The sequence below is a fragment of the Columba livia genome, chromosome 3, assembly GCF_036013475.1.
Source record: "Columba livia isolate bColLiv1 breed racing homer chromosome 3, bColLiv1.pat.W.v2, whole genome shotgun sequence".
In the NCBI taxonomy this organism is placed as follows: Eukaryota; Metazoa; Chordata; class Aves; order Columbiformes; family Columbidae; genus Columba; species Columba livia.
Window position 1 is genome coordinate 54,081,106 of NC_088604.1, and position 72,089 is coordinate 54,153,194.

The 72,089-nt window shown below is 39.6% G+C and overlaps 2 protein-coding genes across 3 annotated transcripts; one reads left to right on the forward strand and one right to left on the reverse strand.

The window, feature by feature from the left end:
* The first annotated feature begins 22,690 nt into the window (after positions 1-22,690).
* On the forward strand, positions 22,691-38,750 carry HSF2 (heat shock transcription factor 2). 2 transcript variants are annotated; one of them, XM_065056768.1, is made up of 13 exons: positions 22,691-22,938; positions 26,603-26,711; positions 26,934-27,061; positions 27,874-27,998; positions 30,376-30,451; positions 31,797-31,858; positions 31,972-32,056; positions 32,931-33,100; positions 34,339-34,608; positions 35,021-35,126; positions 36,713-36,766; positions 37,379-37,460; positions 37,812-38,750. In XM_065056768.1, exons 1-13 carry the CDS (start codon positions 22,804-22,806, stop codon positions 38,099-38,101), a joined length of 1,692 nt encoding a protein of 563 aa, XP_064912840.1. In that variant the 5' UTR covers positions 22,691-22,803; the 3' UTR covers positions 38,102-38,750. The 2 variants fall into 2 exon arrangements, with proteins under 2 accessions (XP_064912840.1, XP_064912841.1); XM_065056769.1 differs by lacking the exon at positions 36,713-36,766.
* A 677-nt stretch (positions 38,751-39,427) lies between these two features.
* SERINC1 (serine incorporator 1) lies at positions 39,428-56,965 on the reverse strand. Its single transcript, XM_065056770.1, has 10 exons — positions 56,660-56,965; positions 50,628-50,789; positions 49,108-49,301; positions 45,874-45,953; positions 45,540-45,677; positions 44,410-44,579; positions 44,199-44,289; positions 42,924-43,065; positions 42,583-42,813; positions 39,428-41,060 (listed from the first exon to the last, which is right to left on the reverse strand). Exons 1-10 carry the CDS (start codon positions 56,696-56,698, stop codon positions 40,922-40,924), a joined length of 1,386 nt encoding a protein of 461 aa, XP_064912842.1. The 5' UTR covers positions 56,699-56,965; the 3' UTR covers positions 39,428-40,921.
* Between the last annotated feature and the right edge of the window lie 15,124 nt (positions 56,966-72,089).

Below are 72,089 nucleotides of genomic sequence, written 5' to 3' on the forward strand. Positions count from 1 at the left end.
TTCATAGGAAAGGGATGCCTGTAATATCTAGGTAACTGTAATCCCAGGGATAGGAATGAAAAATTGCATGCAATTGCATGGAAAGACTATTGGATTGAATGGTGATTGATGGGATGTTTTTCAAGAAACTCAAATGTACAAGCCTAAATCTGTTCTCATGACTCAAAAGACTGAAAATAGAGTATGTTTATTAGAAGAGTTCTCAAATAAGGGCACAAGTTGTTGGGTTAGCGCTGTGCCATTCTGGGTGTTTGTAGTGCTAACTCAGCAATTCCACTGGCAGGAAGAGCAACATGTTCTTTGGAAAGCTGTGCTAAGCTTTATGACAAGTGCAGAGCAAGAATGAAACTGCATAATTATCTCATTTTTTTAATTGCTTAGTATTATTTAAAATTTTATATTACTTTGGAATTTGGCATTGAGGAGGTACTAAAAATCTCAACTCTCTACCCTGTCTTCCATATATATTACCCTTCACCTAGCTAGAGTACTTCCTCTGCTTCTCTCTGTTTCTCTGAGTTGTTTTGTTGGGGGTTTTCTTTATTGGGTTTTGAGTGGTTTTTTTTGTTTGGTGTTTTGGGTTTTTTTCTGTTGGTGGGGTTTTTGTTTGGTTTGGTTTTTCCTCCTGTGTAAAGATTAAGCTCATGCACACTGAAATCTAGTATTTTGGAATTTGTGAAAGTCTGTCCCTGTAGCCCTAAAAATATATTGGGTCATCTTAGTTGCATTTCTGTCAGACTTGCAGTAGTTGTATTGTATCTCCTTGATTGTCTTGTGCAATGTTGTATCTCAGAGCACAGCCACAGGGGATGATTAAAACCAAAGACAAGATTATCTTTTTAGCTTCAAACCCCAGTTCTTTAAGCGTGCATACCCCTGGTTTGAAAAGTACTTGCTTTGGTCTTAATGCTTGAGTTGTGAACCTGTCAATCAGATGAATGTGTTTGTGTTATTTTTCTGCATCAAAATGTATCATTTCCTAACTTACGGTACACTGTGGCTACTGTCTAATTTATTAAAGCATTATAGTTTGCTTTGCATCTGATAAGATCTGTCTTACCAATTCTCTGAATTTATTTTTGTCTTGCTTTTTATGTTGGTGTTCCACTTCGAAAAGCTTTTATCTTCATCATTTTATGATTGTGCATCCGTTTCCTTCCACTATAGTTTTCCTAGTTTGTTTCTCTGTGTTGGTTAGAGTGAAAGTTAGGAGCGTCTCATAAATTACATGTAAGCTGTAAGTCAACCCAGCAAAACTGTTTTACTAACTTTATTATAGAATGATAGCAGGTTCTTGGAATGTATCTTTCTGTTTTCTTTTTGCACAGATTGAGTAATCAGTCTATCACATCCTAGAGGGGGAAAAAAAAATATTCCAAATACTGTGACAAATTTCATAAATATTTCTAGTTATTCTGAGACAGCAACAAAGTTTCAGTCTTTGGCTGTGTGTGTTTTGCATTTGGCTGCTTCTGTCCTTAATTCTTACATTCATCTTGGCTTAATAGGAAAAAATATTTTAACTGTTATACTTTGTAATTCAGTGGAAGCCATTAGAAATAGCTATAGCAAGTTTAAGATAAAGTAAAAAAAAAATTTGTACTTACTGAAAAATAAGGTTTAGGGGAGGAAAAAGAATGTGTTTACAATACCTAATATAAGCTCTTCTAATTTTGGCAGAGTACAATTGTCATATATTCCTCTTTCCGTTCCATTCTTAACTTTTTCTCCTAAAGAATATTACTTGTGGCAGGAAACTTAAGTTTTCTTTGCTGTGAAGTGCTGTCCTTTTTCATTCCTCTGTAAGTTTGGTTTTTTGGCTGGGGGAAGGGTATATAGGGGAATTGTTTTTTTTCTAAGAATTGAGTTTAGATCTATGCTGAAGAACTTCTATGTTTTAAAGACTTGATGTTTATAGTAGTTTCTCAGTGGGTATCAAGATGCATAGTGCAGTTTACTTGAACTGAGCATCTGGACATATCTCCTTACAGCCCAAAGGTTTTATGGAGGGGTGGGGGTGGGGGTGGGAGGTCTTTGTGTTTTTTCACTCCGGGGCTTTGTCCAAACTTGGGAACCTCAATTATCATTTAAACTTTAAAGTATTTGTAAAGGGCTTTCACATTCTAAAGGGGGAAGATTTTTTTTTCCTTCCCTTTCCTTCCCCCTCTCTTCCCCACCTCCCAGTTGCATTTTGGAGAAAACCTTCAGTCTGTTTTTTCATAGAAGGTCATAAGAACTGTGGCCACATCCATGTCCAGTTTTGGCAGCTGAACACACTGTTGTCCTTGCTAATGCAAGTCTTAACTGTTTTATTTTGCCTTTTTATTTGGACACAAAGAGATACTACTGAACTCCAGCTTTGTGTTTGTTTTTCATTATGACTTTCATAAAGTTATGCAATATGAGTTGGGATTCAGTAAGCAAGAACAATAAGGTTCTGTCTGGCAAGTACCAACATCCCTTTTTCAAAAAAGGATAGGAAATGTTGCTGTCCAAGATAAAAAGCAAAATAACTTCAGTTTATGTTTCTAGGTAATAATATCCTGAGTTTGTTCATCAGTTTTTAATAGTCTACTTAGTCTTAGGATATCTCACAGATACAGATGCATTCTAGTCTTGGACTCTTGGTTAGTCATATTCACCTTGTAAGGTATGGGAGGCATTTATCAGATGTTGCTGGGGGGTATCAGTATTGCTGGTATTCATTCTGATTGCAGACAGTGTGACTGCAGCTTTTGTAGTCATCAGTATTTGGAGTGCACTACAAGAAAACTTTTCATGGTGAGCAACCTTATACATTATCTTCAGTGAAAAATGTCAAATGACTCAAATGCACAAACTGTACTGTCTCAGAAAGCACAATTGTGTATGATCGGTAATGCTGGCACTTCTTGTAAATCTAATGTGTGTGTCTAAAGACCTGTAAAAAGAGCATTCTCATTTTTGAATTTAAATATCTTAGTTAATGTCAATGTCAGAAGTGCACGAGCTTGCTTGTTCGGGTCCTTCAAGCTAATTTTCCCTCTCCTATTCTGTCACCTAACACTAAGGGGACAGAGTTTTTTTGGGATCCTGGACAGAATGATGATGGCGCTAAGCTGTAGTTACAATTAAAGCTTAATTTTCTTAACGGGATATTATGACTAGTATAGCACAGAATTTATTATTAGAATCACACAGAGTTTCTACGAGAAGAATCAATGTAGTACAATTTATAAGTAGCATAATACAGCATTTATAATACAGCTTAAATTAAGGTTTATAATCAACTGGACCATTTGCAGGTCAGGTCAAGTCTTAATATGTGCTTTGCTGTATCAGTAGAACAATCATAATTCAGACTCAAAAATCATTTAAAAGAATGACCCGTGATGGGGTCACCAACAGCACCTGCCTGGCCATGTGCCTGGGACCTTCAAGGCTGCAAGGAAGGGAGTAATTGGCCTGGCGCCTGGGAACCTTGAGGCTGGTAGGGAGGGGAAGAAGAAATCTGTTTGGTTTGTCTACTTGGTTCACAGGACCTTCAGAGCCTGATAATGAGGGAAAGGGAATGAAAATGTGATCTGCTCAGTCACAGAGAATGACTGTTTGCCTTATGAAATGGTGTTAGTTTAGCTGATCACATTGTCAGGGGTCAGGAGCAGGGAACACTGGTCACATATATATGCTTCTTTCCTTTTCATGAACCTTTGAGAATGTGAGGGAGATGCTAAATAAAAGAACTTCTTAAGCAGTCTTTTGTCTCTTTCTCACTGGTTTTATTCAGTGTTCTATTTTGGTAGTCTTTAGGGACCTTTATCTTGTATAGAAATTGGTAAGCATGATCCAGAGGAGATCGACAAGATGTTAGCAGTTGTTTATCAGGCTCAAGGAAAACAGGATGTAATGGATTCACACTTTAGAGATATTTGACATACGGTTTTAACAGTTAAAGCTGGTATTTGTCAAGACTCTGAGCATGTGGGGTTTTTTTGTTGTTGTTGTTTATGGGTGGGAGGTTTTTTGTTTTTCTTTTCTGTACCACCGGCATAAACAGTCAAAATCCTTCTTTGTTTGGGTGCTGTTGGGAAACAGTCATTCCAGTTTTTTTCTTGAGCATGGAAAACTATTCTATTATGAAATTGTACATCTGTCGGTTGCTACAGGGGCCTGCTTAATGGGATTGGGCTGATCTGATAATGAAACATGGTAGCAAACATCCTGTTTACTGCATTTCATAGGCTGGGCCACTGCATCTGTGTTACATAAAGCATTATCATTTCTAGATGGAACCATGTTCCCAAATATGCTTTTATGATCCCAGTACTCACCAAATTAATAGTTTTCTTTATGTTCATGTTCCTAGTGGGGTAGACAATTGAAGAAATAAACTGTCTGCTAAAATGAGGAACTCTAGTTTGAAAATTAGATCTCTTAATTCACCTTCTTTTAGTATAGGATAATTTACTTTTTGGATGTGTGTGGCTTCCTGAATCTGGCACTTAGACGTGATCTTTTTAGATGCCTTAAGGTGGCTGAAATGTGGTATGGCTGGAGTGGCTTATGCTTGTTGAGCAGTTACTCAGTTACATCTGATGTGCAATTGTATTATGAGAACGCATTTCTTAAGCAGAGGTTTAAATCTTGTATTGTAAAAGAAGGTTGGGAAACTTAAATTGCCTAACATGTTCTTGTGCAACTTGAGGCTTTTCTGAGAGAACTCCTGGTGGTGAAAGCCAAGTAGCGAGGTACCTCACTGAGACCTTTTCAGGGGTTTTGGGTACTTCCTTGAAGAGTTGACTTAAGTAATGCAGGAGGCTGTCAATGTGAGTAGCATGGATGTACATAATCTCTGCGTTTCCAAGTGAAGTACTGTCTCTTTTCATCTGTTCAGGATGGATTGTTGGCTAACTTTCTTTTCCATGTTGTTTCCTTTTTCTAAAAGAGACAGCTCATGTAATAGAGGAACTCCTTTTAGTAAATACCACTGTATAATTAAGTTCTTCCCTGTTCCCAGGGATTGAATTTCCTCCTGCTGCATTTTTCCATAGTGTTGCATTACAGATTTAAAATAAGCAAGTAGGGTGTTGCTCTCTCAATCTAGGGAGTTTCCTATATGTACTGTCTTCCTGTATATGAGAGCTTTTTGCTTGTTTGGCTTAGGTTTTTCTGCTGCTCATGACATTTTGGTGAAGTGCTGTAACAGTCTTGAGAGCCAATGTATTATGATGAGAGAGCCAATGTATTATGATGATACATGACTCTTGCTAAACCAGTATCCTGATTTTTTTTTTTTTTTTTTTTTTCCACTATCATCTCTTTGCAGAGACTGCATGTCATATACCAAATGAGGCTTGCGGAGGGAGGTAATTATCTTTATTAGACTGGCTTATAATGGGACAGGGCGCCACACAAGCTTTTAGTCACACAGTGACCTCAAAGGCCTTATGTACCCAGATGCACATCAGGTCTTTTTACCAGCTATATTAGTTAGCCTAATAAAAGGTATTACCTCTCCATAGAAACATTGCCTGACTTTGCAGCCTTCATGATCTAAGGATGCAACAACATGGCAACCACTACCCAGGCTGACTGACATGGTCTTCTGTGTACTATTTCCAGTTCCCCCCCTCTCTTGTTTGCCACATGCACCTTTCAGGTCTAGGGTTTTTATATTCAAGATATGATGAAGTCCTCTTTGATCATTGTGGTCTTTTCTTTAAGTATATTTTGAAACAAAATTTAATTTGTCTAAACTGAAATGGAAATTTTCACTTTGCAGTGCCTCTGGCATCTTTCAACATTGCTTTAGTGCATGGTTTTTAATAAATGAGACCCAGGTTTGTAACTCTGGAAAGCTAAAGGTCATCCATTGTTCATGTATGAGCATGTGTAATTTATCACTGTCATGTTTATTTGCTTTAAAACTTGTCTTCATGAGCAACACAATGCTTCATGGGATGACATTTACTGTTGCCTTTCAGTTACTAAGTGAAGGATACTAGAAGCTTGTTTCTGATGCCTGTTTTACACAGGATGTATTTCCTGCTTGAGACAATAACTAAACTCAAAAGCAGTTTAACTAATAAGGTGTTAGGATGTGTCACTAATGATGTCTTCACTTGCCCTGTTTTATCTCTGTGGATATTCTCAGTTTTCTTGTAAAAAGATTTTAAACTAGGTTATTATTGTAATAATTAGAAGACTTGGGAAGTGTTTTTTGCTAATAAATGCACACAGTTTATGAAAATGTATACATGATGGGGCACTATGGCTATGTTTTCTGTTCTGAAAAAAAAAGGCAGTTTTCCCAATAACTAATTAGATTGAAGTAAAAAAAAAAAAAAAAAATCAGATTACATACTGGAAAGCCATTAGCCATTACATTGCCACCACAAAACTTTTTATTGCTAATGGAACAGATGTACTACAGGGATTGTTACCAATACATAAAGTATTACGGCAAATACCCATGGCAAAGGGGCTTTCCTGGCTCCATCCTCTTGATCACTGTAGTTGCGTAGACAGGTATGTTATAAAGGAGTGTGCGTATAGAAATAGTACCAATATGAGAAAAGGAAAGACATTAAATATTCCACTGAAGTACCTCAGACTAACCAGGTATAAGTAAGGAATTCTGAAGAGCAGTAATATAAACCACCACTAGATATTCTTATTTATTTAAAACAAAATGTCTTAGAAGTCTGTACTGATGGTGATTACAGGTAGACACTAGTATACTTCTCAGTGTCAGAGGTACATAAGAAAGCTTAACAACAACAAAAAAATCACACCATTTCAAACTATCTACAGTTATGTTTTAGCATCACTCAGTAGCTATGGTTACTCACTGCCTCAGAGCTGTTGATGTCTCGTTTGCTTCTGTTTAAGATAAATAACTTCCTTCCAAAGGAAGAGGTGTTTTTTCCCCTCTGAAAATTCAAGGGAAACATTTCAGTAGATCTTGAGAAGTTCAACATTGATAGAAAAAAGCAAGTGGAAACTGGGATTTTGAGAGTAACCCTAAACTCCTCAAAACAATCATTGCATTCTTCCTTCCTCATGAAGTATTCTAAATGTGAGATGTGCTTTTGTCCCGTTCTGCATAGTACCAGTGCAGTTTTGGGGTAGTCTTAATGTTTTGGGACAGGTTAAATTTAAAACAAACAAACAAAAAGCTTAACTGGATCTGTTCTGATGTGTATTTTTCAGGATCAAATATCTGATTGAAAAAAGCATATTCTTCAAGTCATTCTAAAATTATGCTTTATATGCAAGTAATTCTTACTATCTACATATGGTCATTCTAAATTGCTGTTCTTGAAAGTTTTTATTCTTAAGCGTGCAAGTTGATATCATGCAGTGTTGAAGTGGCATTTGTTCAGTCTTTAGACAAAGAACCTCAAAGTGTTAGAAAAATATCTTAGTAGCCACACTATAATGTTAGCACAGTAATCTCAATATGTGGAAATTGAGGAGTTAGCTTTTTTATTAGACTCATTTGGAAAATATTCACTTCCTGAAATATATACTACATTAAGTATTGCTGTGCTGCTTAATGTTTTATCTGAAATATTGAGAAAGAATGTTGTGTAATTTGAGTTTAATCTTTTATTTACTAGTTGTATGGGATTGTAATTTAGCAAGCAAGGATAGAATGTGCTTAAAACAGCTTTTTTATATATTCTTGGGATTGTTATCTGGGATCAACCAGTTCCCTACTGAATTTTGAAGTGCCAGATCTGTGTTCCAAATCAGTTTGAACAGCTTTATTTTTTGAAAACTCATGGTACAATTAAAGTATTGATTGAAATGGAGTTTGGAGCTTTCAGAGATTGGAGGGTTTTGTGGGACTGTATAAAAAGACAGGGTGTTTCAAAAAGATGGACCCAATGTGTTACAATTACACAAAACTTTACAAATGGTTTAATGTTATCAAGTTTTAGTAACCTTTTTGTAAAATGCCCTGTGTTCCTTCCACCTGCTGTGTGGACAACATCAAGATGATCATTGATAGTTCATGGTTTCAGAGAAACAGTGATTTCAAATTGGGTCCATCTTTTTGAAACACCCCACAGTGTGCCTTGCTGAAAGAAAAATAACCTGGTGGTCTCGCTGCTCTAAAGGACCATGTTCCTTTTCATGACAGACACTAAGCCATTGCTGCTTAAGCTGTTTGGGTAAAAAGGTTGATAGTTTGCCTACAAAGATTACCATACAAACACTAAACATCTAAGAGGACAAAAATTATTGAGTTAAATGTAGTAATTGTGATCATAATGTTGTGGAAAGTTTACGTTTCTCTTGAAAAGGAACTTTGATAAATTCAGTGTATCGAGTTTCTGAATTTGAAAATAGTGTTAGGAAGACTATTCTTCATCCTTGTTGATCAACAGATCTGCATTACCAATGACTGAAGTTCAAAGCCCTCATAAGCTGTGTAATACCTACACTTAGAGTGAGCAGACTGCTGGGGAACCAGCTGCTTGTCCCTTTGGCAGTGCTGCAGCAAGGGCATCTTAGAGGTTAATCAGTATTGTCATTAGGTATCCTCATTTCCCTGTTAGTGCCTGTAGCAGTCTTCTTACATTCTTTGAGTAACCTAAACTTAACTCGGATAATTCCTTGTGTAATAAATTCAATAGGACCATATGGTTTTGAATGTTATTTTTATTTTACACTGAATAAAGATTTATTTATTTCAAGAAAATAGCAGCTTGGTATAGGGCAAAGGTGTGGGGGGTTTTACCTGCAAGCAGTCACTGAGTTGCCTTTTTTTTTTTGCTTTCAGAGTTTGACAGGAAGCAGAAACAAAGTTGAAGCTGGAGTTTGGCTTTTATCAATGAAGGGTTGGAGCAGACACAACTTGGACATCAAAAAGGAGCAGTGCATATAATTTTAAGGGGAAAACAGTATCAGAATTCTTAAATCTGTCTAAGAAAGGAAAAAGACTGATCTTGGGATTGAGCAATGTTGGTCTTTCTGTAACAATAAGGGGACAGCTTTGGTGTAAGCAAGTCAAACTAATATCCGTCCTCCTTGTTTCCTGTTCACCTTCAGCTGTGCCTGAAGTTCTAATTCATGGCAGTTGGTTCAGCATATTCTAGCTTGTCATAGCTGGTTTGTGTTAGCTGGTTTTGAAATAAAAATGGGTAATATAGTAGGAGAAAGAAAGAGTATGTGGGGCAGGAGTTCATGTTGGGAAGGGTTAGTAGACATTCCATGTGTTTGAATGTAGGAAAAGAGGGATGAGGTTGCTTGAAAAAGTGTCCTACCCCCTTTCCCTGTCTGGCCTCTTCTACTCATGAGGTAAGGAAAAGGAATGGAGCTTCTAAAAGTTCCACTCAGATACAAGGTGGGGTGGGAGCAGTCCCTTATGTTGATGGGATCAAGGGTGAGAAAAGGGAACATTTTTCTGTCTCTGTGGGGACTTCATCCTTCCAGACCTCTGATTCTCAGGGTATTATTCCTTTTCACTTGGCAGGTTATGAGTTGAAAAGTGAACCTTGGGGTTTTGTTTGGGTTTTCTGTTTGTGTTGGAAGTGGACTTAAAGCAGAAGAAAGTGGTCAGGGGAAAGTGTTCAGTGAATGTAAGCTATTGTGGTTCAACACTTGCTCTGAATGAATCATGAGACACACATGTATTTTAATTCTTGGTGTTGAATATGAATGGAGTTCTGCCATGTACAAAAGCAAAGGTTTCAGAATAGCAGCTTGGGTTCAGTGTTTGTCTGAGGTGGGAACCCTGTTTTTGTTTCAGCTCCCTTTCTGATGAGAGTACAAATGGCAATTCTTAGTGCAACTCCTCTGCATTGAAAACAAATATTCTAGTTGTGTCTTCAAAAGGGAGTTTAAGCAGTATTCGGCATACGGGTATACTAGAATGAACACACCTTGTGTACTCTGAAACTTAGATCTAAGATGCTAAGGAAATATATCTTCTGCAATAAAACAAAGACATGAAGTCATTGGTTGCTGCTTTGAGTCAACTGCAGATCTTTCAGACAGTTCAGTAATACCTGAGACTTGTCAGGTAAAATCTAACAAACTTGAACCATGTGTCTTTTGGTTTAAATGTGCCTTTCTAGAATATGCTTAATATGCTTAATGTTATAGAATATGCTGGTTTATTCCTTGATATGTTTTTGCTGATGTCAGGTTACTGCACAGGCTCAAGTGCAGAGTGATAAATTACTTAAGCTTTTTAATATGAATTAAGTCTATTGTATTTCCTTCCATGTTTTCTGACAGGTTGGAGTTAAAGAGCTGTTAAGCAGAGGTGTCCCGTTTGGATTCCATGCTTTAACTACTTTGCTACAAAGTCAATAGGAATACCTCTGTGTTGTGACACCAAGAAAACAGAATAAAAATTTAAGCAAATGTAGTGATTGCCATCTGTATACTCCTGTAATTGGAGCTGGTTACCCTAACAGTATGAGTGAGCACTTCAGCAAGGCTGAGATTTGAGAAGCTTGCCGCCACTCCTGAAGAATTTGGAGCATAACTAACTGATTCCATATCTCTGCTGCAGGGTATGTGAGACTACCACCATTTTATAAAATGAAAATTACATTAAGATTTGCACAAGGCTGTGGTGTCATTTACATTATGAGCTTTTTGCCCTGTTCCATGCTACCGTCAGTAGACCTCGTCTATTGTGCAGCATTTAAAAGTGTTTCTATTGCTTAAAAGATTTACCGCTCCCAAGTCTCCTCAGGCTTTTCCCCGGTTGCATTAAATGATGTGTTCTAAGAAATAATCCAGTCCTGGTTGCTGTCTTCAGTTTAAAGTTATGGAGTAAATTGCTTGTTTGAACATGCACTATGCATGCACACACAGGCACCTGTATTGCCTGTGGCTTAAACATGCTGAAAATTAACATTGAGTTGAAATTACATGTTTTTGTTATAACAAAGGATTTTACTTACAGAAAATACTTAGCTTTACTGAAGACCTTCTCCCTTTTTCACTGCTTTGCTCATACAGCTTGAGAATGTGCATCTGCACAGCAGTACTAATAAAGAGATTAAAACAATTAAAACAGAACTTACTCCACAGAAGGATACTACAACTGAGGTGCAAGACAAGTTGGTCATTTAAGAAAAAATAGTCATGGTCTGTGTCCAAACCAAAATTTGCTTCACCACTTTGCATTTCAGTTCCTGTCTGGCATGATTAGTAACTTTGTTAACAAGAAAAACTATTTAACTGAGTATATGTTATCCTAAGGCTTGTGTAAAATGAAAAAAACTAAACTGTTAGATAGAACTTGTGATTATTTTATGCAGTAAAGCATGTGGCTGATTTAAGTCACCTTCATTTTTTTTAGTGGGTCTGAACTTTTGCTATCCTTAGCTTTTATTGGAACACTTCTAAATAATGCTATTTGCTGTTGTACAGCATATGGTGTGTTAATGCTTTCTTTTTATTTTTAGTATGCCAGAACTATGTGTTCCTCCCTACAGCATGAGCTGGCTTTCCTTCTTCACATTCCTTGCGGTCCATGTGCCTATAAATGTTTTTAGAGTACATCAAATGATGATGCTAAGGTGCTGATGTGTTAAGTCATTAACAATAAAAATCACACATAAAATTTTGTGGCTTATTTGGCCTGAGCATGTTCCATTAGCACCCCAAAAATCATGCAGCTTCTGTTTTTTAACTAAGATCTTATGTGGAAGCTTTTAATCTAAAATCAGCACTTTTCACATTTCTTGAGAGCATCTTTGGGGGTAAATCTGAAATTTTCTCCTGTAGAATGCACGGTGTGTTGTGAAGGGCAGGCAGTATAAAATAAGTTCTTTCTGATTTGGGGATAATCTGAGTGCTTTTTCCAAGTCACTGTGAAATAAAGGAGGAGCCCAAAAGATAGGTGAATGCATCCTTGTTAGGCACAATTCAGCTAGTAAGTGATATTTTCTGGGAGGTGGGTGATTTTTTTTTTAATTGGATAATTCTCATCCAAAATTATTATTTTGTGGCATAAAACCCTGTATATTTGCAAAGTGGCAGAGGTTGCCACCTGTTCTTGCTTTACGTAAGTTATTATTGATGTAAAAATATTAACAAACTTACAGTTGTCTGTAGTTCACAAGTTGCATTTTTCACAGTGGGTTCCTCAGGGTTATTGAACATACTTTAGGAATAATGGTTGCTCTGGCAGAGCCTTAAACGTAAACTGTTGTTAATCAAGAGTCCTGGATCTTGTGATCTGACAGTGAAAAAAGGGAAAACAGGTGGTAGAGCTAGATATAATGGTTCTTTCCTTTTTTACCAGTGTGCTGACAGCTTTCCCTAGGAAGCTTTCTCTTTAGAAAAGAGATAAAACAGTATATGGGACGGGCTAGGCATACACAGTGCCTGTTAGCCTCTGACTCCTGCCATCTGCTATATAAATTCTTGTGTTTAAGCCTTGATCCTGTACTCGTTTATGAAGCAACAAACAATTTTATTCTTTGTTTTAAAATAAATCTTTTGGTGTCAGTGTATGACATGCTTCATTCAGTAACACTGTAGTTAAATTAGTGTTGTCTGTCAACGCCTATGTATAACTTGGAAAAAATCTTGAGTAAACAGGTAATTCATAGCCATATCTCTGTATTTTTAACCAGTTCCAGATCAGTATCTAAATAGTAGAGTAGCATACACCCATAGTCTTGTATGTAGTAATACTTTTTTAATTTAATATCAGCATTTTCTAACACAGCTCATTTTTTCCCCAGGGTAGAAAAGGTTTTGAGGTAAGAATTCTGTGCTGTGTTTGAATTGTTACAGACAGTTTTGTATTAGTAAATGGGCATATTGTTCTCATCAACAGCTGCTCAGGGATGAGCAGAAACTATCATATGACTGGTGCAAATGTGTCTTCCATCAAGAAAGAAGAAATAAGCAGAACTGATGCTGCTTCATCTGGATCAGCAAGGCAGATGTTAACTTGGAACCTTTCGAGCATTGTATCCAGGTTTGCATCTTCTTTGGGAGAATGCTTGGACAGTAAGTTGTATATATCTGTGCCTAACATGCCACTTCTGGCATGTCTATATCCAAAATACGGTGGATTAACCAATTTTTATTTTTTGTTGTAAAAGCATGTCTATCTAGCCCCTTTGTATTAATTTCATCAATGATGCAGCCTTATCTTCAAACCCTTGTGCCAGGGAATATGTATAGCAGTGTCTATCTTGTGTGTTATCTCAAATGGGTATTTAAATGGTTTGGCTCTGATTAAAATCCCACTGATTCTGTATTTTAGGCAGCAGTGTGACTCAAAATGCCTTTGTCGGATGTTTTTAACTTCTCCAGCTGTCTTGCCAGTGAGGATGAGTCAGAAGCTGGAGTCCTACAACCAACACTCACTAAATCTGGAAGGCTGAGCTGTTAGGGTAGCTGATTTGGCAGCATGGTACAGGATGTGGACTGGTGCATTGCTGAGGTGACAAGCAGCCTTTCTGGAGTGCTGCCACATCTCAAAGAGAGGAAAGTCTCCTGGTCCCTTATTTTACTCTACACTGACAGTGGAAACAGTATTTTCCAGGAGAACTGAGCTGACTGTGGGCTGACAGGAGAAGCAGTGTTTGTGGGAACTTCTCGGGTTGGTGGTATGGTGAACGCTTTGTTCACTTCTTCTGGAGAAACAGAAGGTTTGGTGTTTGGTGGAAGGCGCTGAACTTGCAGCACGTGCATGATACAGCAGATGACTGGTCTGCAGCCTCCTAAGCCTGAGAGAAAGTAGGTGGCTGGGCCAGTCAGAAAGGACTCCAGTAAGACTGGGGCATCCCTGCTGTTTAGTAGAGATACATATGGAGCGCATGCAAACTGAGTTCACATGTTCAATCCTGATGTATCCACACCTGTGTCACCCAACACTAAGGGGACAGAGAGGTTCTTTTGAGGATCCTGGGCAGAATGATGATGGCACTAAGCTGTAGTAACAAGTTTTTTTTTTTTTAGTTAATGGGATATTATGACTAGTATAGCACAGAATTTACTATTAGAATCACAACAGCTTTCTACAAGAATCAATGTAGTACAATTTATGAGTAACACAATTTAACTTATGGTTTATAATCACCTGGACCCTCTGCAGGTCAGGTCAAGTCCTAGTATATGGTTTGTTGTATCAACAGATCATAAGCTAGACTCAAATCATATAAAAGAATATGAGTCACTCCCTCAGTCATCAGAAGAAGCAGATGACAGTGGATATCTCTGATCACCAGGGCATCATGGGTCTCAATGTCCAGCAGCAGTTTGGGCCCAAGTTTCCTACTTAGGACTTGTCGTAATAGCTGCTTGATTTTACAGCCGGTGAGTGCCCTGTGCGCTGTTATGCTTCCGTTCTGTGATGGGGGAGTTGCCTGGCCGGGTGCCTGGGACCTTTAAGGCCATAAGGAAGGGAGTAATCAGCCTGGCGCCTGGCAACCTTGAGGCTGGTAGGGAGGGGAAGAAGAAATCTGTTTGGTTTGTCTACTTGATTCACAGGACCTTCAGGGCTTGATAATGAGGGAAAGGGAACAAATATGTGACCTGCTCAGTCACAGAGGATGGCTGTTTGCCTTATGAAATGGTGTTAATTATGCTGACCACATTGCCGGGGCACTGGTCACACAGCTGATGCAGGTTTTGGTAGTGCTCTCCTATGGATGTTAGGCAGAGACTTCACAGAAAGTCATCCTGTGCAAACCATGGTTAGAGCCTGTATAGATTTGTTTCCTTCCCTGCCTTTGAATGTTGGAAAGAAGAGCTGTGTGCTTCATGGTCACCTGGCAACTGCATACACAATACAAGAGTGTTTTTTCAAGTTACATCATCTTGATTTAGCCATAGTTACAAACTGCTATTGTCAGGTCATAGATGTTGTTTTTTGCAGTGTTGTTTTTTGGTTGTTTTGTTGGTTTTTTTTCTTTTTCCCAGTGAAATTCCACAGGCCTAACAGCAAGTTATTGTAAATTTTAAATATGGATAGACTTGTAATTTTGGGTCTACAGACAAAGAAAAACATTGTTTCTCTGTATTTTGTTGATGGTTACCGTGGTTGCATGTTTGAGTACCTTCGTGTTTTGGTTTTGCTTTTTAGTATAGTGTTAAAACTATTACATCAGTAATGTCTTCATTTTACTTCCACAATATCTCCTACAGGCTTCAACAGAAACGCATACAGCTAACAAGAATTAGTCCTAGGTTTCTAATGCCGTTTTAATTGTCCTCTTAAAAATATAGCTTTTTACAGTGATAATTATAAATCTTTCAGCTGTTATTGAAGCTTATTATTTTTTAAGCCAGCTGGATTTGGAGTTCTCTGCTGAATATTTGTGAAAAGAAACTAGTCTATATAAAAAAGTTCCTAAGCCTGAGATTTGCTTAATCACGGTCAGAATAAAGCAAACTACAATAAAAATGATCAAGTACACTAACTACAAAGGACTATCTTGGCAAACCAAGGTTTTGGAAAGTTAGGGAAATTGACAAGCTAAAAGGGCAGAAAAAGCTTTAAAGTGCAAAGGTTTGCTGAGGATGCAGTTTATGGAATTGGATGAATCTCTTAAAAATTAATATTTCTTCTGGTCTCAGAACAGGTGCAACTTCCCTGGAAATTGTAGGGGAGGTACGTAAGAAAGCGAGAGTAAGTAAACTACCAGTGGTGTATTAAGACTGGGCAAGGGTATGCTATAGAAAGCATCCCTGATATTTCCTGTATCTTTAGGTGTTTTCTAAAACTAGTGCAAGAGTTCCTGTGTGTTTGGATTTAATTCCTACATTTGTTTTCACTGTTGGAAAAACTTGAAAACTTACCTAAAAGTACATTTTTTTCCATGGCTGGAATTATGCATTGTGTTATCACACACGGTTTACACTCAAGCTTACGTTCTTTTTCCAGAATATATGCATCCAATACAGATTGGGTACTCAAACATTGGAATAGAAGCTGTGAAAATCAAGAATATCTAGTAAGAAAAAATACTGTATTCTTCTGCCTGCTGTTTATTTACATACAGAGATTTCTTATAACCCAAGGCTTTACTATTTCTAGTACTTTCTTTTTCTTGTTGATACAAACTTTGTTTTGGCACTTGTCTGTCTTGATCAGGAAAATACCAGGCACTTGGAATATGGTTTAGCTTGTGCTTCATCCTGTGATTTATATTTGAAAACAGGATTGTCTTGCTTTTATCGTACTTCACCACTCTTTATAAATCCTTCACTGGGAGGAGAGAATCTCAAGGTATAATGTGCTTAAGCTTCCTAGCTCTTCCCTTCCACTCCTAGGCCATGCTTTCCGTTGGGGTGATGAATCTTCTTTTGCATCTGCATTACCTGTACTGGATTATAGAACTGATACAGATTAAAAACTCTCCCCTAGGTGTTTAAGGAATTGGTTTTGGTGATTTTTTTTTTATTTTTTTTTTAATTTTAAATCCAGTTTGCCTTGATCTAATATTTATTTCAGCATAGTACAGGAAGTAGCACAGCAGGGAGGGAACAGAAGGGATTGAGTAACATGGCATTGTAACAAGATCGGGAGGGGAAAATTTTAATCAAACTACAGCCTTTTATGTTCTGAGGTTGCTTGCAGTGTTCTTTCTGTTTTTGAAGAGGCAGCACCTAGCTGAAGAGAACTAGACAACAATTACATCTATGGAGCTTCTTTAGTAATATAGCTGGTAAATGTGTAAGTGGAATGTCTTAGTAGTCCTCTGTGTGTGTCACTGGCTTGGTAAAAGAATTTAGTACAGATTCTGGTTCATAGTACTTGTCACTAACACAGAGCACCATAGCCTGAGAGTTGTTCCTCAGCACTCAGGGACAGACCTTAATGACGAGTGGGGCAATGAAATAAATATTAATTTGTTATTTGTAATGTCACTAAAGGAGATAACTGCAGGATAAGATTGTAGCTTGTATCTAGAGGAGGACGTGATACATATCTGAGACTACATTAAAGTTTCAAGATAAGGCACCAAACATGTGCAGTCCACAGACAGAATCTGCCAGAACTGTGAAGTCCAGATGCTCTGTCTGAGTTTAGTTCTTACATCTGCAAAATACAGAAGATTACCAGTTGCAGCTTTGTCTTTTTTTTTAACATAAGCATTCAACATAATGGCAAATTTGTGTGGGGAAGAATATGCAGCCTAGGAAAAAACATTGATGCAAATTCAAAAATAGTTTGATCACATTTTACTAACTAAACAAAGGCGATGACAGCTGCAACTGCAGTTGCAGCAGAGATAGCATTTCGGTCACCAGCTGTCCACTGAACTGTGCTGTGTGGCTGTTATGGCTGTAGTTGTAACCAAACTGGGAAGGAAATAGCAGAATCCTGCAGCAAGTCATTACTTTCTCTAGTATCTCTCACAGTACAAGAAAACTAGTAATTTGGGTCATTTTTTTGTACATTAAGTCTTTTTTTGTTTTTTTCCTTTATAAACACTTAGAGGAATCTGAACAAGCAATAAACAGTGGATTAGACACAGAAGATTGCAGTTCCACCTGTTCAGATCCAGGTAAATTAGACTGAGATTAACCACTTTGGTTTGTTCTGTTTTCAGTGTGAGGGTTTTCCAGTTTAAACAGGCTGAAGAGAGTTGCTAAATGGCTATTAGCACATGGGGAGACATGACAGACTCCACTACCACAGAGCACGTGGCTTTTGTCCATTCAAATAATATCTCTGAATGGCTTTAAGAAGCAGACTAAGCTTATTTATTCGTGAAAATAAACTTAATTTTAAAACTTCGTAAGAGCACTGCTAATTTTACATGTCAAATACATGGTTAAAAGTTGTTCACTGGTACTTTGTGAAGAACTACTGTGGCTTGTGCTTTTGTTAAGAGTAAGCCAATGTAGTGGATGTTCCTTGAAGAAAGTTTTCCCATGCTCTGGAATTGGGCTGACAGAACAGTTATTTTATGGAGGTTTTAACATTTGGAAAGTGAAATAGTGTGACATGGAGGCCTTTGAATAACTAAATCATTGATGCAATGTATGCTTCCTAAATTAGCTTCAGGCTAGATTAATCTTACTTGTAGAAACAAAATCTTGAGAAAATTGTGCTAAGCGTGTTGTATCTACTTTTCATTTTGGAATAAAACAGTGGTAAGTTTCTACTGAGCACATATGCTCAGTTTTTGGTTTTTTTTACCATAGAAACTGTTTTTCCACAATTACCAACACATGGCCACAGCAAACTGCTCTAGAACTTCAGTAGTTTCTGCAAGGCATACTGCCCATGAAAGCTGTCCTTTTTTTCCCAAACCTACCATACTTCCAGAAGTTTCAATAAAAATATTAACTTTGCAGAAAGTCCTGAAGATAATCTGGCCTGATGTTGGAACTTAGCATTTTAAGAAGTGTTTATACTCAGGGTTTCTTTCTCTCCTTTTCAAAGGTGGGGTTTTTTTTTAATGTCTTCAAGCATCTTAACAGTTGATTTTTTTATTTTTTTTTTAAAAAGAAACTGACTGCATTTAATTGAGTGCTATCTTAGCTTGTTTAAGCTAAGCTTGTTTAAGACTTGCTTAGCTTTTTCAAATTTGTTACTTTTCCTCACAGTGTAAGAAAGTAGTTTAAGATACATTAAGGATTTTCATGTAGTATAGAAGATCTTGTCTAACTGGGGAAGTATTCCTTGTAAAGAAGCAAATACAAAATGGATACCACTGCTGTGCCATTTCCATAGCAAGCTATCTTGAAGGGTTAGTAGTAAATATGAATGTAGGTCTGAATTTTCCTTTCAAGTAAAAAAAAAAAAAAAAAAAAAGGCAGCCATTGATCATGAATGGAAATGCATTTCAGTTATCATAGCTTAATTTGAAATATGCTGTAGGGAACAGCTATCATAACCTAATTTTAAAAGTTACTGACAGTCTTCAATGTATCATTGTCTATTAGATATCCGGTGTGCTGACTGTGCCATCTGCTTTTCCTGAAGGGCATGTGGAAAAGGAAAATGAATCATTTTTAGCCATCTGAAAAACTAAACTGTACTTGAATCAGATACACAAGCATAGCATAAAACTAGCTGGAAGGATGTTGGCTTTGAAAGAACAATCTCTTCAGAACCTCTCTGAAATTTCGTTTACCTCACCTACTCTAGCCAATTTCATTACGAAGGAATCTCAAAGACTATCCCAGGATCAAGGAGGTTTAACTTAAAGCTAGGCCGCTTAGGACCACTTTTAATTCAAGGAGATCCTACTATGTGCAGAGTTGGGACTCTTAGGAACACTCTCGGGTATTTAAATGGTGCAATATCTTTTTCAGAGGTGGGAGGCTTGCATCAAATTTGGCTGATAAGTGCTGTGCACACTGTTTGATACTACGGACATTCCAGGGTGGTTTACTTGTGGACTTCTGTGCTTGTTCCAAGGGCAACATATCTGCAAGCTCAGTGACTGATTCATCTTTTGCTTTCACATGGATCAATATAAACAAATCAATACAGATAACTGGATCTTTAACACAAATTATAGCCTGCGTAAGAGTTACAGGATGCCTGTGTCATTCTTTACTACCTTATCATTGCCAGAACCTTGAAATGTCATGCATTTCAACCTGGACAAATAGTTCTTACAAAAAGAGGAGACTACTGCCTTGAAGTCTGTCACCCTACCTTTGGCTCACTTGGCATTTTGAGTTCCTTGTGTTGCATCATGCTGTTTGTCTAAAGGAAAATCTATAGACTGGTATCCCTTGGGGAGTTGGCTCAGGCTTTACTCAGGGTCTGATGTAACAAGAATTCACACAGATTGCACTTCAGACTTACAAAAGCCACAGCAACAGCCTGTAAGGAAATGTTGACCCTTGCTGTATATTCCACTATAGTGGAAGAAAATAGGAAGTGAGAGAAGATAGGTGAAGTTCATGTCAGAGAAGTATTGTCACAGGACGGCTGTTTTGTGACCTCTGTGTAAGTATGCTGTAGAACAAAGAATCCTCATCCCAAATTATTTTTTCAGAAGCCCCATTCAAACTGGGCAATCGGTTGCCAAAGCTCATGAGAGTACAGGACTGCTGTGGGGCTTGCCTGCTGCAGGGGGAGGAACAGCATGAGCTGGGGCTCAAGGGGTTAGTTAAGGGATATGAGAAGAAATCTGTTCTTTCTGAATTTCCCCACATTTCACTATACCCTGAGAGTTTTCAAGTGTTATGTTTTTCTGGTGACAAGAGGGTAAGAACTGTATTGTGAAAAATTTAAATCACTTGATCTGTCTCAGAACTGATAATTACCAGATTTCTGCAAGCTGAGTGGAAGAAAATTTTACCGTAGAGTGGAAAAAGATGATTGATAGCACCGTTCATGAAGATACTACGAAGTAAAATAGCCCTGGGTTAAAGACTGGCAAGTTCTGTAAAATAATGTAACAGGAAGCTTAATGAACATAGGCAAGCTATTACCTTCTGTTCAGACCTCGTAAGATAGTAAAAAAACTAATTTAAGGGTTGTGTTGTATATTGCTAAAACTTTATGCTAAGTATTAAATTAATAACTTCCAGTTCTTAAACCTTAAGAAGAAAATTTTTTTCCTAAAGTGAGGTTTAGCAAGAAAGGTTGAAAGAATTCCCTTGACTGCAAGACATTGGAAATAAAGCTATACAATGGCCTTTCTCACCAAGATTAAATATAATCTACTAGCAAAATGAAAAAAATTGTGTGGTTCTACTTCTGTCTGAGCAAAAGATATCAATGTAGCATTTTATCTTTAGAAGTAATTCAGCATTTACAAGCACACTTTGAAATATTGTCCAACAATTTTGCAGATTAACTCCTTTTTTCAAATGTATGTTGTAAACAACAAGTATAAGGTGAAGAGAAACATTGTGTCCAGATTAAATCAGAACGATATTATTTTTGCTTTTCTAGCGTTTGTAGCTAGATAAATGGAACCTGGTAGGAGCTTGCTGCATTGCATGTCAGGATGCAGAATTACTTGGACAATTACTGTAAACTTGTGCTTAAATTTAAAAGGTGTTCTCCTAAGTTTTACCATACCAAATACTGACCCTGGGACTCTGAGCCATAAACATTATTAGTAACTGTGACTCCTCTCAGGAATGATCTAGTCAGTGTCAGTCCTCAAGTTTGTTACAGGCTGCTGTAGTCTGCTAATGCTATAAGAGAAGCTGTGTGATACCTTGAAAATGAAATATTTAAATTCGTTTTCCTGCATGCTATCAGGCTAAAGGTTCTCAGTTTTTTTCCTGTGCCATTGTGCTTTAGTCTCACTGTGAACTGAAGCAGATCAAGCTGACCTTGATTCCTTGAGACTGTTTTGTGAACTCTCAAAAAAATAAAACATCAGTAACGCTGTCAATTCCCGAGGATTTGTTGTGAAAATACTAGTTTTAGTTCCACATAATAATTTATTGAAAATTATTTACTATTAAGTTTGTAATTAAGTTTAGCAAAACACTTGGTAGTGTATGGAAAGAAATGTTACTGCACTTTACCATTTGTTAGGCTATTTTCCTACAGATGTCTTTTTTTTATTTCAATGGATTTTTCTTTTTCCAGAGTCTCTGTAGCCAATAGGTCTGAAGTTTAAAAACAACTTGCCTTCGAAAGAGGTTTCCTTAGAGACTGCCTAACTTTTTTCCTGCTGAATTAGCTTGGAAGTTGCTGTTGTGCACATGTGTATGTTCATTTTCTTAGGTCGTGTATATATATGTATATAATGATTTACCATGGTATGAGTGCTCGTATTTTCTAGCTGACAAGCTGTTTCTTAACCTTTCTACTGGATCTTTCTGAAAACATAGGCTTGGGTAGCCTTCCAAAAGGCATGTTCTCTGCACCTGTAAGTTGCTTTCCAGACCTTGCCAACCTGTTCTGCAGCCTCCCCTGGATCCCAGTCGTGGGTGAGAGCAGACTGCTGAGAGCGAACTGGCAGCAGAAGCGACTGTTTCAACTAGCTTTGGGAAACCTGAACAATTGTGTATTTATTTTCATTGAAAATGTCATCAAACTGAGGAGTTTTAAAACACTGAAGTCAGTTTTTTTTTTGTTTTTTTTTTTTTAATTACAACCAAGCAAAACTTAAGGATGGTAGATGAGGTGTCTCTAGCTCTGACTACACTGGCAAGTAACCTGACAAAACAGAAGTCAAGCAGCAGGCTGAAGGGGAGGGGGTTGAGGTGTTGTTTTTGATGGTGCTGCAGTCCTAGGTAAGGCCTCCTGAGAGGCTTGCATGATCTTTCCACTAAACCCGAACCCAATACTGTCCTTAACATTTTTATACAGCTGATTAGCACATCGTGTATAGTCGGTACTTATCCTTTCTTGTGCAGTGTTGGGCCACAGTGGGGGCAGGCAGGAGCCTGATGGACAGTCAGAGCCTCTGCATGCCCCAAGCACTGGGCTTGATACCTGCAATTAGAGGTGCCTGCTGTGACCTGGGTGAAGACAAAAGACGGCGGCTCCCGGAGACCGCGGCGCCCCCTCAGCCCCTCCGCCTCTACTCACGCTCACCCCCATGCCCCGCTGGGAACCGGCGCCCAGCCTACCGCGTGGCCACACCCCCAGGGGAGAGACGCGCCCCCATTGGTCCAGGCCAAGCCACATCTGTGTGGGTGGGACCACGCGCCGGCCGGCCGGCCTGGCCCGCGCTGTTGTGACACGTGACAGGGGGGTGCACGTGGGGCCGTTATGTAAAGCGCGGGGGAAGGGGCGGGCAGGCGGCCGCCCGGAACGCACGCGCACGTGCGGCGGGCCGCCGCGCATGCGGGGGGCGCCCGGTGCGCAGGCGCGGGGCGGGAGATAGTCGAGCTGGTTCTCCTCCCCCTGCGCCCCTCCCCCGGCCAGACGGCAGAGGATCTCGAGCGACAATGAAGCAGGAGCAGCCGCAGACCCCCCAGCCGCAGCCGCCGCCCTCCGCCAGCGCGGGGGTCCCGGCCTTCCTCAGCAAGCTGTGGGCGCTGGTGGGCGAGGCTCCCAGCAACCAGCTCATCACCTGGAGCCAGGTGCGGCGCGCGCTAGCAGCGGCGGTTGGCCGGCTCGCCCCCGCCCGCGTGCGCGGGGCGGTGGGATGTGCCCCCCCCCCCCCCCCCCTCCGCTTTCCCGCGCCAATTCCACCGGCGGCGTCGGGCAGAGCCTCCCGCGCCCGACGGGAACCCGTGGCCTGCTGGGGGAGGGTCGGCCGGCTGGTGGGCCTTCCACGGGGCCCGCGGCGGTGAGGCGGGCGGGGAGCCGCCGGCCTCCCGCCGGCCTCGGCGCGTGTGGAGAGGAGGGCAGAAAATCTGCGCACGGCCGCATGGCTTGGCCGGGCTTCCCCCGCGCCGACCCGGGGGAGCGCCGCCTGCCCGCTCCCCGCCCGACCCGCCGTGCGGCTGCTCTGGGCCGTCGCAGCTCTCCCAGCCCGGGCAGGGCTGCCGGGGAGATGCCGGTTCCCCTCGCCTCCGGCGGCGGGTACCTGGGGAGTACGAGCGCTGGGGCCGCGCCCCGGGCTGCCGATGGGGGTTTGTGTGCCGGCCCCGGCTGAGGAGGCTGGGGGTTTTCCCTGTGGGGGCGATGGGCGGGCGCCCCTGGGCTTAGGGGTCAGGGATCGGAGAGGGGTTGGTTTTTTGCGGTGCGCCGGCAGGCAGCTCTTATTAAGCCGTAGTGCGGGAAAGGCAGAGATGCGGTGGGGTTTTCCACCGCGGGTAAATAACCGGGCTCGCTTATGGTGAGCCGCGGACTGCGTGACAGCGCGCGGTTCCCGGGTAAAAAAAAAAAAATGGCGGGGGGTGGGGGGGGAGGAATCGGGGAGTTGTCTCCTGTACGTGAAGCAGGTGGGAGAGCTGATCCCCCATGTGACACCCATCCAGATCGAGAGGCCTTTCCCGCGGGGTGGCCGCGCCGAGCTTGCTGCCCGCAGGGGCCATGGGCCGGCGGGAGCGGCCCGCGCTCATTGGCGGGCGGGCGGGCGGCCACGTGGGGCGACAACTGTTGCGCTCGGGTGGTGTCTGCCCGGGTTTGCGTCCACCTGCTGGAGCGGGCAGCACCGCCATCCACACATCAGCATCCACCCCCGGCCTTGTGCGGCCTGGAGAGGATGGGTCACGGGCATGTCTGCGGAAAGTCAAGCCGGGTACCCATCGGTAGTGATGGAGCCGATACATGTGTCGGTCTGTTGCTGTTTGTTTTGGTAACCGGAGTCCCTGTCCTGGGAACTGCAGATTAACCGGGTACAGCGGCCATGTTGATATACATCTACTTTGATTGGTTTTAAGAAAAATGGTAAACCTGCATTGGATGCCCTTTCATCTTGAATCCTTTATATTCAAATGTGGGCAGTTGTAGTAAGTAAGAAAGAAGTGTTATCAGGGCACAAAGTTTATAAGTATCTTAAAATATTGGAAAGCAGGAAGTAACCACCTTCTTACAATGTAATAAAGTGCTGGCAAGTTTGCTGCAGTAATCATTACTAACTCTTGTGATAAATGATAAGTAGTTGTGTTTGGTTTTTTTTTTTTTCACAATAACTTCCATTTTTCTATAGATCTTAGATGTTTTTGAAATATTTTTTATTTTTAAAATGCTTCATCACAAACTGCATTAACATCTTCAACTGGTGTTGTGATGCCAGCTCTCACTTAAGGTTATTTTAAATGCTGAAGCATTGTTAAAATGTTAACTTAAACATTTTACTGATAATGTTACCAGTAACCAGCCAAAACTTCTGAAGAAGGAAGCAGGTAGTTTTTGTAGATTACAGCAGCTTTTCCTCCCAATTTTTTTTTTTTTTTCTTTTCCTGGAAGAGTGATGCAAAGAGATATATGAAGATTCAGATCTTGTCTAAATTAAGAAGTGCCATTTTTGCACTTCATTTTTACACTTTCAATAGAGACTTTCCAAATAAATTGCTTATGCTTATCTCAAGTAAGCACACTAAGGCTAGTATTAGGTATCCTTATATTATTTTATTGATTAAAAATAAAACCTAATTTTAAATTCTGCAAGGCTGTTTGTGGAAGGAAGATCTGCTAATCACAGTTGATGTTACCAGTGTGCAGTAGTTATTGTGTGGGGGAATGTTTTGGCATCACTTGGTACACCTTATAAAATATAGTATGTCAATATTGTGGGGTACAGAAAGCGTACCAAGTGTAACAGGGAAGGAAGAGTACAGTTACTCTAATACTTGCTTCCCTCCTATACAAACCTATATCCTTACACTGTAAGGATAAACACCTTCTGAAACCAAACAGCCAGACTTTGTCTCCATGCGTACTTATGTCAGTGAAGCTGTGGGTACGTGTTGTCCGTGGCACTGTGTACAAGGAGTACCAAATGAGGTACTCGGAAGATTGCTGTGTGCTGCAGTCAGTAACACTAGAACTTGGAAACTGTTTTTAGCTGTGTAGTAGTGCTTTAGTGAGTTCAAGTCAGGTCTTAATGTCTGTACAGCTTTGCTGTAAATGACTATCAGGGTGACAACAACTAATGGAAGTATTGCCCAGATTTTCTGCCCTCTGCCTGAACGATGTCAAAATGGCAATGAAGTAAGGTGCAGAGTGAAAGCCATTGGCATCGCTGGTCACTGTAGTGCCATATGACTACCTTTGGCTGGTGAGTTTCTTTAATGCATTGGCTAAAATGATCTGTCCCTTTGCTTAGTTTGCTTCCTCGTTTCCTTCCACTGACTGATTCTCAGTAGGGGGTAGGTCGGCACATAACTGGGAGGTTTTCATCTTCCCACCCTCCTCTCACTCTTAAGTTCTTAACTCATCCAGTGGTGAGCCATTTATAAATCCTGCTTCTGACCAGCCTTGCTGATTTCTCTGAAACAAGCTCTTGGGTAAGGATCTTCACATGGTCTCATGGTTGGTTCTTTGCGTTTCTTGAGATCATAAAACTGCTGGCATTTGGAGTAAGAAACAAATGTGACTTGTTGAAATAAAGTGTTTCGAAGAAGGTGCAGTGTCAGTGCTGACATTTGTCAAAGATAATGTGCTGCTGCTTATTAAATACAGGGTGAGAGTACTGTGAGTGTACAGATAAAACCTAAACCATTTTGAAGTAGCTAGTTTGGATTCTGCCAGTTCCTCATCCTTTAGTTAATGGAGCACAGTTACTAAAGAACAAAGACCTGACCTTTCTATTTTAGTTACAGCTTGTAGATGAAATAAGATCAGTCCTCCCTTACAGCTGGTATCGCAGGAGGATGGGGATGTTGCCTTGGGTGGCTACTTTTTGGTAACTCCAAAAGCCAGTGGACACCCTACAAGTCCTATCAAACTAATCATGCCTTTATACTGGAAAGCAGAAGGGACTCTCAGCTGTTTGTTTGTTTGTTTGCTTTCCCTTGCGCAGTCTGTTTGTTAGATTCCTTCCCAATACTTTGAAGCTACATACAAAATTGATAGGATTATCCTGTAGCAAAACTGTGATAATTGGTAAACAAATAATTAATTTCTCAAGGAAGCAATGAGTAACAATAAAGCTGTTCCCTTTCAGATATGGATAGCTATGTAAATTGATAATACGGTGTTGCTTTGCAACTTTTGTTGTGGAAAATTTTAAGCAAGCAGATCAGTTACTTACTGCATGCACAAAGGAAACATTCCTATCTGGTGATGAATTCTAAAAGCCCAGCATGTTTTCTGTGATGGTCTTTAAGTAGCTTAATGTGTCTTTCATTTTAGAATGGCCAGAGTTTCTTGGTGTTGGATGAACAGAGATTTGCAAAAGAGATTCTTCCCAAGTACTTCAAGCACAACAACATGGCAAGCTTTGTCAGACAGTTAAACATGTGTAAGTTCTTGGGTTTTTGCTTTCTAGCATCGTTCTAGATCCTGTACATGTTTATTTGTAGACAATTTCCTTTGAGCAGTGACCTTGCCTTCTTTGCAAGTAGGATACTGTCTTATCCTCAAAACTGATAAAGGGGTAGTTGGGACAGCATAGTTTCAGTTTCTTAATGTGGGTTTTGAGAGGTGTTTATTTTTTTTTCCTTTTCTGTTTCTTTTTTTAAAGATGGCTTCCGTAAAGTTGTCCATCTTGATTCTGGGATCGTCAAACTGGAGAGAGATGGTCCAGTAGAGTTTCAGCACCCATATTTTAAGCAAGGCCGGGAGGACTTGTTGGAACACATTAAAAGGAAGGTTAGTGAAAACTCAGTATGTGGAAAATCTGTCCTAGTAGGTGTGAATGAATAGCAAAGTTCATGTCAAGCTTAATTGCAGGATTGTGGGTGCAAATAAGTTTGGGTTTTAGGGAAGCAAATTGCTCATATCTGTATCTTGGCTTGCTTGAAGATATGTTGGGTGATTTGACTGGGCTTCTTTATCTAACTTGCTTTGCCATCATTATAGTAAGTTTTCACAGGTGGCAAAAATGAATGAGTTATGCAAATATGACATCTTGCAAATGGGTATTAAAAGGAGTGCAGAGCATGCTTTGACTTAAGCATCAGTAATATAACAATTTGCTTGTTTATATAGCTCATTTCAGAACAAAGCTACTGTAAGCATTAAACTTTCCACCAAAGAGAACAGGGGGAAAACCTATAAACATGTTTGATGTGCTTCTAAATGTAATTTTGAAATGTGCTCTGCTGTTGCTGTGAATCAGGTGAATACAGATTTCAAATAGAAATATGTCAAGTTAAACTGTGGTGAGAGGGATGTACTTATTAACACTGGGTTATTGTGAAGTGGTTGTGATGAAGTAGAGCACTTACGAGAATACCTGAAGAATGTGAATGTACACAAATATTTGTAACAACTAAAGCTGATGTGACAGCTGTAACAGGAAATCTGTGTGTTTCTGTATTTTTTTACTTGATACTTGGTTTATTATTAACTTAAATGCATGATTTATCAACACTGGAAGAAAATATACTTGATTACCAAAAGAAGATAGTCATCAACATGAGTAAAGGAAAGTGTTTTTTCTGGATTCTAATCTTTTAAAGGTTTCTTCTTCAAGACCTGAAGAAAACAAGATACGTCAGGAAGATCTCTCCAAAATAATAAGTAGCGCTCAAAAGGTGCAAATTAAACAAGAGACTATTGAATCTCGATTGTCTGCTTTGAAGAGGTAAGCTGCTCCATCAGCAACTGACCACTAAAATTGAGTAATTCTGGTAATAGATACTAGACAAAGACCTAATTTTAGGTGTTTCCTGATCATGTTGCCTAACTTCAAATATTGCTTTAGGAAAGTAAATTTAAATAAGATAATTGCATTAAAAATAGAATATTTTGATATGGCTAAAAGTAATAGGCAATGTTGGTATTTGAAGAGCTGTCTAGTAGTGGACAGTTAAATAACACCTTGAATAGTAGTTCCAGATTGCTGGTGAGATTGAATATTCGACTCAGCTCTTAGCATAAAGTATGCTGGCTTATGTCTTCAAGTTTGAAGTAGTTACTGTGTTTAGTTAGAGGCAGAGTTTGGTTTGTGCAAATTGCTTCTGATACTTTTTCATGACAAATAATGTCTTCGCTCATTGCTTTTTATTTTCCTCTTGTCTTTGTTCCCCCACTGCTAAAAATTGTGGTAGAGTTAATGTCTATGAAAATCTGTTTAGAAATCTAATTTGGAAATTCTTTAGTTGCCTCAGTGGCAGAGTTACAGAATCTAAAATCCAAATATAAACAGGGTATTTTTAGAATTGCATTATTACCTATTTAGTAATTCGGATTTATTGTCAACAGTGAGAGATGTGTGTCACAAATTATTTAATCCTTTAGAGCAGGGGCGTCAGGTTCATTTTCACCGGGGGCCACATCAGCCTCACGTTTGTCTTCCAAGGGCCAAATGTAATTTTAGGACTAATTACATTCGGCCTTTGAAGGCAACTGTGAGGCTGATGTGTTCCCTGGTGAAAATGAGGTTGACGCCCCTGCTTTAGGGTATATAGATACAGGCAGGGTATGTGAGCATAAGCTCATGCACTATAAGTCACAATACCTCAGCAGTAACTATCTCAGGAGTCTTATGTTGAGAACATAAATGATTGTGTACTTCTGTGGCAGAGGTCACTGATTAGTTTAACTTTTTTTAAGAATTAAATTCTGTCATTTCTAGTCTTCAGTTCTAATTACCTTAATGGTAGTATATCCAAAGGTAAACTTATTTTGTCTATTAGAATCTGGCCAATCTAGAGTAAAAATGTTCATATTCACCCTTTCCAAATTGTAGACTAATTTGGGTTGGAAGAAACCTCAGAAGGCTCTCAGGTCCAAACCCCTGCCCAGAGCAGAACTGACTTTGGCTGAAATGACATCTAGTTGCTAATGACCTGACAATTTGTAGAGATGAGAAGATAAAATGGTTTGTCTTTGACATCCATATTGTTGTCCCGTGAGTTTAAGATTATTTAAGTGGAAACTGGAGCTAAATCAGAAGACTTAGTCCTACAAAACATGTTAACAAAACAGATGAGAAATTGAGAAAGTTCAGAATCCCTGACCTAAGTTGTTAAATTTGTGATGGAATTGTACTCTTGAAGTGTATGTTTGACATAGGAGCAGTTTGAGGGTTGAGTAATAAGCTTCATCACACTGCATATAAACAACTGTTTCCAAAAACTTAGCTTAAGGTTTCCTAAAAACCCAGACACCACTGGAGAGATTTTCCTTTTGTTGTTGTTGTTGTTGTTGGCATACATATCTGTTAAAAACTAAACTGCAAAAGAGGGGAAGGTGGTATGTTGTCTTTCCTTATTCAATGAAGCTTTTGGTGTCAGTTATCTTCCCCTTAATGTACTTTATGCCCTTGGAAAAAATGAGATTTATGGATGTGATAGTGAGGACCACTTTACAGCAGTTTTATAATATCTCAGCAACTGGACTCCTGTGAGTACTGGAAAAACCCAGGTTTGTAAAACAGCAGCATTTCATGAGAACCACATGTGTGACTTGAGAGCTTGTTCTGTAAAGATGCTTAGAGTATGGATGTACAGTTGCAAGTCGAAGTGTGTGAGGGAGGAAAAATAGGCTTGATGTAGATGAAGAGCTCTGGTTTTTGGTGGTGAAAGGAAACTGCATTCTTCTACTGTTTGATCCTTTACTGCTGCCAGAAACCAATTCCTTAGGATTTAATTACTAGAAGGAAGAGGAGAAGGTAACTTTGTTAATGGGACAGGAAACAATAGGTTTTTTTTTTTCAAATGCTGAATGTGTGTATAATAAGTCTTGCCAAATTGGCTTTTTTTTTTTTTTTTTTTTTTTTTCTTCCCAAGGGGGCTGGAAATTCCCTGCAGGCTATTTGTGGTGTTTCAGTCTCCATTTTGTAATTATCTGCCAAGGCTGGTGACTATGACTTTGTTTCTTTTTTGTCTTTTTCCCCAACAATCTAAAACCACATTTCAGAGCTTTAATGAAGCTAAGTAACCATTAGCAAAAATTCTTAATGTAAATATTTTAAAACTTAGTTTTAGTTTGACTTCTAAATTGTGCTTTCCAAACAGGGAGAATGAATCTCTTTGGAGGGAAGTGGCAGAACTGAGAGCAAAACACTTGAAACAACAGCAAGTTATTAGGAAAGTAAGTATAAGACACTTCATTCAAGTGTTGTGTATGAATGAGCGAGTGCTTCTGAACAAGGAATACTGTGCCACATATTACCTTGTTTTGCCCTCGTTTTGTTTTTATTTTTTTGTAGTGTGTGAAATGTGTTTTAAGAGAAAAAAAAAACTACAGGGTGGTATATGGTGGACAAATCTTTGTGTAACACATATTCAATGTACTTCACTTCATAAGCAGATGTTAAAGCCAAATTCTCGTAAACATTTTCAAATAAAGAGGTTCAAGAGCATCTTACATCATTCATTAAGGTACCCTTAAAATGGTCCATCCATTTTTTATTACTTCAGGAGTCAGATGACTAATATTCTGTGTTGGATGATCTCAGGAAGAACTCTCACTGCAAGAATTACAAAGTTCTGTACTGGAAATCCACTGCTGTCCTAATTAACTGACCCTCTGACTGTATATTTCTGAAGTTATCAGAAGAACAAGTTGAGTGGAACCCACTGAAAATATGTTAGCTTAGTTTAACAGTTGAACTTAGGATCTACCAAAACTGATGTAAAGGCAAAGTGTTTTTACATAGTCTTTTTTTTTTTTTTTTTTTTTTTTTTTTACATAGCAGAAATAGCAATACTGAAAGCAGCCCTGTAGCAGAGACTCCTACTGATTATGTTTTAGTTTGTTCAAGCCAGATACATACGTGTAATCCTTAAGTTTTTAAAACATAAGGGAAAAAAGTCTAACATGTATAATGGAAAGGCAGCTGATGAATACTGTTAGGTGTACATGTCACTCTTTCTGAATATGTCAAAGATGCCTTTCACCAGAATCAGTATTTGCAGATACAGGTTACGTATACAGTCAACATGTGTGCCTTCTGTCATTGCTTATTAGAGTTCTTCTAATAGTTTGAGTTACTGCATGTTTTTCTGTGTACTATATGATGTACTGTAAAAGTCTGCTCTTAATCGTTTGCTATGTGAAAAGCCTTTTTCAGACAACTGAATAACTTTATTCTTTTTAGATATTACCAGCAGTGTAGTCTATTCTATTCTATTCTATTCTATTCTATTCTATTCTATTCTATTCTATTCTATTCTATTCTATTCTATTCTATTCTATTCTATTCTATTCTATTCTATTCTATTCTATTCTATTCTATTCTATTCTATTCTATTCTATTCTATTCTATATTCTTAACTTTTCCAAACAGTTCTATATGAAAGTTGCTACACAAACCAAGTGTTTTGTATATGTATAGATTACATTATTGAAGTCTTCTGCTTTAAAGTATCTTGGTACTCTTGAGAGAAGCAATTACAGAGTAGAGTGACTAACACGAGTGTTCTTTTCCTTATAGATTGTACAGTTTATTGTTACCTTGGTGCAGAATAACCAACTAGTGAGCCTAAAACGCAAGAGGTAAATATGGTCTTGAAAACTTGCTATCCAGTCAATGTACTGACATATTTTGTTGACTAAACCCAAAGAATTAGTTTTGAGATGGCTTTCTTCCTTTATTATTTCTGATTTAGGCCTCTACTTCTGAACACTAATGGACCTACAAAGTCAAATGTATTTCAACAAATCGTGAAAGAACCAGCTGACAGTAACCACCATGTACGTTTTCTGTTATGTGTACTGTTTTGTTATGATGAAGGAAGGAGTGGAGGGGGCAGACAGATCAAGTAGCTTGTCTGATGGGGAATAAAATATAGCTGTGTACTGAGAGCTATCAACTTATAGAAGCAATATGCCATGCTGTCTTTCCTTCAGAAGCCAAGCATGTTGATAATCACCATTCGCTTTTCAATATAAACATTTATAAGCATGTATAAACATATACGTGTATTAAATACAGCTTGATGTGATCCTACAGAGAACAGTTTGCTTTTAATAGCAGCGCTGTTAGAAATAGCAGGGCTATGTTGTGGTGTTATCTCTGGGACATAGGTATCCCTAGCTCCATACAGGGACAAGGATTCAGCGTGGTGCTCTGCAAGGCAGCATCCAACCCAGCAAACTCACGTCAAGATGCTGTGCCATTTGAATGGGTTACACCACTGAAAATTGTTTTTTGCTACCCAAATAATGGTTGGTGGGAAAATCATTAGAATGAGTGCTGTAGCATGGTACTAGAATTAATAGTTTTATAACAAAGTGCTACTTAAATGGCAGTCACTGTTTTAATATTTTTAGGTCTAATTTAGTCCCATTGTAGATCTTTTGTTGCTTTTGATGGTAGTGCTAGCATATTTTTATTTCTATGCCTGTAGTATTTTTTTCCTGTAGCTGCTGTTCTCCAGCCTGTTCATTTATTTGTATGTTTTTCTATTCAATGTAGATCTATACAAACATCTTGTCATCTCTTAGAGGTGTAGAAAAGCTCTTACACCTCTTTAGAATTGAAGCATTGCAAGATACAATGATAACTGTCAGAATGCTGAAGCTTATTGTCCTTCTGTCCCATGACTCTTCTTAAAATAATTCTTAGGTACCTCTAAACAGAAATGAGGGCTTAAAACAAAGGGAACAGATTTCAGATGACATCATTATTTATGATGTCACTGAGGATGTGGGCGATGAAGAAAATCCCATGGGTGATGAAGAAAATCCTCCTATTACACCAGAAGCAAATGAAGATACCACTTCAGATTCTTCCAAGTAAGAAATCTTCAGCAGTCTATATAGATAATTGACTTTCAGTGTTATATGAGATACAGTAAGTCAGATGTCTTGGGTAATTTTTTTAATGAAGTCAGAATTATTCAGTACTCCTGCACATATAGAAGCTCCATCTGTGAATTCACACTAGGATCTGATTTATTGACCTCTGCATTTGTTCCAAATAGTTAATTGGCTGTTGTAGTTCTAATATACTGAAGATAGAAACTAGTGAGAAGCAATCAGTATTATTGCACTCTTGTTAAACATACTACTTGTCCAAAGACAGACTAAGTAAAGTTGTCTTAGTTTTGGTTATAAATACAGACAGGAATGGCTTCCCTTGTTTTTACAGATTTTTATGGAGAATAATTTGCATGTGCTGTTTGTCAAGTGTTGGTGTTGTCTTTGAACTTTAAGATAGTTAATTTCAAGGGGGCTTTTTGTTCAGTCTCATGTGTTTTGTGACAGTGTTCCTTCCTGTCTATACTTAGCACTATGGAAGTAGTTCATATTCCAGCTATGAGCAGCTGAAAGTTCATCCATGGATTGCAACACAGCTCTCTTCCTGAGTTGCATTGTATTAACTGGCCCGATCTTTTACCTCAAAGAATAAAATATATTTCTAGTTTATACTATTCAGTTCTCTGATAGAAAAGCTCCGTGAAGATAAGGCTGTGATAGAGGGACAGCACAACAAATAGCTACTTAAGGGTTAAGAAAAACAGAATATGGAGGAAAGCAAATTATTTTAGACTCTTTCTTGGTTTTTAGGTTGCCTCCCTGCTATACATAACAAGCTTAATTAACTACAACACTGTCAACTGAGATCCTTCATGTTGTGGATACTCCAGAGTTAATTTTGTTCAACAGGAAAGATGCAAAATATATATTGTGTGCCTAGTTTGATGGCCTCATATTCTTTGGTCCATTTTGTACATACTTTATAGTAGTTGTTCTAATGCAAAAAATACCTGTGTTGCTTTATAGCAGTCATTACTGTCGTCTAGCACAACAGTGTCTGCTAGCTGAGCTGTACTAACTGTATTGAGCATTACAGCACCGTATCAGCAGAAAATAGATGTTTACAGTATCTTGCCATGTTTCATATTAAAAAACAGCAGGGCAGTTTATTTCCTTATTGTAGCTTGACTAAAATGAGAAATGACTAAACCTGTGGAGCAGTACCAATTTAATGAGTGTATGAAATACTTTAATTCATGTGTCTCACATTACAGCTGTAGTCATTCTCCTGATATTGTAATTGTGGAAGATGATAATGAAGAAGAATATGCCCCTGTAATTCAAGAGGATAAAAGCACGGAATCAGTTGCTGTCACAGCTAGTGATCCCCTCAGCCCAGTCAGCGACAGTACAAGCCCACTCATGTCAAGTGCTGTACAGCTGAATAACCAGTCAACTTTAACTGCAGAAGATCCAGTGTCAATGATGGATTCTATACTTAATGAGAATGGAGTCATTTCACAGAATATAAATCTTCTTGGAAAGTGAGTAGCCTGGTCTTCTGTTAAGTATTTTAAGATAGGACCTCTGGTTTTCATCATGAAGCGAGTTGGGGTGCATAATCTGACAGTCTAATGTTGTGGATATCGTTACTTAAACTGTAAGGATTTATCTGTATAGCTCTCGTTAGGGTTACCTGGGTGCAAGAATCGCATCTCTGCTTATGTCACGTCATAGTGTTACATTGATGATATCTGTCTGTTTTCCTTGGGTTCTCCGCTAAGGAGGCTAAAAGTTTTCAGGTTTTTCCAGAGGTTATTTCTAAGGAAAGAGTTAGTTCATTCTAGTTCTGGTGAAGATTTGTGGATGCATGTAGTACATCTGTGTAAAGCTTAATTGTGGATTTGTTTTCCTTTTGTTAAGGGATGTAGCAGTAAAACACTGTTTGTCTTCTAGAGTTGAACTTCTGGATTATCTTGACAGTATCGACTGCAGTTTAGAGGACTTCCAAGCTATGTTATCAGGACGACAGTTCAGCATAGATCCAGATCTCCTGGTTGATGTAATTTTTAATGTTTATTTTAAGTATTTTGGTAACACGTTACAGAAAATATTTGTGTGGGTTGTTACTGTTTCAAATAGATTGAAAACACAACAGTTTTTTTATTTCTTCCCTTTAAAAAAGGAAAGTGATAAGTATTTGCGAATATGTGTTTCTGGGTCACTGTTGTGATTCTCAGTGCTACACCACTGCTGAAGCGAATGCTTAAGATTTTGATTGAAGAATGGCTTTGCTTAATAAAATAATGCTTGCATTTGGTGCCACACGAACTCAGACACCAATTAGATGAATACTGTTGCTTGAAATAGCCTAGCACATCTTCTGTGGTCTTGTCAATGAACTGGGGTTACAATGGTCTTAGCATTTGTTTTACAAGTTTCTCTGCCATTTCAGATTATTTCTTAGGAGTGGATAGATGTTCTAAATTTCTCTTTAGATTGAAGTAGAATGGTCTACGTTGGAAGGGACCTGTGCATGTCATCTAGTCTAGCCCCCTTGCTGAGGGCAGGGCCAGCTTCAAAGTTAGATCATATTGCTCAGGACCTTGTTGACACAGATTCTGAATTCTCTGAAGATGGGAGATTCCACAGCATCTTGGGTGCCTGTTCCAGTGCTTGACTCTTCTTTCAGAATAATTTTCTTATGTCAGTCACAATTTTTCTGCTGCAGCTTGTAGCTCTTGTCTTTTGTCCACCTCTGTGGAGTCTGTCTTCTCTGTAATGCCTCTTTAGAAGCAGTGGAGTGCAGTTATCCTCACTTGTCTGCCCTCTCTGAACAAAGGTTAGCCAAGCTCCCACAGCCTCTTGTATGTCATAAGCCCCCAAACATCTGTGGCCATCTGGATGCCTTCTAGTTTGAAAACTCATACTGGGAGGCCTAAACCTGGACAGTCTTCTGGTGTCCCCCACTCTTCCACAAGTGGCCTCAGGTGATGTGCAGAGAGAAATAATTTCTTCCACTGACCTCCTGGCGATGCTTTGCCTGTAGCAAGGCCATGCTGCTGGCTCATGGTAGGGTGTTGTCTACCATGACTCCCCAGTCCGTCTCCAACGAGCTGCTCCCAGTCTGTTTGGTCCTTGACGTGGGCCAGTGCATGAGATTGCTATTGTGTCCTAAATGTGCTTGTCTGTTGAACCTGGTGGGGCGCCTGTTGGCCCCTCTTCCACCTTGCTGACATCTCTCTTAACAGTGGCTCTGCTCTCCCACATGTTGATGACTCCTTCCAGTTTGGTGTCACTTGCAAACTTGGTCAGGGTTATGTTCTTCCTTACTGTGCACAGCATTCTCCATGCAGCAACATAAGAAGGAATTGGTATTTTAAGACTGCAGCAAACCATGTTAGTCTCAGTTAGGGGTAATACAGTTGTTTCCTTTGTGACTGAGGTACATGGAATTCCAAACCATTACTCTCCAAAGCTCAGTTTTCTTTGCAAAAGTGGTCACTACCTGTAAATAAACCCTAATCCCTGACAGAGGGTGAAAACATTAAGTACAGGGATTATTCTCACACATGCAGATGTGATGTTCTTGTATTCTTAATAGCAACATCGAGATACCTAAAACTTGATGTGTTTTGTCTTATTCAGCTTTTTACAAGCTCCGTGCAGATGAATCCCACAGATCATATCACTAATGCCAAAGTAAGTCTTAAATCCATTCCTCAATGTGCTCAGTGGTGAGAGATGCAAACTTTATTCATCCTTTTCTGTTTTCCTTACTGGTATAATAGCACTTTTTTCATGCTCTGGCTGTGAAGGCTTCCATGAGAATAGGAAGGCTGCTGCTAAATTCATCCTGTTAGGTTTTAAACAGGAAAGGGAAAAGCACACTAATTAATAATGCCCATTAAAACTCATACACTACTTTTAGGCCAATACCTGTACATTGTACCAGTCTCCTGACTTTTGTATCCTCTAGTATTTTAGTACTTGCAAACATGGTGCACACTTTGTCTTAATGTTTTCATCTGTATTGTCAGGTGGGAGAAGCACAAGACTAAGCAGTAGTGCAAAGATCTAGTTCTTTGTATTTGTCCAGTTCATTTCTGAGTTTTAGTTTTGGTTCTTGCTTGAGTAAGCCTGTGTTTCCATTTCACATTTTCTCAGCCAAGGTCTCTTAGTGTGGGTAACTGATACTACTTTGCAAGTAAATTATTTTTATTTTATTTTTTTTTAAATAGTTGGTCAGCTGTGTTGTAGTGGCATTGGAAAAGGCTTCAAGTGTGTGTTTTAAGATTTTGCTTTCATTTCCAGATGGAGACGAAGGGAATAGAAACGAAGAATAACGCTGGTCCAGAAGCTGCACAGGAAACACAAGTTTCTAAGCCCAAATCAGGTCAGTTGTAGTGGATTTTTTTAAATAGTTTAACTGTTGAACAAGCATTGTTCTAAAAAACATCTCAGCTATTTGCTCTTTTTTGTGTTATGCTGATTAGCAAATAACAAAAACAAAATACTTCCTGTAGTTGCTTTTTACGTTTTTGGCACTGCATCAAGTGCAGAGAATCAGATGTTTTTGCAGGAGAATCTGAAAAATCATGTGTGAATGTAGCAACTCTTTAGTGACAGCTATGATGTTTTTTTATTAGTTTTAAAATGAATTCTGTGGGATGGATTTTTGTTGTTTCCTTCTGCACATAGAAGGGCATGTGAACTAATAATGTTTGGGCCATTTTTTTCCCCTTAGATAAGCAGCTCATACAGTACACTGCGTTTCCACTCCTTGCATTCCTCGATGGCAACCCAGGCTCCACTGTTGAGAGCGGGAGCTCTGCAGCTGAAACTCTTTCCTCTGCTGACAAGCCCCTGGAAGTGGATGAGCTCCTGGAGAGCAGCCTGGATCCCGAGCCCACCCAGAGCAAACTGGTGCGGCTGGAACCGCTGACAGAGGCAGAAGCAAGCGAAGCAACACTGTTCTATCTATGTGAACTTGCCCCAGCACCCATGGACACAGACATGCCCTTTTTGGACAACTAATGTCATGGGGACTCTGTATATAGTCATGAAGATGAACTATTTATTTAGAATGTTGTTTGGTATATGAGTTTTTTGTATATCACTGTTTTATGTAACCAGGTAACGTGGAATCTAAAATACATTTTCTATGTTACTTCCTACAAGCAACCGTTTACCTGGTTAGACAAGCTGTTAGACACGGTTGGCAATACCAAGTCAGACTGTTACTGTGCTGCTGTCAAATACTTGGTATTATGCATATCGCTAACTATCCCAGGTAACTGAACACTTGTTAATAGTAAGCTTTATGATTTCTTATACTTCTGGTCTTACATATGATGACGTAAACCTGTAGTGTATGGTTAGGGAGCACTGACTTTCTGTATCTTGGGTATTTTCTATTTTTTACAACATTTTGTTTAACAAACATGAGGCTTTTTTGGGGTGGGGGGGACCAGGACCTGATCTAGGCTTTTTTTTTCCCTGCTTGAACTGGGATCAAAGTGCCTGTACCTTGCTGATTTTTGGTTCTGCCTTACTTTCACTTCAGTGGAAGTGCTCACACATAGCACAAACCGGGCAAGTTCTGTGGCCACCAGGCCCCTTGACTGCATGAGTACTTTTAACTTGGACCATCTACTCTGATATAATAAATGTTACTTAAGTGTGATACTTGTTAAGAGTTGTGTGGGTTTAAGAGCTGTGGTGGGTTGATCCAAAGCTGCTCTATCACTTCCCTCCTCAGCAGGGCAGGGGAGAGAAAATACAATGAAAGACTCGTAGGTCAAGATAAGAACAGGCACCAGGAGGCCTTGACTCAGCCATGTCAGCCTCTTGCCTCCCTTACCGCCTTTCTTAAACCTGGGCATCACCACCCTAGATGTCACTGAGGGAGAGAGAGCAAGGGAGAAACTAGATTTCAGTAATTTCGTGTATACAACAGGCACAGCTGCTTATCTTCCTAACTCACTGACTAGTTTTTTACAGGGCTCGGGAACTGTTGTATTGAAACTGGTATCTAGGTATTTTACCCAGATTTAAATATAGGTGCAATATGAAGCAGCAGCTGCTGAAGTAGGAAGGCAGTTACAAGTGTGAAGCATGTTTATGTTTTCAGAGAGATGGGGGCAAAGGGCTCAGAACTGTCAGAAAACTTAGGAAGGAGCTTTGTGATCTCCCGAAGAGCCAGGCACTAACAGCCTTACAGGTGTGCTCTGCAGCACTGGCAGCTGTCACTGCTCAGATGACAAGTGCCATGAACTGCCCCAACAAAAAAAGATGGGAATAAAATCCAAAACCATATACTGTTCATGTTTGGCAGTAGTACAAGACAGCAAAAGTCACTGGCCATCTTCATCCAAATTTATTCATTAATAAGGTAACAACATATTCCAAATTATTACAAACCTTTACTAATCTTTCCATTACCATCTGATGTTTGACTGACATGTCAGACCTCTGCAATAACTGTCAGTGTTTAGGTGCAGAATTAAAATAAAAGCTTAGAGAATAATTAGCAACAGGAAGTAACAGTATAAACACCACGGTAACAGATCAGCATGACATCTGCTGAAGGCTCTACGGTCACTCCCAGTCAGGCTGCTCTAGTCTCAAGCTGTAGTGAATAACAGAGAGGTATAAGTAATGCAGTTTACCTACTTCAGTTACAAAGCAGCAAGCACAAAAGCATTTAAAGATTTCATAACTGCACAGGAACTATACAATATTTTAATAAAACAGATTTATGTCTTACCTCATGCCTAGGTACAGATTCGTAGGCTCAAGTCCATCTCTGGCAATGGACAACAAGCAAAATACTTAATACATTAAAAGATTTCAAAATTTAGAGCCCAAATATATTAAGAAACACTTCTGTTGAAGCCTCAGTTAATGCAAGTCTTCTCTTCAGTTACTGTAGTTTCAGTGCTCCTTTTCCTCAATTTCTTTTTTAACCACAATACTCAAAAAATTCCTCTGAAGGGCTTACATAGTTTTCACCACTCAGCTCCTTGCAAACTGTGATTGTAGCTTAATCAAGAAAGAAAGTGGCACACAAAACAGCAATAAATTACAGCACAGCTATACCACTTGACCTACTTCTAGAAAAAAAAATAATAATACATAGATGCACATTGTAAACAGGTGTCTTAAAAACATGCTTCTGAGCATCTGGTAGCAGGATGTTTTTCCCCAGACTGTCTGTCCTCCTGTCTGCAATGGGACACATCAGACCCAACAGCACCAAGGAGGAGATCGGCTCCTCTGCAGCTTCAGGTGCGAGTTTCCCCGTTTAACATCCATGCTCAAGGTCCTACTGCCCTCAGTGCGGGACAAGGTCAGGCTGTTGGTGCCAAAAGGCTGCGAGATGTCCTGTAAACTCTAACGAGCACAATTTTGCATCTAACAACACTTTGAAATCAAGGCAACAGGGATTATCAAAGGCAGCCCCTCCTTCGCTTGCAAAGCCTGATCTAATACTGTTTTGTTATCCTAATCAACACTTGCACTTTTTTCCCTACAACTATTTAATGCAATTGAGGGGAAAACACCTACTTCCAAAAGGTGCTGATCTTACATCTAATGCTCCCGAAGCACTCAATCTAGGAATAATCCTATGAAAACTATCATTATAGCAATTGTCACTGAGCTCAGATAGAAAAAGTCATTTAGTGAAATGACAAAAGACATGATTCAAGGTAATCATGCAGAATAAAGCAGGGCATACTACATGGGTAGCACACGCGTGTGCGCACACGCACACAACTGCACTATTGTCTGGAATACCATTTGTTTCAAAGACACGGGGAAGCTAACACACAGTCTCCCTAGAGAGCAGACAGCTTAGTCAAAGTCACGGTTTGTAAGAACCAGCGGAGCAACCAGAGTCCACACGTACAGCACGATGCCAATCCAGCTGGAAGATATCTTCACCCACACAGACGGCCATTTGCTGGTCATTGTCTCATAGGAAGAATCCGGACTGTGAAAGAAAGAAATGAAAAAAAAGATGATTTGCAATTTTTGTATGACATACCTGTGTAATAAGCCACTCTTTAACACTGTTTTCACAGGAGGCCATTTCCACTTTGGCTCCACGCCTCAAAGGACACCTCTACCCTTCTTCCAAGCAGTTCTAGCCAATCTACATGGGAACACCATTTGTAAGTTGGTGTCACAGGAAGGCAAAGAGCAACAGCAACCCCAAAAAAATATTTAGTAAAAGATGCTGTCAAGAAACAACTATGAGGAATCTCTAAGTAAGGCTATGGAAAGGAATTGGATAGCATTTATAGATACAAATAATGTGTTTTACCTTGCCAAAAGACAACACCTAGAATTAATGATCTTGTGTCATATTGACCCAAGCAGGTCCACAAATCAAATCTGCAGTGGGACTATCTATTAAGAGTTATATTTGAAGGAAACGCCTTTCTAGTGTTGCTATCTTGATGCGACTTGTCCTTTAACAATTTATTAGAGACCATAATTTTTATTTTTAAATTCTGAAGAACATCTGCTCAAGCTGATAACACAATTCACACTTAAGAGGACGATGTTAGCGTCAAGATTTTTTCAGGGAGCAAACAACCTTATTTCCTTCCACCAGACCCTGTCACAGAATGCCTGAGGTCAGAATAGGCCTCTAGGGGTGATCTTATTAAACTCCCCTGCTCAAGCAGGATCATCTAGAGCCAGCTAAGGAGGATTATGCCTAAATGACTTTTGAGTATCTCCAAAGATGGAAACTTCACGACCTCCCTGGGCAACCTGTGCCAGTGCTCAGTCACCCTTTCAATAAAAAAGTGTTTCCTGATGTTCAGAGGGAACCTCTCATGTTTCAGTTTGTGCCCGCTGCCTCTAGTCCTGTCACCATGAAAAGACCCTGGCTCCAACTTCTTTGCACCCTCCCTTCAGGTATTTACACACAGTGATAAGATCCCCCTGAGCCTTCTCTTCCTCACCTCTCTCAGCCTCTCCTCATAGAACAGATGCTCCAGTCCCTCAATAATCTTTGTGGCACTTCCCTGGATTCTTTCCAGTCTCTCTTGTACTGGGGGGCCCAAGACTGGACCCAGCACTCCAGGTGTGGCCTCACCAGCGCTGAGTAGATGGAAAGGATTGCCTCACTCAACCTGCTGGTTTAACATGTCCTATCTCTCCTTTCTCGAGCTCTCTGTACCAGGCATGAATCTAGTGTTTATTTATTTTTAGTCATTATAGAATTCAAGACTCTATCCTGTTCACTTCAGCAGGACATATTTCAGCAGTCCAGCAAGTCTTAAGAATTATCCTAGAAAATATGATAGACACTTGTGACTGAGGCTGGCAACTGCAATTTTCAAACACAATTAATCTAATATGGATCAAACAGTATCCTTCCCTTGAGAAGTCCCATTCACGACCCACATTCCTCAGAGCAAACAAATAATGCCTCCTGTCCAGCAAAAGTCAGCATTTTCTATGCTCATTATTAGCACAAACGTATTATCAAACGTAAATACCTGTACCAGTTGGTAAGTGTCATCATGATATACAATGACGCCAGGAAAAGCATGAAATGAAAGAAAGAGTAACTGTAAGTAACTCCATCCCTCTCATTATCTATGGCTCGGTGAACATCATCTCCATCATCAAGGGAGCCATCACTCCTGGGCATTCCATCCTCTATCAGCGTTGATTCATCGCTGGTCAGCATCAGCTTGTTGACCTGGCTGTTGTTGGATGTCCGAATGCTGTATTTGGCAGGAAAAGGGCACAGTACAGTTACCCAAATAAATACAATTTACAATCTGACAATGAGAAGTAATACAAGGTAATAGCAAATTCTTTAAAAGAATCTTACCTTGAATAGAGAACACACAGCAAAAACAAAACCAGTCCTACAATTCCTTGTGCATCCCACCACTGAACTACCTGACCTTGGGTTGGAGTGGTGGTGCTGTTGTAACCAATGATGCTCAGCAAGCTTGGGTTACAGCGCCTATCTGTGGGGGGAAATGACATTAGAACTTAAATAAAACGAGAACTGAACAAAGATTTAACAGTACATTTCCACACCGAATGCACGGTAATAGAAAGGAACTTTGTAATCATGACAGTCTTGAAGTAAAAGAGCTTTGAATCTAATTTTAGCCTATTGAGTTTCTCTAAAGCAGGCAAATGACAGTATGTGGCATAAAAAAATATCTCTCTTTTAGCAGATAAAGGATTTTAAACTTATATAAGATAAGCATCAACTGCTTTACTGTTACATCTCATATAATTAAAAGCAACAAAATTCAAATGCTCTACATATTAAGCTCTCAAAATTCTACCATGAGAAAACAAGTCTGACAACCACACAGTCTATAGATGGGGTAGAAGAGTCATCTCAGAGTTGGAAAAGAATGCTGCAAAGGCAGCTTCATATTATCGACAGTTCCAAACCCACAGCATCCACAGATAACACAGATGAAACAGCTGAAAGTAGCAATCTTATTTCCCCACAATTACTGGAGGAATTAGATATCACTCATATAGATGCTGTTACACAGGAGCACAGAAGATTGTCCATAATTAAAAAGGCCAGAAATGAAATCAAAACCACCAAAATAATTCTTTGGCAGTTTATTTTAATCACCAGAATTTCTGGTTTTATTTATATATATATATATATATATATATATATATATATTATTTTTAGAGATGCTCAGTTGTTTTCAGACATACAAAACACTGAAAACCTTTATTAACACATTTTTTAAAATTCTCACTTAGGAAAAATACAATCACAGCATCTCAGTGACCAGGTAAGAAACCTGAAACTTGGTAGGGAGATGATCCTCCCACACATCTTGAAAGATTTGTGATAATCTGAAAAATCTAATCTTTCGAATACTGAAATCCTGCCAGTAATGGGTAGAAATTCTTCCATATGATTGAAAAACACGTTACCTTTGGAAGAACTATTTCTTCAGTATCATTACAGAAAGCTGGGGTGGGGGGAGAGAACACAAACTGAGTCCTGCCTCTAACCTGCATGCATTACAGTACCTCATTCTAATATTGCTTTGCAAAAAGGGGAAGATACAATTTACTGCTCATTACCCAAAAAGCTTTATATTGCTACTATGCTTACCTGGTTCATTGGTCATAGCTGACCAAGTCAAATACATCGTATAAATTGTGATCACAGAAGACTGCAGCAAACCAGATCTTGGCTGAGATTCCTATACAAAGAAGTAAGGAAACAGCAAAGTTAAGCAATTAAGAGACCTCAGGCATAATTGCAGGTTTCTGGGACTCATAATACAGAAAAAAATAAAAAGGCAACAGAAATAAAACTATACCTGAATCCTTGGCAGAATTGACATTACAGAAGCACCAATACACAGCAGCATATTAACACTGATAAAGGTCTTGTTTTCAGAACAACCTTCCGGATGAGTGTAATAAACATAAAACAAGACAATGGCTACTAGAGACAGCAGATAATTGACAGCTGTAGCTGACAGCAGAGCTGTGAAAAGAAACAAAAACAGTTTGTTAACTGGTTAATGGAGAGTATTCAAATTGAAGTAATATTGCATGATTATCAGGTTTTAGTTACGCTATACAACTACAGAATTAGAGAGCGGCTAGGCACACTGAAATGTAAAGGAAATAAGTTCCTCTCAATACTCCAAGGTGTTAAAAGGAAAGAACACAATAAATGGGTAGCCTGAAGCCATACTTGATTCTCTAGCGCTCTAACAGCAACCAAGAGCAAATATGAAGGAATACAGTCATACTACATACACTTTGGTGAAAACAATAAAAAAAGAAACTGAAGAACTACTTCTCCAACAGAAGGAAAACCAAAATCTTATTTTCAAATTCCTTCTTATTGAAAACACTAAAGAGTGAACTGGCCATTGCGTGAAGACAGGATGTGCTCTCTTTTTAACACCTGAATTATCACATCTGAAATGTTTTATTAAAATCAATATATCATTTATCCAGTGAGATTACTTGTACTCTCCTCCACTATCTCGGCCTTTCACTCAGCATATACCTTTGAAGAATGACCAACTGGCAGACAAAAAGAAAAAAACAAGTATCTGAGATGCTTGTGCTCAGCATGAAGCAGAAGCAGGCTAGCTCATTTTTAATCAGTGCTAAGATGTAACAAAACGTGTGGCTGAAATGACAAAAACACACCACTACAGCTGCCACTTCCCTGCTACCATAAGCTGATGACCTTCTCGCAGGGATTAGCTCTTATTACTCAGATGCTGCTGCCCCTCTCCCTGCCCCCTCTTATTTAACTCAACATCAAAAGGACAGCAAAACAATGGAGCTGAACTACACCATCTGAGAAAATGGTACTTCTGCACAAAGTAGCTCTTCTGCACTCTGGTAAAATGGATTACTCAGTGAGTAACTCATTTAGCATAATGTACAAGGACATTTAAAACTCGATTGTAGTGCAGTCCTGTACCTGCATACCAGCATCTTGAGTTTCCTTCTTCCATTTTTTCAACCCAAGATTCATTCCAGGAGTGGGCAAAGTCAATAAGCAAGACCAGTTGAATAAGAATAAAGCAGAATGCTCCGGCCATACCTACATAAAACCACACTAAAAAAGAAAGAAACCAAAATCGGTTCAGAACCACAGACAATTTACCATCCTGTCTTAATGTCTCTAAACACAGTACAGTGCTATAGTTACACAGCCAAGATAAAAAGTATTAAGACAACAGCATGCACTTGAGTTTTGTATTAAAAACAGTTATGATTATACCATGATACAGTGGAAGACAATATTCCCTTACCAGTTGTAAATGGTCCCTCTGGTATGAAGAAAGCTCCAACACTAATTGCAAGTGCTGTTGCAAATTTAAAGAACCAGAATCTAAAGAGAAATTTAAAAAAGAGTCAGGCAACTGCCAAAGTCTGATCTAATTCACAAAAACTCAAAAGTACACAAAATGCACATCCTTAAAAGTTCGTGGATTTTTTTGTTTGCCTTTTTTTTTATTCATTCATTCTTAACGCACTTCTTTTGAAGTAGAATAAAAATCTTATTTTATTTGCCCAAGATTTTTGTTCTCCAGAAAGTTATGCTTAAACTGTGCTAGACAGACACTGAGTTTGATGCATTTCCATGAGGTATCTCACTGATGCATTACAAATGAAGCTAGGGTAGAATATAATTCTCTGTTTGTTTGTTTGGGTTTTTTTAAGAAGGTTTTTAACTAGAGCAGTGAGATTATTGAACTGCCTGCATATCGGAAAAAAAATCGGTTAAAAGAATCCCTATCTGTTCTTAATATCAAAACCAGAAAGGCAGCAGATGTGGTTGATGCCTGCAATGACAGAAAACATCATCCTGGAGTTCCCTACCAGCCTCAATTTCCTACAAGAGAGAGAGAAAAAAGCCTGGATTCTTCCCACTTAGACCCTTTAGGCCTGCATCTGATGAGGATTTATGACAACAACAAAAGCAAAGGATTTATCCTTCACAGAAAGGACACAATCAAATTCTAAGTCCCCTTTCCAGTGAAGCAGAATGGGATTTTTTTTCCACTAAAAGATAGGCACTCATGGACAAACAGAACAGACCAGATGTCTCCTAGAATGCAGACAAGGAAACACCTTCCACCAAAGATTCACCAAACTCACCCCAAGTACAGACTGTGTACAAATACATCTTGCATAGCGAACTTCAAACCAAAAAGACATGACAACAAAACCATAAGAAGGTGAAGACTGTTTTTTTCTGATCAGAGTGACAGGCAGTTCCAAACAGAGACACGGTACCATCAGCATGTCTTTGTGCAATATTCAGTTTTGAAATACATGTACCGCATCCCCACAATGTCAAACGCTCGCGTGGTTCCCAGGTCTTCTACCCCTTCCCATACTTTGGTCATCATCACCTGACTGTGGCAGCCAGAAAGGCAGTCTAAACTTGTTCAGAGGAATAAATTCCCATTGTGTGGAGAAGAACTATGTGAGATGACAGAATTGCAGAATATGGAAAAAAAAGGGACTAATCCACTGAAATACAAAAAAGTGACTTAACATAGTTTGAAACTGAATTAACTTGTAACATTCGCTGTGTAATATATACCCCACTAAAACTAGTTTTTGAATCCACGTGTGGAATATTTTTTTAAGTCAACATAATTCTCAATTATAGAAGTAAGAACAGGTTCAAGCTTGTCTAAGTTTCATCTCTAATTCCAGACTTTTGAATTTTAAGGGATCTTAACGACCTACCCATACAAGCCAAAAGTAATACTTACCTGGAATAACACCTACATTTGCTATGCATTCTGTGCGAGCCAGCAATAGTCTTCTGAATGCATTATAACTGATTTTTTTCTGTTACTATTATTACTACTAACACGAGGCAACAAACCATTCTGACTGCTGTCACAAAAGCCAAGAAGGTGAACATTGACACTGGACCACATTACTGGGCTTAACTTGCATGCAAGTATGAAATAGTACACATACACAGGAAACCAAGTATTCCAGATATTTCAAATCCCTGACAGAAAGATTACATTGCAAAGTATTACTAAAGATACATATAATTTCAAAAATCAAAAGCCATGGTTTTCATAAAGCTCTCTCTAATGCATGCTATTGAAGCAACTAGTTATTACAGAAATCTTGGAAGTAACATTATTAAATATTTTACCAGTAACTGTTAACAAGTATAATTATTCCTTTCATCCTAGTGCTGACACCTGATTGGCTAAGAAGAGTCAACTGCTACGTGTTACATAAATAGTCCCTAAACTTGTGCTGGAAAGCACAATTCCACAAACCAGCATCAAGAAGATCCCAAACACTTAGGAAGTGGTTTTACATAAAAAGATTCCACACCATGTAAAAGGCATCTTTTATTGTAAAAAAAACACAGTGTTGACACAGTATGCACCTGAACCATTTTCTTCCTGCTTGTAACAAGTTATATTCTCCTGAACAAAGCAGGGCAGGGGGGAAGGGCTGAACTGAGTTACTGCTGCTAACACGTCTTAATACTGTACCCAGCCTCTTTTTCTTCACACGAAAACAAACAAAAGAAGTAAACAAAGCAATATTCTGCTGAGTCTTAATTATTTTCTTTCCCCCTACAGAAGTAACACGAAGTTTTTTCTCATTTTATGCTAAAAATGTTTAATCTTATCACACTGAAAATAAAATAAAATTACTACTTCATTTTTATGGCTTAGCTGTTGACAGTTTACATTAAATAAAACCACCTTGAAAAAGTAGTAGTTTAAGCAATCACTGTGACCACCAAGACCAGGCACCACAAATGGTTTTATGCTTTTTCATACCTTGCCCTACTACAAAAATCTCCATCTCTCTGAATCAAGAAGCTGCATCACACTTAGGCTGAGCTTCCAGGAAAACTTGTGTCACTTGTGTCAACCTGCAAGCTGAAATCCTACTATAATGTTCCATCTGATAATCCTAACTATAATGAAATACAAAAGAAAAATTTATTGGGAAGCTCAAAACTACATACGTGTCTCACTCTTCTTTATGCAGAGGAGGACACAGAAGATAGCAGAGGGGGAAAAATATGCTATATATCTACGTGTGTGTATATACACATATATGTAACTGTTATCATCCTTGAAATAAAACTGCTCAGCAAAGAGCAAGCCCTTACAAATATCAAAGTTAGGAGGAACGTAATTCCTAGAAGACAGACAAGGCTTTTTAATATTTTTATTTGCTGAAAACATCTTAGCGGGATGAAACTTAGTGCCGTTGTTCATCTCTGCATTTTGTCATCTTTGGACAAAAGGAGACTCTCTAATTTTAGGAAACCTCCAGACAGATGATACACTTTAATAATTCAGGCTCTGAAAAGCAACAGCCATGTGTATCTTTTCCTCTTATAAAAATTACTCTGAAATTGTTTGTTTGTTTGTGGAACAGTAAATTTGACAACCAGCATGCTCAGCCACAGGCTTTATTTCACAGTAGCTGTATCTTATCTGTGCACACCACCCACCTCAGTTCTCATTTCTATACCTTACCCATTGTGCACCGCTGCCCTTGGGTCGTTGCTGCTCTTCACTTTGATCATCAACAAGGAAAAGAGAAGGAAGAACATGGCCATACCGAAGCACACACGGTACACAGCTTTGTAACCCACGAGTACATCGCAATTCACGTGGCCATGCACACCAGGAATACTTGTTCCCATCCCTCCATCACAAAATCCGGGAATCTGTGATAAATACAAGACACTTCAGGGACTTCTAAAAGGCCTCCTGTGAGTAAATAACTGTTAGCAATTTATTAATATACAACTCATTAATACTGTAACATTATGCAACTATTAACATTACTAGAAAATACGACACTGAAGGGCTGTATTGTTAGTCACAGTCAAACCAGAATATTAAACACATTCAAGGAAAAGTATCCCTTATAGGCAAATTCTATACAAAAACATATTATTAACAGTGTGATGTTATTAGTAATTTCAGAACTTCTGAAAGAAAAACAATTTTGACTTGTTGATCTGAATCAGGAGATACATAAAAGATCTATGATTTGGTAAATTTGACGCTTCCTACCAGGTTCATGACATAGCCAGCCTGCTTACATCTCTTTAGTACAGAAACAGCCTCTTCCCCAAAAAAGTAACATCACAATCATGAGAACCATCCAACGCTTCCTTACGAAACAGCTGAGAATATCCTTTCCAGTCACTACCAGAACATGAATAACACCTTTTTGAAGTAAAATCATAGTCCAGGAGGCTGTAATTTTCTTTCCTAGGTGACTAACTTGTTCTTACTATACCACACCGAAATAAACATTTGCAAATGAATCATCTTGGGGGGCGAAAAATCAAATGCATGCCTAATAGATGTTACTGTCTGCTAGAAAAAAAATCAAGACAGCTTAACAAAGACTAACAGAACCAAAGCACACAAACCAAGTTCAGTGAATCTGTAAGCTCTCCTATAACTCAAATTATTACTCTTATTTTCCATGCATTATCGTGTCTTCATATAAGTAATAAACCGTAAAATCCTATAAGAACTTCCCAATATCCTTAGTGAAAACTATGCTACTGTCATTAGTGAAAAATGTTTTTGTTATGCATTTGCAGACTTTAAACCAGAATTTTAACTAGTGCAGCACAATGAAACTAGAAGACATCTTAGACTGTGGTTATTGTTGATTCCTTTATTAGCAGCAATCAAAATTAATCAAGTGCCACAAATACAAGCATCTCAATAACATATAATTTTAAACTACACAAATATAAATTGTATTTTCTTATTTGATAAAAGATTTTACTCTTTCTGCTCTGAGCTAGTAAAGAGGAGGTGCAGCTTTTTTTCTAAATAATGGGACAATCACTACATAGACCAAAAACGCAAGCTGGTTATCTGATCTACAGTCAGATGAATGGTGACTGTGAAGCACAGGTGGCAGCACAATTACATATTTCCAAATAAACCCCATGTTTTCAAGATGTTATTTACAATTATCTCTGACATTTGTTCTACTAAATATATTAGCAAAGAAGTAACCTGACCTTCTTCAGCTGCTCTTCCATCCCTGGTATTAGCATCACACAGGCAACGCTCACTCCAAGAAGTAAAAAGAATGCATAAATCAGGCGAGTTATGGTGGAGTTGTTTCCACTGGGGCAGCATCGGCAGAGCAGGCATGGGGCACTTCCACATAAGCATGGTATCTGACAGAGAGACAAAACACAAACCAAATTATTTGAAAAGTTTTGCATTACCAGATTTCAATATTTAATCAGGCTGTGCAGATCATCAGAAGTTATGATGGAAAGTGACTCATCCTACACATCTCATCACTGGTGTAGACTAAGTCACTGCAACATGTTACAGAGCCCACTAACAATATTAGCAGCACTTTCTAATGTACCACTGTATGGTGAAATTAATGCTAATTCAAAAGTAATCATTTATCCATTCAGAGGAAACAAAGACTGGATTCAGGCTTATTTGCTCTCTTTAATTTTATCTACTTTCAGCTAAATGAGACACAAGTATTGCTTTAAGATAACAACTACATCCTCCCTTCCACAGCTGCAGAGATTGAACAAGTACACTGCAGAAAGAGTGCAATTGGGATCCAAACACACTTTCAAAATCTGGCAGAGCCGGCCACAATCCTCACTAGGGCATAAACATGACTGGACCACAAGCAATAGGTAAAACAGCCTAAAGCTCAAGTTGCAATTTATTGCACATTTAGCAACTACTCATGTATAACATAGTTCTCTGCCAGCTGGCAAAATTACTTTATGCAATGTGAAAAAGTCACAAACCACAAGAACAAAGCAAACACAAAGTACACACATTATCATCACTGCCAAATATCAGCAGCAAAAGTGGATAGGAATGTTGTACAGTTGCATTATTACGAGGCAAAAAATTAAGACAAAAGTTACTTGTATTCAATTCTTAAACAGAAAATTGTAGGAAGAAGGAAAGGGAATAGATAGTGCTGAAGTGGAATTTAAAATTAAAAAAAAAAAAAAAAAACAAAACAAAAAAAAACCAACTTTATCCTGTTGCAATTTTCTGCCACTTGCTAAGTGACAAGAAGAGAAAGAAGAACAAGATTCCATACATAAACATAAGCCAATAGAGAGGTACAATTGAAATGTTTGAGGGTTGGGTTTTTGTTTTTTTATTTCCAAATAAATTATTTTGCCTAGAAGGCAATATCCCAGAGAGCAGTCAACAGCTAAGTTTTGGAGGCCACATGTTTTTCAGCTAAGGTAAAGTTACTGAGCAAGCAGTGCCCCATCTGAGCTACAAGAGATGACACAGCCTCTGATGAAGACATCGAAGGGCAGTAAAACCAGCTTCTCCCCCTGCACACGGGCAGGGACGCCTCAGTCATGAAAAAAGCCACAGGTGTCAATCACTGCGTCAAAGACACCCAGTCAGTCACATAAGAACATGACTAGTTACATGGCCACATGACCAGTGCATGTCAATCACCCAGTATGACTGGCATGTATCAGAAAGTTTAGTCATATAACAAACAAAACCACCAGCAGCCTCCAGCTACCAAGAGGGCCCAGGGGCTTGCAGGGAAGAGCAGAGGGACTGACTGACAAACCACTCCAGGCAGCCTCCTGAGAAACCCTCAGATGACCTGTTCTTACAGGTTCAACCAGACACACATACCGGACTCACCAACTGCATCTTTTAGATAATTTTCTTGTATTCTTTTCATACTTGTGTTCCTTTCCAAGGATAGAGGAGCCAGGAATTTCGACTCTGCTATACTACAGAATAATTTTAAAATTAGAAAATGTCACTATTAATCTTTCCTTGCTAAAAAAGTAAAACTAAGTAAATTCTCATTATAACTATTTGAGTAGGTAAAAGATTTTTTAGCTGCCCTTCTCTACCTCCTTCTCCACTCAGCATCATTATAGCACAAAGAGTACGAGGGTACTGATTCCAATAGAGGTTTCATCTCAATATAAGATTTCTTTTTTTTTATCACCGAAGGTTTTCAAGATGCGAATGGACAAGGTGCTAGCTTATCTCATCTAGGCTCCACTTCCCACGAAACGGTGGACCGGACAGCGCTTCAAGGCTGTTCTATGACTGCAAGCAACTACATTAGAGGCATCTATGCTTAGTAAGCAGGAAGCATATGGCAAATACTGGCTTAGGGTGTATCAGGATTTTATAGTACTAATGTATTACACTATTTCTTCCCCACATACAAATAACTTTTCTAGTGAAGGATATCTCTATTCTCTGCTCAAAAAAAAAAAAAACTTTCTTGAACTAATTCCATCTGCATTAATATTTTAAAAGATATTGTCGAATAAAAGGTTGAATTTGTCAGCGCAGGATACAAGTCTAGGCTCATCTACTGCAGAAAATTTGGTACAAGGACCATCTGGCATAAAGTCACTTATCTGGAGAACCCCTGTATTAAAATGTTTATTAAATGCCTGAGTAATTGAAGAAGCTTCCTCCTGACTGAACCAAGGACAGGAATGCATGTATTCTGGATGTTTCTAGAGACACAGAAGGCCCACAGTGGCTGAAAAAAGATTACTGTCCCCCACCCCCAACAGGAAACAATATGCCCCAAATTTAAGTGTCTGAGCTTCAACACCAACTTTTAAAACATTATGCCCCCAAACAGCTCATTCTTACAAGCTGTGATCATGCACATCTCTGTACAAGAGACACCTATTGATAATTTGTGCAAGCTGGCCACTTCTACAAGGAGTCAGTATTGCAGTCAGCAATAGGACAAGGAGGCATGGGCTTAAACTCTACCAGGGGAAATTTAGGCTGGATATTAGAAAGAAATTCTTTACAGAGAGAGTGATCAGGCATTGGAATGGCCTGCCCAGGGAGGTAGTGGACTCACCGTCCCTGGAGGTTTTTAAACTGAGATTGGACATGGCACTTAGTGCCATGATCTAGTAAACGGACTAGAGTTGGACCAAGGGTTGGACTCAATGATCTCCGAGGTCTTTTCCAACCCAGTCGATTCTGTGATTCTGTGTGAGTCACATTACCATCCAAGTCCCTGTTTCTTTTAGTAAGACAGAATAAAATACATAACATTCCAATCAAATAATATTATACGACTGGCAAAAAACACTTCTAACATGTAACAGACTTCAAAAAGAACAGAACATTCAAAAAGAACATTCATCCCACAGAACTGAGTTTATCAGCAGAGAAAAAAATGGCAGTTTGTGCCACTTTCTTCCTAAACTCAGAACTCACCTTCCAAAAAAATACTACAGTACAAACTACTACACAGATCAAGGCTTGATATTAACTCCCCACATGAAGCCCAGCTTAGTCATCGATGCAAAGAGTTACTCTGCAAACAGTTTTGAGCTTGTCTTCCTCAGGAAGCTCAGTCAACAGTTATTAAGTCATGACTTCATAGACCTATTGCCATCCAGTAACTTTTGGACCTCCCAAACAACTTGCATTTCTGTACGTTCCATACACATTACAAGATAAATATTGCAGGACAAAGGAGGAGGGAGAAAATCCCACAAAACTACTGAAAGCCAAGTATTGCTTCCCCGATGCACACAGAACAAGTTTTGAATATCAAACATAATCTTCTTACTGGGGTAATGACTACATTAGTATATACAGAATTAAGTATTCACAAGAACATTAAGCCCCCCGGCTGGGCCTAGTCAGGTCTCAGCTACATCATCCCTACTCATTCGCTTAAAGGAACTGATTCAATCAAGATCTTTGCCTTCACAGAGAATATTAAAGTAAAAGAATCGGCAGCTGAGCTATTTCAGAGAACAGAGCAACACAGGAAAGAACCAACAGAGTGAAAACAGCACTGCCTCACCAATCTAGGTCATCAGGATCAGAGACTTTTGATGACATGATAGTACTCTCAAGGCCTCCCCCCTACCCTACCCTACCCTCCATCTCTGACAGGCTCATCTTTGCTCTTAAAAACACTAAACTGAAACACTGCCTGACCAGTGCACAGCAGGGCAGAGCTACAATAGCACCACACAAAAGTCCCAGCAGAAACAGAGGTGTGAGGCTGGATGCTGATGTCAGGTACCCAGAGTAGCTCTGCATGGCCCAACACAAGACCTCGTAGAGAAGCTGCACAGCTGAAGTGACACCAGCAGTAGCGTTTTCCCAGACAGAAATGGAGCAGTGATCCCAGCCATGGCACAGTCTGCACTAGGACAAACTCACTACAGCTGGCTCCTCTGCTACCTCACCCTCTCAGTTTATTTCTTTCTGAGCCTTGAATGGTGTGTATATTGACATATCCTTAGAGACCAGTGCAGAATTCTCCTATAGGAACTATTATTTAGGCTTTAAGTGCTGATTAGCTACGGTTTTATAAGTGGAAAGAAAATAAACGCTTTAAAGCCACATGGGAGGGGAGCCCCTGACTTGTCTGGGTACTTTAAAGGAAGGGATGGATGGTGTTTAGTTACCGGCAGTAAATTTGACTTAATCAAGATTATGTGCTCATGTAAATGATTTTATCTAAAAGATTAGCTGAATTTCTCCGTACAGAAACACTCAAAACAAACGGCAAGTATGCAGGGACTCTTTATGCTCTATGAACACCAGCTAGTTATCAGAAAAGCTGTTTATGCACTTGAAAATCCAGCATATATTAACTCAAATATTTGGATTAAAACCTATAGTTATACCGTCACTTAGTATTTGACAATAATTAAAAATGTTAACATTAGCTATATTCAGATAGTAAAACCTAACTGGCTAATCCATTAAGTAGTGTATAAAATGTTAATTAAAGCAAAACAAATACTAACAGTACTTTGTTAGCAGGGTGTTATCAATGGTCTACGTGCTTATTTACAGGCAATCTGCCTGGAAGCTTAGCTCTAACAGATCTATCACTTTGATGATAATTTCACAGAATGTGCACAGGAGATTAAGGAGTTAAGTATCATCTCTCTAATTAAATACATGGGGAACCAAAGCTCATATATATTGATAGCACAAAACAGAGCAGTTTGGATCAATACACAGTTGTTAGATCATTAAATTGTGTCTGTTTGAACTCCTGTTTAAATACACATAATTCCATTTAATCCAAGTATGGCATCATATTTTTAGTATGGAAAATGCAGGTTTTCACAACCCAACTAACATTTCAAACTCAAATATCTGAAGAGTCACGATCCATCTGATTGTGTCTATTTGCATTGGAAGTAGATTTTGAAAGACATATCACTTCAAGATAAGACAGCAATGCCTCAACTGCAAAGAGGACTACCATGCAGGATCTCTACCGACTTCTATGTTTTTATGGACAGTACTAACAGTTTTAAAACCACTTCAAAGTATGTTTTCCCGTTAAGGAAAATGCGCTGTCGATGCTCAGCATGGGGCTGACACATCACCACGATCCACTGTGCAGTGAGAAAACGAGCCCTCGGTAAGACAAAGATGCTACAAGGGGTGGAGCTGCTCAAGACAAAGCCGTAAGAAAGAGGAATTAAATACAATCACTAAGACCAAGGCAACACGAGAGTTTTGCTCTTCCCGAAAAGAAACGCCGAACTTCCTAAGCGTTTAATGAGATTTTGAGTCCTTTACAAATTTGGAGAGGGGGAATTTTAGCTGACACAGTAACGCCTCCCGCACAGTAAGGCGGATTCAGCAGCAACCAGCAGCGCGACAAGCCGCTCTAAGTCAGCACGAAGCCGCCCATGGCCCCAGCGAAACGGCTTCGGCAGATCCCTGGGGAGACCCCGGAGACACTCGAAATGGGAGACCAGGGTGGGGGCGCGGCCCAGGGCCCGCGTCCTCCAGCCTGCCGGGGGTAGCGCCCGGCCCCGAAGCAGCGGGGGCGGCGGCCGCTCAGGGTGCAGAGAGCTCGGGGGGGTGCGGGTGGGGAGGCAGCGCCACAGACACTCCTGGGAGACAAAGCTCCGGGGCGGGGAAACGGGGAGGGGGACGACGTGCGAGGCCCGGGGAAGGGGTGGCGGGACACCGGCCGCAGGCTCCGGGCCTGCGACGTACAAAGAGGGGTAAGGAAGCACCACCCGCCTGCCCCCCGCCTTACCCAGCTCGCCATGGAGCAGAGGCCCAGGACGCCGCCCATGGTCCGCGGCGGGATCCGGCTCCGGCTCCTCAAAGATGGAAGCGCGGCGGCCCCGGGTTGTTTACCGCTCCCAACGGCGCTTCCGGGTGCTGTGACGGTATCGCACGTCACTTCCGGCAGGAGGGAGACAGGCAGCCGTCTCCGCTGCAGCCTCCTTTCATTACGGGTCCGAGAGCGGTGGCGGTTGGGCCGCGTTGTCCCTGCCCTTGTGACTGGGGAAGGCGCCGGCCTGCGGGGCGTACCGCTGCAGGGGGCGGCTGGCCCGCGGCCTCGCTGGTCAGACCCCCGCACAGGCGCCGGCAGCCGCTGCCATGTGTTAGAAGGATATAAAATGGTTAGTAGTCGGCCTGCGCTTCTTCATTGCCTTCATTGCCCTTAGATGGGGTGTGGTTAGTAGGTCGATACAGGTTCTACTCCCCCTCTACTCTGCCCTGGTGAGACCACACCTGGAATGTTGTGTCCAGTTCTGGGCCCCTCAGTTCAAGGACAGGGAACTGCTGGAGAGAGTCCAGCACAGGGCAACAAAGATGATTAAGGGAGTGGAGCATCTCCCTTATGAGGAAAGGCTGAGGGAGCTGGGGCTCTTTAGCTTGGAGGAGACTGAGGGGTGACCTCATTTATGTTTATAAAAATGTAAGGGATGAGTGTCAGGAGGATGGAGCCAGGCTCTTCTCAGTGACAACCAATGATAGGACAAGGGGCAATGGACACAAACTGGAACACAGGAGGTTCCACTTAAATATGAGAAGAAACTTCTTTATGGTGAGGGTGACAGAGCACTGGAACAGGCTGCCCGGGGGGTTGTGGAGTCTCCTCTAGAGACGTTCAAAACCCGCCTGGACACCTTCCTGTGTAAGCTCAACTGGGTGTTCCTGCTCTGGCAGGGGGATTGGACTAGATGATCTTTTGAGGTCCCTTCCAACCCCTAACATTCTGTGATTCTGTGATTCTGTGGCTGCTGCGCTGTGGCTGACAGCGGCACCATCATGTTTTGGTCAGCTCCCCTGACGTGTTAGAAGGATATAAAGTGCTTAAGAGTTGGCCTGTGCTTCTTCATTGCCTTCCCAGGCATATCTAGAGCAGGGAGTGCCGGAGAGGGGGAAGATGTTGCCTGGAGCGATAGGCTGGCTGCCCTACAACAGCGGGTGGTGCTCACAGAATTGCCCAACACTTTCCAAAAACAGCTAATGGGCTAGAGCTGGGTGACTGTAGCCTCCTTACCTGAGGACTACTAAATGGAAGGCTTCATCCCGTAAAACCCATATAAAACCATATAAATATTTCAGTGCATCCAATCTCATTAGGCCCCACCTTTCTTACAAGTACTGGTAAGAGTCTTGAGCCTGCAGGACCTTCTGGCTGTCGTGGTGGTGCTATGTAGAAGATTAACATGGTCCAAAAAAGAAAAAGTCAAAAGAAGAAAATGGTCCAAAAAGAAAAACTATTCCTCAAACTTTATCTTCATAAAACAATCACACAATCAAGGAACAGGAAAAGTACATTTTAATAACATATACATAATAATACCAAGGATACTGTCTCAGCTGAAAAAATACAAGTTTCATTTGGCAAATGTGTTTTAGTATTCAAAAGTAGGCACTTAACAAGGATAAATAAGCAAACTGATTTTTTAAGTATGAGGCAGAACATTTTGTATGGAATAAACAGTATGTAACTTAATTTTACAAATTAAGAAACGTTTTTGACTCCCACAAGCTTCTCTTATAGTACTACATGCTGAATTATTGATCAGGTTGGACTTATCCACACATGTTGCTGAATCTATCATTCATAATTTTTTTAAAGGCAATCCTGTTTGTCATATTCAACATGAAAAAGCTGGGAAGGAACTTTTGCACCCTGAAGGTTTAAGGCTGCGATTGTTGTCCAGTGATGAAAAAAAAGAAATGAGAGTAATTAACAAAGTGGCTACAGCTATTAGTTTGAAAGGCAAGTACACAGAATTAGTGGATATTGAATGCTGAACTGAAATAAAATGTGGCATGCTTGGCCTTACCAAAAGGTTAAGAAAGCTTTTGAAAGCCTGTATAAAAGTAAAAATGTTGGTAGACTGGAGGTTCTTAAGGATGGGAGGTGGAATTGGCAGCCAGAGTGCATCTGCTTCTTGGCCACCAGCCTCTCCTTGATCCATAAGCACGTCCTGGTCCTGCAGTGAGGCAGGAGCTGAGGCGCAGCTGGGCTCTGAGCCGAGCCTGAGCCATCTTCCCCACAAGACTCACTGTGGTTTAATGGAACCTTCCCCCCCGCTGGGCAGGGTAATAGAGGTGGATTGGCAGTTGCAGCAAGGAGAAGGAGGGAGACATTGCAAGAGGAAGGCAGCGAGTGCTCCTCACTCCTGCTCCCTGTTGCTGGGGCATGAGGCTGAGGTTGGCAGCGAATAAGGATTTGGTCCTCCTGCATCCCGTGTCTCCTCAGAAGGGCCATGAGAGGGAGTGGGGGGAAATGTTGGACTCCCTTTAGTTGGGCCAGTAGGTCCACAATAGCAATTCTTAACGATCACTTTTGTTTGAGCGCTAGTTTGAGCCAATGAAGTGTGCCGAGTTCAGCTTCTACGTTGCACCACCGCAACAGCCAGTAGGTCCATCAGGCTCAGCATCAGCTCACAGCTAACACCATGCCTGGCTTCGTGTGATGAATTCATGATCTCTCAAGACAGGAGTCCATTCCCTCTCCTTTCTGAAGCCTTTAATCTTTTACAAAGATGAGTTTTCATTAGTTACTGATTTTTTCTGCTTCAGTATTCCTGCAATCTTCACAGTGCACTCTTTTTCAATACAAGGACTTCTGATAGCCAAGGCAGACTATTTCTGTCCAGACCAACCTGACCTCTTTTCTTTCAAAATATCAAATCACATCATTGTTCTCTGATTCATTATTTCCGCTGTTTTATTTGGAGCATCTGCTATGGAAAAATACTGAAGCATTAGATACACTTTGCTGGACCAAGTCCTTCTCCTCCTCCACATCTGCTACAGGAATTTCTCTTCTGGAATTTTATGTCACTTTCAAGTTGTACAGCTTGCCTGATAGCATTAAGTCATACTGCGAAATATCAGTTTTGTAGAAACTCCATTTTCTCAACATTGTTGCTCTGGAATTTGTAAGTCTGTTTTGGCGGTTCATATGCTGCTATGGAAATGCTTGGGACTTTGGTTACCTTCAGCCATGATGGCAAATACTTTCCTTTGTACTGGCATTCCTTTTGACTAGTTGCTGGAAAAGCCACTGGAAAAGCCTCTTGCAGCATTGCTAGGTTTGAGTCCTTCCTTTGTTTTCACTGCAGTGCTTCAGTTGTATTCAGTTTGAAGGGGGATGGAATCCTTCAAAGCCAGGTGTCTGTCTCAGATGGCTTCTCTAGTGTGATCTCCTGCTTCCCTGTGAAGTGTCTTGAGTTTGCATGAATATGAGGATCAGTTGTCTGTTATTTCAGTAGCTCTTGAGATTTTTTTTTAGAAAATAACAGGACCCAAATAGCTGAAGTAGTTATTTTTGCTTTTTTGTGTTAGAGAGCTTCTTACTAAAACCTGCCTTTTTGTCAGATGCTTGTTGGAAAATTAGGATTTTTCCAGACTACAGACCACCTGCCAGTTCCATGGTCTGCACAAGCAACTTCCATCAGCTCCTTCAGAGAACACCAGCTCTGCAGAGAGTCCAGAGCTGCATTGGCGGGGGGGTTCCCAAACGCAGCTACACACACCTTAACATGCAGCAGAAAAGCCGTGGTGACCATTTTGTCTCTTGAATTCGTGTCCTCAGACCACTGACAGAAAGGGCAAGCTAGACAGCACAAGATACTCTAACCAGGCTTATGCGTTAGGCAAAGCTTTTCCAAATACACTTTTCTGTTGGCAGATCAACACACTGGTAAACAGCATGAGAGGGAGAATCCTGAAAATCCCTCTGGATGGGAGGTGGACAAGTTGCCTCCCTGCCTCACACTGAGGGAGGCTGCACTTTTTGCCATGAATTCCTGCCCTCAGTAATTGAGTTACTGTTCATTGCTTCTGTTGTTTGAAGGAACCTGCAAGTAGGAGGCAGGGAGCACAATGTGCAGAATATACTGCCTGGTGTACACAGAATAAACCCTAAGGCTTGCAGGAAACACCAGGTATATGGACTGTGACCGTGCAGGCCACAAGTTCACCATAATCCCAGTGGTTGTTCATACAGTTCAGCAATGTCCGTGTATGTGCTAGGAATTTGCACTGTGTAAGCAGAAGTCAAAACATTTTATGACAAATATTGAGCATGACGTGGTTTTTGTCCACCTTCCGTTGTGTAGAAGCTATGAACATGTTTCTCCAAAACTTTGGGCATCGCTTTGTGAAGCATCCAGCACTTTGGTACAGCAGCAGCAGACCTTTCACCATGGATAGACTACCTTACGTCCACAAATCTCAGAAAAACATAAGGGCACCTCCAGGCCTTCCCAGACAAGATTTCCAATCGCACACTAAAAAACAGAACATGTGTAAGGGAATAAAAAGCAAAGAAAAGGTGGCTGTAATGGGGCCTCTCTCATCTTTGTGTTGTGATTACAAGATCATGCCAAGCATCAGCATAAAATTTGGAGGAGGCAAAATCTTCAGCCTTCATAAGTGAAGGAGAAAAGCGAGGAAGGCTTTTGTTCTCTCCACCTTGCTATGGAGATATATCTGAAGATCATCTCCCCCAGAGGGCAGTGCAACTTAAAGAATGGAAATGTCTCCCTGGAAACCTTTAAATGGAAATCAGCAATTTGAAGATGTGTTTTTTATCTCAACAATGTTAACAGAAAAATAGTCTACAGGGATGTATTTTCTGGAATAAATCTGTGTACGCACTACAATTCTACATTTCACTCACTTTAAGTCGTATTTAAGGGAAATCTAGAAAAATCCTTTTTTTTCTTTTTTTTTCTTTCTCCTGATCCTCCAAATGGAAAGTACTATTGAAATAATGTCTGTGATAACAGATTATGATATTCAAGGTTAGGTCTCTATTGTGACAGAGAAGCAGAGCACAAAAGAATAAAATTATTGTTTCTGATGGACTGTGTGGAGGCTGGTAATAGAGATATCTGAAATTAATTGTAATTCAGAGGCCATATCTTTTAAGGACTAGCCTAGATGTAAATCTGAGTCAAATAAATCAATAGATCTATAAAGTAAATCTTTATCTCCCTCTTACAAGTTTTTTTTTCTGTTCTATCAATACCTGTTTATATAGATCAAAATCAAAAGATGCAATGGATTTCAATGGTAAAGCATGTGGTATGTTTATAGAATTATGTTTTGCCTTCTCAAAAAATATGTTACTGAGTAGAAATTTATTAACAACATACATATTTTTTGTAAATATGTATGGATTTAATCCTTCTTTAGAAAAGAGTCAATATCTGAAACTGCTTTATACAGCTATTGTCATGAAGCAAAGTACAAATAATCATCAGATTTTGCAAATTACTGTCTCTCCATTTATGGCAACAGAAGATTAAATGCAGATGGGGTCAAGATTGTTATTAGTGTTTCCCATCACAGTCATTGCAAGTGAGAGAAGAAAACAAATTTCTACCTCTGTTACTGTTGTTGTTTGCTTGGAAAAAAATGCTCTCCGAGGGCAGATTAACAAGACAGTTCCACATCACTACATAATACTCTATGTTCTGAACAAGAAAAGACAGAAATATGTGTAATAAAAAGAACCCCCTTCAATTTGTATAGCATGATATGGTTCAGTGTGTCTAAATAATTGGCATCGTGTAGACTGCTGCTAGCACTGTACCAGTGTGTGATGGATGCCTTTAAAACCCAACTCTGACAACTTTCAGTCTGTTCCCATCTTGCCTAGTGGTCCAACAATGAGAAGCTTTATGTTTGTATCATTCGTCCTAAGGACAAATCTAAAGCCTGTGGAATTCATCAAGGAATGATTTTTTTCCCCATATTTTTCATCAGCCAGTGAGATTTCAGAAGACATGGGTCCACTTATGTTGTTCAAAAGCATCCTGTCTTGTGTACCGGTGAGCTCTTGGGTGTCGGAGGGGACCTGAGGACACATGAGTGTTGTTGCATTAGGGCTGCCTCCAGTCTGAACCCTCACTGACCAGCGGCCTGGTCGCAGTGGCTTTGCCAAAGGTGGGTTTTGGCAGAGGTTTGGGGGGCAGCTCGGACTCAGAGTGCACGCTGGGCTGGCTGGTGGTGACTGCCCTGCTGCCCCCTGCCCCTGAATAAACCCTGATCAACAGCCTCACAGAGACCAAGAGAGAAAATGCTCTGAAAGCTGCCCCTGCACCTTTCATACATGTTCAGTGTTAAATAATAACCCACCTCTCTTCACTGGATTTTTTTTTCTTTTGCAGACAGGCAGGGTTTCCTTGGCTTTTATTCTGAGCAGTTTTAACAAAAACTAGTTGAGAACTGAAAGCCATGCAACCACCATCTCGTTACATATGTAGAAGTTATTCTCGTAGGTACAGACACACAGAGAATATTTGTCATTTCTCATTTTTCATGTATATGTGTGTATATAGGTAAATATGTGTCTTTACATATTTGCATGTTGCACAGTGATGTACATATATGTGTACACATACATGTACAGAGATGTACCTTGTATGCATTAATATGTTACTTGAAATGAAATGCCACAGATCTTTGTGCTGTACCAGCACTTCTAATGAATTTGTTGGCACTTCACTCTTTATTCTAACACTGTAGATACACAGCTATTTGGTTTTTATTGATTTCTTTTTATTTGTAATGGCTAATTTGGAGCCAAGTCCTTTTCCTGAATTTTTATTAGTGCCTCTTAACTTCCACGTGAAATCTACGTCTGGGCCAGAACCTTAACCAGTACAGCATCACCTCTCTTCACTGAGTTTTTATGGAGGTGTATGTACCCCAACATTAACTAAAAAGATGGTGATTGTTATATATATAGTAGTCAGTACATATAATTATATGAGCCATAACATTTCTTTTAATTGCTTCTGTTTTAACAAATACCTGTAACTACTGTCTCATCTAAAACTAGACCAAGAAAGGTAGATATTTTTAGCTCAGGATTAATAGGCAAGTTTTAAATGACATGATAGTTTAATTTTAAATGGACTCAGTTTTGTACCTCAAAGTTAAAGCCTAGATTAGAAGATAGAAGTCTTGGTGATATCTGCTCAGTCTCTTCTGGATAGCAGTATCTGGAGCCTGTTGATTATTGAAATAAGCTTTTTTTTAAAAAAAAAAAAATAACCCTTAAAACACATACATACATACAAAAAGCAAAACTGTTACAGAAATTTGATATACTTTTAGAAAACATAGTTTTTTATTTTTGATCCTTTTTTTTGTATCTATACGGGATGTTATTGGAGCGATGCTGATATACATCAGCTATTACTGGTCTATATTATTAATGACCTTCCATTTTCAAAGGAAACAAGGGCACATTTCCCTCAATTATGTGTTTCACCTAGCATAAAGTTTGCCAGTCAGGACCGACAATACAGAGGTTCTAATCTTCTTAAAATGTAATCATGAGGAGGTAAAGCTGTAGGATTTTAGTATTTTCTCCATAAGAACACTTAGCTTTTGCAGCAACAAGAAAGCAACAGGCAGTGATCATTTTGCCTTTAGGACTGATGTTTCAGGCACTTTGGCTAATATCAAAGAAATTCATAACGTCCGTGGGGATCAGATGCCGTTCACAGGCTATTTTAAACAAATTAAAATATGAAGTTGCTGAGCCACGAGCTGTTATTTAACTGTCTCTGACAGTTGTCCCAGAACACAAGGGGCAACAAATGCAATGCCTATTTTTCCGCAGGCTCCGAGGGCACCCGCACAGCTTCCCCTCCCGGGAACACAGCTTCAAAACCTAATAGCAGTCTTTCAGAAAGTTAGTGAGCATATGAATAAGAGTGATTTGGCTTCTGCAGTGTACCTGGATTTCTAAAAAGCCTTACACAAGGTCCTCAGTGAGAGCTTTCAAAGCAACTAATCAGTCACGAAATGACAAAAGAGGCTCCCTTTTCGATTAATAGCTACTAGCAAGATCTATCAAGGGCTATTAAACCTAATTGTCCAGTTGCAGCCTCTATTCAGGAAATCCTTAGAATGGTAATTGCTGGACCCGAGATGGCAAAGTTGTCACCACCTGCTTGTCCTTCACTCACACTCTTGGCCTCTGTCAGGGACACAATGCTGGGCAAGAAGACTTTTACCCTGACCTAGAGCAGCCTTTGTGATAATCTTGTAGGAAACAATTATTTTGCAAATATAATAGGCCCAGGCAGGATCTCTCAGCAAAGCATATTTTAATAACAATTTTGCAAGACTGGGTGTTCTGCCTAAAGGTAGGCACACCTAATAGGGCAAAAAGCCCCTGCTTATATCCCCCCAAAATCCTGGCTGCAATTTCCTTCCCCTGCTCCCCATTGGTTGGGTACTTCAGGGTTTGCAGACTACCCCGACGCATACAATACCCTTCCCCTTATCAATCTATTTAAGATATGGATTCCTGGTATTTCGGCTACACTTCCCCCTAAATTAACTTGTAAATACAGGTATCGGTATGTATACAGTTGTCAGTATATATTCCGGGAAAAGACTCTGTTTTACATTAAGGATTCATAGTCCGATGTCTCTCGGTCCTTCCCCACTGCTGCGGTCAGATGCCAGGTCCTCAATTATGTAAAAACAACAGTTCTTCGTTAAATGTTCCTTACGCTCTTAGCCGAGTGTCAAATGATACACTGAGTAATAAAAAGTATCTATATTTTCCTCTTTTTAATGATAAAATGGCTCTTCCTTACATACCTTAATAATTTTACTTAAAAATAGAGCAAGAATTTCCACATCAAGTGCTTCTTTCATGGAGTATATCAAACTTAGAAAATTTGAGCCTTTGTCCATTTTTTTAAATTGTCACAGTACAACGTAGGGAGCGATGGAGAAATCCATCATTCCTCTCAGTTTTAGAAGATTTTGGAGAAAGGAAAGTGGTTTCTGCAGTTTGATGAGTTGTAACGAGAGGGCTCTTCTGCGCTGCCCTGAGAGACCAGCAAGGACACGTGTTGGCCATAATCCTTGAACCCAGGGGCTGTCCTTGTGCAGAAAAGTGAAGGTGGAATGTGTGCACGTGTGCTTTAGTAACTCACAAGGCCACCAGCTCTGAAGTACTGAACACGAGGAAAGTTTGGACTACAGCATTAACTCTGTGTCTATATAAACTCACATAAGACAGACAACACTATTTAAATAAACATTTTTGTAAATGTAAGCATACTCCCTCACCGCAGCTTCTTTACCACTGTGACAATATATATGTTAGTGGCAGGTTCACGTGTAGAAGCAAGCTGTCCTGTCCCTTAAACAAAGCTGTTAGGAGAAAAGATTTGTGTCTGTGTACTAAACAGACAAATTTCTCTCTCAGCCTGTTAAGCTGTCAGTATGATCTCTTGGCAAGCTAGAATGGTTCACAGCTATTTTTTGGTGTGGAACAAATTGCCTGGGTGCAAGTATAGCCTAATAGTAAAAGACACCATGGATATACTGATCAATGCATTCAAGGAAGTAAATAAGTGTTTATTTTCAGAATTCCTTGGCTTCATATAGAACCATTTTTTAAACAGAAAAAGAATCAATTTTTTCAGAGATGAATGCCTAAATTAACGTGTAAATACATCCTCTGCAGTCCCATTAATTTCAGCCAAACTTGCTGATTCTTTGAACCTCCAGCGAGCGGACCATTCAGGCCACCCAGAAATCATGCCTGATTTTAGGTTCCTATTAAAAAAACAAAAAAACAAAAAAACCAACCTTCAGACAATGCTTAGAGCCAGAATTAATTTTTAACAATTGCTTATTTGTGACAATGGGCACCTTATTTTGCAGAAGCCAACGTTAAACTGCCTTCATACCATTGAAGAAAAAACCACACTGTACAACATAAACATCCATCTGCCATTTTTCTTCTCTGGCTTGACAGGTTGGTTTACAGAACAGTGTTTTTTCACTGCTAAATCTGAGCTTCATCATTCATGGTATTCTGCACTGAAGTAGTGGTATTAGAGCAGTTGCTTTATAATAGTGATGGAAGAGCCATAGGCAAGAGGAAGCATTCAGAAGCAGTGGTGTTTCTATGACTGCTTTGGAATACATTCAGCACTGGTTTCCTCTTTATGCATATGAATTTACCCAAGCGCAGCAAGGGGTTTTTTTGCATACATCTGGATCAGTACATGGCATATGGGAGTTTGTTATGAAAAACACAAGAATCTCAGTAATCTTCTTTATTTATTTGAGACTTTCTATCAACAGAGTCACAAATTCTTTCAAGGTGTTTAAGTGCTGTTGAGAGATAATATTCTGTCCAATTATCATGGCTTCAGAGATACAACCTAGCAACAAGAAGGCTTTTTTGGAGGGCACTAGCACTTCTCTTTCTCATTTTTTAAACAGTTTTAAGTTTTGTCCTTAGACTGTCATTTTACCTGCGTTAGTTTCTCTAACTATGAAAAATTATTCTTCTTGTAGCTTTTATGACAAGGAGGGACACTGGTCAAATACCATGCAATGATAATGGTGTCAGGAAATATTTATGTAGCCTGCTGTGAATTCAGTATCCCCTATAGGATCCATATCCTATGTATTAAAATTCTAAAAAAAGGGGGGTTATTTAACTGTGCAAGAGTTCAGGAGGGGTCTATCTAGTCTGCTGCCACAAATAAGGCAATACATCTTGTTCATTACTAGTAGCTTATTGATTTCTTCTTGATCCCAGTTGCAGACTGGTTTATTGTAACCTAAGGCAGGAAAAGGAATCACTGTAACTTTTGTTTCTCTACCAACGAAAAGATTTTGTACTTTTTTCAGACTAGTGCAACTGGATTTTTGCTGTTTCATCTGTCTCACTTAAGTGAATTGCAAATATTGATTTTAGAAGTCATTGATGATCTATTATATAAATGTTAGCTGGTCTAGGTTTGCTTTCTTAGGTTTTCAGGCTTTCCCAGCATATTATTATAGCAAATTTCCTTGATACATTATCTATATTTTACATATATAAGTTACTTTATATGGATATCCCTTCAGATACAGACTGAAAAATAGTTTTCTTATCTTGTCTCTTGACTTTCATGGCAACTTAACTTTCATCCTAGAAAACATCTGTCTTCAATGACAACATGTGCCATGAGCAATGTGTGACAAATATAGACAAAAAGTGTTCATCTAAAGGAAATGCTACCTGACTTCCCTCCTTCTCTGGACTGTCAGGGCTCTAGCAGCTCCTCTGGCTCTCCAGAACCTGCAGTAGTCAGCAGCATGATCAGGGCAGATTCCTTCAGTTCCTCATTGCTCTCTCATCTTATGTCTTACCACAGCTTGTCCTGAGCACCCAGACTGTTCAGCACCTACCCTGACATGAACCTTTCAATGCTGAACTAGATTAACTCCAATTTTGACTCAAGGTTCTCAAGCCAGGGCAACCCTGGGTTGTGCTGTCTCCTGGTGGTGATTTGCACTACAGTCTTCAGCAGCTTCCCACCATTTCTGAAATGTCCCCAGACCAGCTTTGTTTCTGGGCAAAGTAATTTTGTGAAAGCTAACCAAGTCACAAATAGCATTTGCCTGTTTTCATGCAGTAAACCTATTTCAGATGGGCATGCAAGGTCTCATAAAACAAGCAATGAGATTTTCTGCCAGCTCCGAACAATGAATCAGAGCCTGGGGCCGAAGATGTTGTTCTTGTCTACCCACCTGGTATCCAGGTAAGAAAAGCCAGCTCCATGCTGCTCAACAAGAGGCAGATTTTCATTTCAGTGCTCCAAGAAAAAGAATAGAATGTAGTTTATCTTCTTCCAGGGGTTGTAAAATCTGTGACAACCGTGTGTCAAGTGAAACAGATGAGATAACAGGTCTGAAGGAGGTCAGTTGTGGTTTCAGGACAATATGGATGCTGAAAGAGAAAGGTCCAAGTGGTGGTAGGGATGGATTAAAGGTCACTATCTAGTCACCATCACCCTGATTAAATTAGAGGCCCAGAAATGCCCTCATCTATCTCTTGCAATATGCCAAATTGAAGACCACTTTAAAGTTTTCTTAATGCTTTCTTAAGTGATGTGCCTCAAATCAACATCTGGTTCCCCAAGCTTCCCCATGTAGCCAGCAAGTGGACTATAGTCAGCCCACTGCTATTTTTCTCATTGATCTAAGCATGGAGTCTATGGCAAGAGGACTTTGGACTCTGGCATCTTGGTGACAGGGCTCCAAGCCTCAGGACTGGAGACATGTTACAGGAGGTAGATGAGCTCCCTCCTGCATGCATATCCTAACCCAGATGATGGAGAATGAAGGTGAAGAGCAGCCTGCAAGAGCAACGATCACTTGGGGTGAATCTAGACTTGCATATCTAAGCAGGTGCAATCTGGTGTCCCAGCACGTGTGGTGTGGTTTGGGCATATAAATATGCAGGGTATCTATATATAAAACACAGACATTAGTGCAAAAGAAATACATTATGTCCATGATTAATACTTTTATACCATGTTTATAAATTGAATTCACAGTGTTATGTTTTTATCCTTATCAGCTTAGCTAGTGACAGATGTCCTCCTGGACCCCAGGTAACATCTCTAGCATTCCGTTTAGTATCAGGTATTTTCAAATCCAAGCAGTATAAATGCTGATTGTTGCTGAAACTTATGTTTATAGAAGTGTTTACACACATTTTTCTAAAGAAAGGGCCACAGACAGTCAAGCTTAGGAGGCTGGGAACAATTTTATAGATCACAGTGGCAAGACTTCTCCTGTCAAGACTCAACATGCCATTAGCAGAAGAAGTGCTTTTTAAAGCTGACTGCAGGAAAGGAAAAAGGTCAGTCCCAGAAACTTTCACGTCCCGGTGAATTAAAAGAGGGAGCAAAGTATAGATCTTTTATACTCCTACACTGGCACATCAGTGACCATCTCATAGGAGATTTCATGGAAGGGAGCCTCAGGGCACCAATCCTTAATTTGCACTGTATGATCTAGGAGGGAAAGGAAACCCAGATGAAATAGGAATATATAATAATTATGGAGGAGAACCACCTATAACAAAAATGTGTATTGGAGCAACCCAGCCTAAGCTAGCTTCACGTTGTTTTCACTGTTTATGTTTCGTACCATATATGGAAAATTAGAAAAGGGTTCATCACGTAACTGGTTGTAATTGATGAATTCCTTTCCAATGAAAAGTTGGACCAGATGATCTTTTGAGGTGACTTCCAAGCTGGGCTGTTCCATGATTCTATGAATGATGCGCTAGTGTTAGTTTACACCCAAAACCGTATTTCAACATTACAGTACCAGGCTGTTGCAGTATTTGTGGTCTTTGTCCATGTCACTTTCTGGTTCCAAATATTATTCTTTTGTGATCAAGTTGAATTGACCTAAATAAACTAAACTAAACTAAAAAAAAAAAAAAAGCCTAAAATTTTATTTTTCTTATTGGCAATCATCTTTTTCCTATATATTTATATATTTCACATCTGTAGTGTAGTAGAGGAAATTCACGTTCTGTTGCGTTGCATGAAACCAAAACAGAAAGAATGTAAATCAATATTTAGCACTTCCCATATAGCAAGGACCACTTTGTCTTCTAGGTAAAGAGGTAAAATCTCACTTGAGAGCTGCTCCATTCAATTTAGAAGCACATTCAAGTGCATAAACATTGCATAGACTTTAAACAACATAGCAAATGGACTTTCCAGTGATGGCCTCCCCAAATCATGCGGTTTATTATAATATAATAATTTATAAGACCAGCCATCTCTCAGTATTGTGAACTATCCCATGGTATGTCTAGAACTCTGAAAAGGAAATAATGTTTTCTACTGGATAAATAGAAAAAACATGTATTTCAGGGATTATGAGAGTGGAAAAAAAATTAGGCTGTGTGTCTTCTACATAGTGATGATTTGAAAATTTTGCATTCTACAATAACCAAACTCTTTATTGTTGCTAAATTGTCACAGCAGGAGCTTCATAGTAAGTTTGAATTACGAAAAGACCACATGCACGATTTCTGTAGTCATCAAACTTTTGTGTGAAACATCATTACAGTTATTCTCACAATCAAGGAAAGTCTGCAGAAGCACTGCTGTGGCACCCTAATAACATATGAGTAAACTGGAGATACACCCATTTGTTGGTTCTGGATGAAGATATGATTTCAAACTGGTACCATCTGACTACACCTGACTTTTATTGGAGTATGATTTTTTTGTTGCAACTGTTTTGGTGGTTTTGATTGGACATTCCACATTTCAATTACCATTGGGGGAGAAATATTTCAGTTCTGCTTTCTAAAAGCTCATCTTTCTTCCCAGCCCATTGCTGCCGGTCTTTATGTCGGCTAGAATCTTGCTCAAACTGCTTCTCTCAGAACTGATGAAATTTCAATATGTCCATCCTTAACTTCTTCCCCTACAGCCTCATTACCTGGTATAATGTTTTGGACCTCCAAAGCCACAGTGAGCATTCTCTTAATGATTTTCTGAATTATTCATATTCCCATTTTACAGAAGCCTAGAGAGTCTTGTACAAGTTTATTAAGAGGGTCAGCCTGTATCTTCAAATCCATGGTCTATGCCCTAGTTATGTTCTCCCCCTGAGCTTTCTACAGAACAAAACTTTTGCTTTCCTACTATTTTGAGATAATTATAATTCTGATTGAGACTAATAAATACAAAGTTAAAAACTTTGATCTTCAAGGCTGCTTAAATTTTAGATTAATTTTGTTACTAGGTGAGAATTTCTTTTTTTCCAGGGGAAAAAATCTTTTTAAAGCAAAGACTATTTAATGAGAGAGTAAGAATGAGACTATAGGTGATCAGTCACACTGCCTGACAGCTGAATTATAAAGATTAATTCTTCAGTAATGACGGTGAGGCATTTCTGAGAAACTTGACAAAATAAATTAATTCAATGATTCACTGAAGGTTTCTGAATGGTGAATACACAGAAACAGTCTGTTTTGTAAAGCTAACTTGACACACTGCAAAGAGCTGATTCATTCTGAGAGGTTCTTTCATACAACATCTTCTCTTGGCTTTTTTTTTTTCCCTAAGACAAAATGTCCTTTCACCCCTCTTCAGATCTGTTTTTTGCTGCTTTTCAGTATACATGTGCTCTCTCCTTGGAGACTACTCTGAGCCAGCCATGAAATGGGTACCCCCCAGAAAGACAAGTTATTACTGCTTACATCATCCCTGACTTAATGATCTCTACATCTGAAGTGGGAACTCAGATTCAAGTCCATCCTGTTCTCTGAATTTTTTATTCCAAATTACTTGCATTAAGTGTACTCTTTATTTGGAACTTTTCTGTCCCGATGACTCAGATACCAA

Coding starts and splice junctions, on each gene's coding strand:
- HSF2 (XM_065056768.1), top strand. CDS start 22,804: ATGAAGCAGGAGCAGCCGCAGACCCCCCAGCCGCAGCCGCCGCCCTCC. Junction 31,859..31,971: donor GTGAGCCTAAAACGCAAGAG/GTAAATATGGTC, acceptor TTTCTGATTTAG/GCCTCTACTTCTGAACACTA. Junction 36,767..37,378: donor ATCATATCACTAATGCCAAA/GTAAGTCTTAAA, acceptor TTTCATTTCCAG/ATGGAGACGAAGGGAATAGA.
- SERINC1 (XM_065056770.1), bottom strand. CDS start 56,698: ATGGGCGGCGTCCTGGGCCTCTGCTCCATGGCGAGCTGG. Junction 44,580..45,539: donor CTCAAGATGCTGGTATGCAG/GTACAGGACTGC, acceptor TTCTTTTCACAG/CTCTGCTGTCAGCTACAGCT. Junction 43,066..44,198: donor AGCTATGACCAATGAACCAG/GTAAGCATAGTA, acceptor TTCCCCCCACAG/ATAGGCGCTGTAACCCAAGC.